The sequence below is a fragment of the Chlamydotis macqueenii genome, chromosome 1 (genome assembly GCF_036417535.1).
Source record: "Chlamydotis macqueenii isolate bChlMac1 chromosome 1, bChlMac1.mat, whole genome shotgun sequence".
In the NCBI taxonomy this organism is placed as follows: Eukaryota; Metazoa; Chordata; class Aves; order Otidiformes; family Otididae; genus Chlamydotis; species Chlamydotis macqueenii.
The window spans coordinates 60,377,646-60,436,876 of NC_141556.1; the positions used below are offsets into that span (position 1 = coordinate 60,377,646).

At 41.0% G+C, this 59,231-nt stretch overlaps 1 protein-coding gene across 2 annotated transcripts; it reads right to left on the reverse strand.

Annotated features, from left to right (window-relative positions):
* Window positions 1-18,155: 18,155 nt before the first annotated feature.
* On the reverse strand, window positions 18,156-56,987 carry RIC8B (RIC8 guanine nucleotide exchange factor B). Of its 2 annotated transcripts, XM_086753982.1 has the most exons (10): window positions 56,901-56,987; window positions 53,214-53,261; window positions 41,465-42,073; window positions 38,296-38,390; window positions 33,432-33,585; window positions 32,997-33,092; window positions 30,321-30,465; window positions 30,023-30,167; window positions 27,387-27,506; window positions 18,156-19,284 (listed from the first exon to the last, which is right to left on the reverse strand). In XM_086753982.1, the coding sequence occupies exons 1-10, from the start codon at window positions 56,985-56,987 to the stop codon at window positions 19,173-19,175; spliced, it is 1,611 nt and encodes a 536-aa protein (XP_086610108.1). In that variant the 3' UTR covers window positions 18,156-19,172. The 2 variants fall into 2 exon arrangements, with proteins under 2 accessions (XP_086610108.1, XP_010113710.2); XM_010115408.2 differs by lacking the exons at window positions 53,214-53,261; window positions 56,901-56,987 and adding an exon at window positions 49,750-49,768.
* Between the last annotated feature and the right edge of the window lie 2,244 nt (window positions 56,988-59,231).

Here is a 59,231-nt window from a genome sequence, read left to right on the forward strand (position 1 = left end):
CTCTCCAGTTGATAAAACCAGAGAGATGGGAAACATGGGCAGTTCTGCTTACTGTTACTCGGTGGCTCTTTTTAAAATTCACATCCTCCAGATGTGTGCTCATCACACTCTGATTTGAAATTTAGGGCTCAAAATAAAGTTCAGTACTTTATTCAAACTCAAATGAACTGTGCTACACTCTGGCAGCCTCTGAGGATCTGGCAGGCCTGCAACCCTTCAAAACGTGGAGGGTGTGGCAGGAGCTTGCAGAGTAAATCCTGGCTGCTCCAATGCAAAGATATTTTAAAAACCTCTCTTTTTGGGCAAGTTGAGCAGGGCGAAGGTGCACGTGAAGACCTGAGCCAGTCCCTCCTGCAGTGCTGCAGCTAATAAAGATGTAGCAGAGGGCTGAGTGTTAGAAAAGGTGGCTCTGAGTTTGGACTTCCTGCTGATGGTGGTGCTGTAGGAGTGCTACAGCTTTATGGTTGTTCCTGAATTTTGGGGTAGGGATGGACACGCTAGATGTAGATGCTGGGTCAGAGAGCTGAGTTCCGCTACGAGATGCAAAGGAACAAAGTATCTGCCACCGACCATAGAGTCAGCCACTCAGATAAAAGCAAGCTGATTGCAGAAAGGTTTAGCAAGAGGCTTTGAAAAGCAATATCAGGAATAAATCTGAATCTAAACAACTTGAGTTTATAAGATAAATTTGGGAGATGGTGAGTGCCCAAAGCTAAAAAGGGAGCTGGATACTGCAACAACCGTTGGACACCTCAGCCCTAAATGCCATCTGCAGCTCTGGCCTGAGCCTTGACTCCCTTTGTAAAGCCTCTGGGAGTCACAAAAAAGGGGGATCTGCCTACATTTTTCAGCAGGGTAACTGAAGTGAGAAAGCTGTGTTAAATCCCACCCTCTCCTGGGCATGGGTGCCATGACAAGTCCAACTGGTCTCATGGTAGAGCAGTATTACCCATCCTCCTGAGGCCACTTCTGTCCCCTTGTGTAAGATGCAGTTCAGCACCGCCAGAACAAGTCTCCATCCAGCCAAGTATTCTCCTAAAACAGGTGCTTTTCTTTCAAAATATTACTTAATAAACAAAACACTTGTCAGTAAGCACTCCGTTTCAGACAACTGATACTCCTGGAGTCAGTAGAGATGTCCATATCAATAATCAGAAAAGTCTTCTGAGTAACATTCCTCTCCAAGAACTACCTGGTCCTCATTTTTACCTTGTAACGCTCTTTCCGTCAGCTCGATTTCTCAGACAGTAGACACACAGAGAGGAGAGCAAAAGTAGATTAACAGAGCAGGAGTTATTCATTAATTATTAACCCACAAATTTTGCAAAGTTCATAAAACTTCTCAAGGAAAAGGTGTCTTGTCTTCAGCTCTTTGCTGGGAGCCTGCAGGACCCGACTCATTCAGTCCCTGATTTACCCCTTCTCATGTGGGAGCAGTCGCAAACGTCAGGATGGAAAAAGCAAAAATTTGCCAGACTTTTCTCAGCGATGGAAGAGATCCCTGTAGGGAGCCATGGGCCGCCAAAGCCAGTCTCAAACAGCACTTTGTTCAGGCGGCTCTGGAGAGAACAGCCCTGTGAGAGTGCCAGGGCAGCGCTGGCCTTGCTCTCTGCTCTCGGCATCAGCCTCATCGGCAGGCTGGGAATACAAAATATGGCAGGGCAAATCTATTCCTAGTAAAGAAGATAAAAGTAAGGCGGTAAGAGTAGACAAGGTTAAAGGCACAGGTTTTTGGCTCTTAGTTTCCAAATACAGATGCAGCTGATGGAGAGACCTAAAAGACTTTTCAAACGTTTTATGTGGACATGATGAGGGCAGCCAGGGTTGGGTGACATATGGACACGAGGCTCCTCAGCTTGGAAAGCAACCTGAGGGGAGACAAAAGATCCCCAGGCCAAAATGCTTTGGATCTAGGGGAGCCCACCATAGCCACTGGAGCGGGGAGATTACACCTTGTACAAGGCACTGAGGTTTCTGCCATGAGCAAAGATTTTGGCAGCGAGCCCCTCCTGTAGCCAGGCAAGGTTTAGCTTTATGCTGAAGTGCTTTTCTGCCAATGTCACAGACAGCTTGCTGCAGGCCAGGCTGTCTCTTAGAAGGTGCAGGGAGCTCTGGAGCTGGGATGAAGGAAAGGGATTATGGCAGCCCTGAGTCTCCAAACCACAGCCACCTTACCTCAGGGCTGATGTGTGAGCACTGTTGTTGAGGTCCCAGTGAGGAAACTCTCCTGGCTGGGAGGTCATCCATCCATAGGGCATCTCACTGTCTGGAACAGGGTCAGGAGCCTCCTGGGAGCTCCTGGTGCAGGTCCTCGTGGGAGAGATGGTCCAGTGCCAAAAGAAAATGGGACATCAGCCCTTGGACCACAGTTCTTCGGAGGCATTATGGTCACAGGGGCAAATGGATGTGGTTCCCCTCTCTGCCAGAAAATGAAAACATGATGAGCACCTATGAAAAGAGAATTTGTTTTCATAGCATATTGCTCTTCTAAATGAAAATGCCCACTCTGAAACTCTCACAAAAATTTGTTTTTTCATTACAGTTGCTCACCTTACCCTACCTCATACCTTCACTATGACCCCCACGATGACGGGGGACTTGTTATCTGAGCAGTACCACTGTCTCCTCCACAGGAATTACCATGAGGAACAGATGGTGCTGTTTTGGGTAAATCGAGTTACCAGAGTCTGGTTTTATAAATAGTTTAACTGGTTGGTGCCATGTACTTTTTTTGTCATACAATGAGCGTAAAACCATGCAGTTCTTGCATAATAAGGCTAGAGTGCTAAAATCCTTAATATTTTTAAGATGCTTGGGCCAGGGCTAAATGTGATACTGTGCCTTATCTGGGGAGCAAAGCACGCCTAACTCTTCCCAAGACTTGCAGAGCAAATCTCTTGCACTGAAAATCCCGGACTAACCAAAGAATCACTGTTGCAGTTAGTGATGACCAAAGCCAAGAAACCAAAGAAGGTGGGAGGCTCCAGCAAATGCTCCATTTACTGCTGAGAGGATGAGGGAAGAGGGAGGAAGGGTGACAGTGCTTCGAGGCTGCTGGAAGGGAAAGGAAGAGTACTTTGCCCCAAATGGTCAAAGCCAGGGGCTTCTACTGGCTATGCCTTGTCCTGGTGCAACAGTCTAAGTCAGTTTTTAGAAAAATTGTATTTGTGGAGTTTGAAATTCCCGTTGGCATTTCTTGCTCTCAGTGCTAAATTTTGGCTGTTCCCAAGTGCTGGTCAGAGCATGTCCAGCACGGTACAGCAAATGTGTTTTCTGTGCTCCATGCTGAGCACCAGCGCTGGTCTTATTAATGCACAAAACCCCTCATATTTGAACTGTGTAAACTGCTTCTAACAGCTCCTTTCCGCTCTTTGTTCAAACAAACAATGGCCTTTGGAAATTTATTTTAATGCTGCTGAGACTAAATTGTTATTTAATTTAACAAATGAATAATTCTCCCTTCCAAATCCCCTTTAGCTCTGCATGTATATTGCTTAATAGCTTATCTGTACGCCTATCAAATTCTTGCTCCTCTGAAACAATACAGTGAGCAACCCTTTCCTTGTACAGCAGATTAGGAGAGGGAAAGGGGGGTATGGCTCCTCTCTTCGTTCCCATCTTTCCATACAGAGAAAGAACATACTTCGGTTTTCTATGGGCACATTTGCCAGCTCTTTTGTCCATGATATATCAAATTTGGAGCTTCCTCTGGGAAGACATTTGTGATAAGGAATGTAATACAGGAATCATATTTCCATCAATAACCTCTGCTGACAGAAGAAATTATAAAGATATTTTGTATCACTCGACTTAAAAGTTACTCTGTTCCTTTTTTTGCTCCTTTTATTTATTCAGGATTCATGTTGATGGGGATCAGTTAACCCTCTACAGGTGCCCGCACTGCAGCCTTTCCATACCTGAGGAGCTACGTAGGGGAGCTGTAGAAGTAATTTTGCTGAGGACCACCTATTTTAGGAGCTAGGAGCTGACCTTGCCTCCTTCTACCACATTGCACCGCACTGCCCTCAGCCAGCGCTTTGGGTTTGCCCAGGGACCTGCCCTCCCTCCTGCAGGCGAAGAGCAGCCCTGGCAGCACAAGCTGAACATGAAAGCTGAGTGCTCAGCTCCCACAGAGAAAAGAAAAGCCACACACACTGTCCCTGCAGCCCTCCCAAGTGCTATCAGGGCCCTCTCCTCAGGGAGCCATCTTGAGCGGCATGCATGGGCAGGCACCAGAGGAGTAGAGGAGCGAAGGGGTGCAGAGCACCCTCATGGGCATCAGACCCCCTTGGCAGAGATGGGAACACATCATCTCAGCCTCTTTGCAAACTATGGCATCACAGCATCACATTTCCAGGGCTTTTTCAAAGCCAGCAATGGCACCTTCCCCTCACGTCACTATACTTCCTGAAAGTAAAGGTCCTTTACTTTCATTATTTCTGCAATAAATTTCTTGATAGCTTTCTTCAGGAGTGAGCAGGGATAGCTTGTGTGTGTATATACATACACACACACATATACATATATTATATATGTTATTATAGACACTGGGATTGTCAAAACCATGATTTTCACTGCAAACTAGGAAGGTGCAGGCACACCATGGCAATGAGCGCTGTGAGCTGCTGGGCCTCACCATGCGGTCTCCTTTGCCGTGGCACCATGACTGCATGTCACCAGCCGAGGAGCACTTCTCTTCCCAGAGGACCAGCGCGGTTCTTCACCCTCCACTGCCACAACCGAGGTGGGTGCCCAGGCTGCAGTGAGGTTAACTGCTCTCATCTAACGAGGCCTGACCAGATGTCCACATTGACCACTCCATAGCCTTTGAGTTGGGCTCCTGTGGATGAAGGTAGGCAGGAGGGGATGTCAGTGCTGGTCCACCTGAATAATCTCTCTGCCTGCCTGGAGGGGGAAAAAAAGGGGTTATTTGGAAATTACTAGGGTGAATAGAGGGGATGGGCAACCCAGTTCAGTATGGCAAAACCTGGTTCCCTTGAACCATGGAGTCTGCATGGCTGCCGTGGCTTCTCTTAGTGGTAGGTCAGGAATCCTGCATCTTCCCTGGCTTTACAAAAATTGCCCGTGAGATTGAGGGCAGTGAAAAGCAGCAGCTGGGCTGTTCTGAAGGTATTTCAGGTATTATTATTAACCTTGAGAGTGTGAAAAGGTGTCTATGTGGGTCCAGAGATTGGGCAGCATTAGGGGAGCCTGCTGGGTACAGACAGCACTTCAACCACTGAATTACAGAGTTTTCTGTATCTTTTCTCTTTTGCCTTTCAAGCTTCTCTTCAGTCTCAGGCTGACTTCTGCATTCAGTCAGCCTCATTCCCCAAATCCTCAGCTCTACAGAAAACATTTTCCAAGGCTTCTGCCCTTTTTACTTTCTAATTTTAAAAAAGGACTTTCGAAATAATTAAATATTATGAAATAATGACCATGAAATAATACTAGAGGGTATACAGTAGATCTACTGTGTCAAATGATAAATAAACTGAAAACATTTAACTTTGAGAACAAACACCACCATCACCCCCCTTTCACCCTGCAAAAGGCAGCCTTATAAACATTCTTGTATTTAGGTAAAAATGTGAGGCCTAAGCAGTTAAAAGGCAATGTGCTCTAAAGCTTTCCTAATCTATTTTCCTCCAATTCTTTCAACCTCTAAGAAGCTTGTGGAGTTAGTTGCCGATTAACATTCAGGAAGATTGTACTCTGTCTCCAGTTCATTGCTCTCTTGTTGGCTTATTGTTATTCAGAGCCCATTTATTGTAGATGAGCCATTCATTTTCCTCTAATTGGATGGGATTGGATTTCACTTTCATTGTTGGATGCATTGAAAACCCGGGAGGGGCTGCGGGGATCAGCCCAGGGCTGGGGAGATTTAACTCAGCACAAAGTTTAGGTTGCAGCTGAAAGAAGCTGCAATTTTTTTTTTTTTTTACATGCAAATGCCTCATGGCTAGATTTGCAAGGTCTCCCTGGTGATCCCAAGCACCTTATTGTGTAACTTGTACTTTTGTTATTTTTATATCGTTCCTCACCAAAGCACTCATCAAATCAGGAAGATTTCTGAGTGTCAGAAACCCAGCAAGGGCTTTGCACCCATGTCCCTTCTGTCAGGACCCAACTGGCTTTCTGACTCCCTCGAATGTTTGGATTAAATCCTTTCACAGTGCCCAGATCCTGCACTGTAATGTCCTCCCCTGCAAATCTGCTCAGATTAATTTGGGGTAATACAAGGTCCGCAAGCAGGAGGTAATTTGGAGGCTGCACTCTGCAGTTATTCACACAGCAAATTGCTCCAGCAGCTGCTGCATCCCTAGCTAAGGGCAAGCCGAAGGCTGAAGAGCCTGCCTGGCACTAAACCACAGCCCAGTTTTGCGGTATAGATGCAAGCCTGGACCAAATCCATCTCTCCCAGCCATCTCATAACTCACTCTAAAGTGCTGGCAGCAGAACTAAAAATACACATGGGCACCCACGCGTGGGTGTGCGTGTCGCTCAGCTGGCGAGTCATAGTGCCATGTGGGAGCCCCCTTCCCAGACAGAAACATGGGATGGCCACGATCATGGTGTGGGCGAGGGCGGCACAGTCACTCCGGGCTCCTTGGCTGCAGTATCTTGCACCTCACCAGAGAGCTCAGGGGCAGCAGGGAGGCAGGACAGCCCTCCTCGTTCCCCTGGAGAAACACATCTGCTGAGAGCGGGTCTCTGGATTTAACTATCTGAATTAAAGGCAGTATTAAAATTGAACTCAGGGATTAACCTGAAAAATAGGTATCTGACCCACTACAGGTTTCTCTGGGGTCAGCGGAGAGATGAGCACCCGTGGAGAATGAGTCATGCCTCCCAAGGTGGGTCCACTGGTGGGACAAGTTGCTCTCTGGAGCGGAGAAGCAAGGAGATGCCTACCTTAGATGCAGCCCTGAGCTCTATCACATCCCCTAAGCATCCCTAAACTCACCTCTAAACATCAGCCGACAAGGTAAAGCCAGGGGCCGTCTTTGTGGGAGAGAAGGTGGAGGGAGAAGAACAGGAGCAGGGAGGCAGTAGGGCAGTGTGCTTGAAGGGTTAACATCTGGCCTCCTGCAGATGTGTGTCTGATGGGGACCTGGGGGCTGGCTGAGATGGGGTATTTACATGGGAAATTCTCCAGGAAACTGAACACACGTACTGCAGCCTTTCCCTTGGAGAGGGCCCATTTTGCACCTCTCTCTTCTTCTAGGGCATGGATTTTCATTAAACATGCAGGAGCTTCACAGCTCTGACACCTTTACTGTGCTGACAGATACATTTTAAACTGGCCAGTACGTTTAAAAGCTACCAGAGGGAACACAGGGAAAGGAGGGAAACACATGTGTACCTAACACACAGTGATGGTGTGATGTGGAAACTCTTTAGCAGGGCCTGTTGTGAAAGGACTAGGGGTAATGGTTCTAAAATAGAAAGAGGTAGATTCAGATTAGACATCAGAAATTTTTTTTTTGCAATGAGGGTGGTGGAACAGTGGAACAGGTTACCCAGAGAGGTGGTGGATGCCTCATCCCTGGAAACATTCAAGGCCAGGTTGGGCAGGGCAAACCAGCAAAACCCATTTCCTACAGATCTGTGCCCAGTTGCTGATAGCATCTAAGAAGGTGCTAGCTTGCCCAAAATCCTGCCTGCAGTAAAGTATCTATTAATTATTTTTCATGTGGATTCTCTGGTGTTTTATAAAGGCTAAGCACTTGAACCCTTCCCTCCACTCTCCCTGCCTCCTTTAGTTACATTTTAGGTGACTTGATACCTCTGAGAAATCCACCCATCACCCACACCCAGTGGAAGGAGACCAGCAGAGACCAAAAGAGCCTGACTGGGAGGAAGAGGGGCCCACGCACCAGGCAAGTTGAAAATAAGAGAATTAATACTAGCCCCAAAGACCAGGTTCTGGCTGAGACACAATATATTTTTAAGACATTAACCATTAAAACTGATAGACCGAGCCGTAAGGACAACATGGAAAGGTGCCTGAAATTAAAAGAAAAATAAAATAAAAACAAGAGGTAAAATTTTACCTGTTGCTTGCTGGGAATTTTTTGTTTAAAAGGATTATGGGAAACAGTATACCTAAAAGGCTTTGACTTGAAGACCTGTATTACAGGTAACTGGTACAAAGCAGAGATGTTTTTAGGGTCTCCAGACCCCCAATGGCACGTAAAACACCAATGGCAGCAACAAGCCTGGCTGTCCAGATTCAAAGGTGGGTCAACCAATGGAAAAGTTTCAGGTGACAGCAAGCCCCCCAGACCTCACAGTCTGCCGCTTCAATGCCCAATTATGCATGCAAAATATTAGAGGTTTTTTTCAGCTCCATTAAATAAATCAAAGTTTTACATGCCTTCTTCCTATGGAGATATTTGGTTGTTGTCCACCTCTGGCTCTTGCTGGTTCCTGCGGTCTCCGGGCCCCCATTAAACAGTCTGTGAATGGTAATTAAACAAAGCAAGTCTATGAGCTCAATAGCCGCTATCCCGGGTTTGCATCTCCCCTGGAAAATTGTGGTGGTCTGCAAAACAGAAATTACAAAAAAACCCATCTGCTCTGGCTCCCACACAAGCCTCCCCTTAGCCCTCCCTTGAGTGTGCAAAGCAGTACGATTATAAATCATCTCACTGGGGTTTTCAGGCCTCTGCAGATAGGTGGGTTATGGGCACTGAAGCTGGCCACAGTTGTGATGTCACCAGCACTGTATGAAGGGGATCAACTTGTTATGGCTAACAGTGCTTTCCCACATTTCCCTCACAGGGGTTAGGTAGCCTCTGCGTAACTCATCAGTTTTGACCATTACGCACCATCTCTGTGCTACCTCCAGCACTTTCAGGTTGTTTTTGAAATCACAGATGCAGACAGTGAGTCCCCCAGGGCCACAGGTCTTCCAGGAACCTGTTGGACATTTTCCTTTGCATGATGTTCTCCAGTAGCAATTACTGCTCAGATACTGCTGAGCTACTTAGGGTCATGCTGTATGCACTGCACCAACTTTAGCATTACTTCTTCTCGTAACTTTCCTTCTTGTTTAAGCAGGGACACCTTTAACCCAGCTTCAGGAGAACCTTTGTCTATAAAATCATATCAACCCACATTGGTGAAAGTCTAGGTTGTATCACACACTCAGATTTCAGGTATTTTTCTCCTGTTTTTCTCCGTTTTTTCCCCAACTATCAACTACAAGGAGGCAGTGGGATTTGCACAGAGAATTGCTATCGCAGGCTAGAAAGTTTGCTTTCCAAAGTCAAAACAGGGCAGTGTCAGAGAAACCAATGTGCGGCCGGGGATCTCTTACTTCTTCTGTTCTTGAGCATAGCTACCTTCCAGTTTTTCCTCTTGCACATCAGCCACACCAACCTCCAAGAAAAGCAAAGCCAAACCACTCATCACACAGCCAGCGGAACTCTGGGAGGTATTGACCTCTACTGGTGCAAGGGATTTACCAAGTGAAATCTAGCAGGAATAGTAAAAATTATGGCATTTTTAAACACTTCTAAACAATTACAGAAGGAAATGAGAACTTTCTGTGCCATTTTAATGTCCTGCGGTTCTAGTAAAAATTTGACATGACTGTTTTATATCATTTCATGATTTTTTCTGATTTCCTGATTTTGCCTTGTCTTTGTTTGCTTATTTTTCCTTCCTTCCATTCTTAGAGAATTTGCAGAGGTTAAAAAGAACACACAAAAAAATGGAAACTGAGAACACACAGGTAACCCTTTTTTCCATTTGACTACCTTTTCTAGATGTTTTTGAATGGGAACAACCAACCAGGCAAAAAAGGCCTTGAATGATAAATAAAAAAAAAAAAAATTGCTGGGGGTGGGGAACGACAGAAGTGGGAAGGCGAAAAGAAGAGCAGACGGTTCCTAAGAGCAGGACGTCCCACCCTAGACTGCACCTCCTCACCCTCCAGACTGCAGAAGCAGAGGTTATTCACAAGCTGACCAGCTCTTCTGGCCTCGCCTCCTACCAAAACTTTATTTCCCAAAAAGCCTCTTTCCAGGCCCAAATCAGGCAGCAGGAGTGTCTGGACCCTGGGTCTCACCAGGCAGATGCAGGAACTGTGGTGGCACTGACACAGCCATATCCGAACTCTTGGCGTGCCTCTGGGAAACACAAGACATACTTACAAAGGCGTTTTGCCTTAGGCTGGAAAAAACTGTCCTCAGCTCCCATAGTTGTCCAAGAAATGACAATGAATAAATGTCTCCCTGTCACTTGGTATTTTACTATGGGTTTGCCTCCGTGCAAACAAGCTGCCTCATGACCTAGGGAATGAAAAAAGCCTGATCCTTGCAGGTTTGCACCCAATATTGACATTTCCTCACTGCAGTGATTCAAGCATCCTTATGCCTCTTACAACCTTATCTCCTCAGGGAGAGCCCCAAGCCTTTCCATGTTGTCCACAGGTCCCCCATGGCCAGCCAGGCAGGACCTGCCGCAGCCCATTGCAGGGACAGCCCAGGGGTGCTTCCGCCTCCCAGGTGGGCATTTGAGGGGCCATTTCTGTTTGAAGCATAGGGTTAGGTCCTAATGTATGTTGCCATGAATAACAAAAGACAGACCTGTAGGTAACAAATAACAAAACCACCACAATCAAAACATCTGGTTACATCCTTGGGGTCTATCATATTTGGAGAGGATGAGCCTCTCTGTCAACTCAGCTGTGTTGCTGCCAGGGTGGTGAGGACAGGCTGGCCATTACCTGTGGGGCTTCCTGATGGCAATGGCTCTTTTCCTTCTGCCGTTCCTGGCCTGCTGGGGCATGGCCTACACCGGCTTTCCCTGCCCCAGGGCTTGGGTAGAGTGGTCAGTCTCTGCCAGCCTCCTTTCTTGTTTGTACAGGTGGGCATGAAGGACCGTATCTGCCATGTTCTGTCGGACACTAGGGCCTGGCGCACCGCAGTTAATGGCAGGAGGCCTTGCAGGGCTACTGGGACATAAAATAGCATTGCTTCCTACAGCTGCTGTCCCCAGGAAGGGGAAAAGCATCATTTTCTATCATCAGTCATCAGACTGTTCAGTAGGGCCTGTTGTAACAGGACTAGGGGTAACCGTTTCAAAATAGAGTGAGGCAGATTTAGATTAGATATTAGGAAATTTTTTTTTTACAATGAGGGTTGTAGAACCCTGGAACAGGTTGCCTGGAGAGGTGGTGGATGCCCCACCCCTGGAAACAAGGCCCCCAAGGCCAGGTTGGATGAGACTGAGCAACCTGATCTGGTTGGAGATGTCCCTGCTCCTTGCAGGGGGGTTGGACTAGGTGACCCTTGAGGGTCACTTCCAACCCTAAGCATTCTATGATTCTATGATTTTCTTCCACGGTGCTTCCCAAAGGCCAGAGAGGCTCCTACTAGAGCCACCCTGGGGAAAAACCCGCTCTAAGTGGGGCACGCCGGCAGCGAGGCCGCAGGGCACCGCTGTGCCGGGCAGGAGCTGCAGGGGCAGCCTGGCCCAGCTCCCGCAGGAGCCATGTTCAGCAGTGCCCCACCGCCCGTTTTGTCCCGACCTTATTTATTTGTTATGAATAATTACAGCTCCCCTTTCCCCTCCCCTCTGGCCTGGGCACAAAGCAGCCCACCCCCCAAAAGGTGACGGCATGTAGAAGTTTGTTGTCGCATCTCCATTAAACTGTACACTCTCCGCCCGCCAGCAATAATGCACTTCAGATAATGCGTTGACGCAATATATTTTCCAGGATAGGCTTTTGTTTTCTTTCTTGGCCGCTCACCCTCTTTCTGTGGTCAGTTTTGCTCATTTCTCTTGTAAGCTGTCTAGAGGCAGAGAAAAGGCTTTCAGTTTTAAGCAGTTTCCTTTTCAGTCCCCCTTTATTGAATTCCAACCTCCATTTTTTTTTTTTTTTTTAAGCATAGGGACATCATTTATCTTGGACTTTAAGTTGCAGGGGCCTTCAAGGGGCTTCTTTTTTTCTTTCCCAGCTGCATTTGTTGACACACAGTCAATCTGTTTTTTGCCTTCGTTCCTCCTCTTCCCCCCAGCAGGCCATAAAGTATCGACAGCTGTGCCCTTTATTAGCATAGCCATTTTAAGCACAACAAGGGGGAAGAGACTAAATATATTACAGCCATTACCTCTGTCAAAAAGTGACAATTTTAAAACATTTTATCTTTTCACTGGGAAAGCTGGCAGCACAAAAGAAAGTGCTATAATTTTATTGTAAATGCTTTTTAAATATGGGTCACTTGGCCATAATCAATAGAAAGGATGGAAAAGTTCAAAGCTTGAGAACAGTTCAGGCAGATAGCAGAATTTTTTTTTTTAAAGAGGGCTTGTCTTTAAAATATGCTAATTGGGGCAAAAATACAACAGTGAGAAGCATGCAAAATAAGATCTTGTTCCTGGCGGTTTTGTTTTCCGTACAGCTCTGTTCATGCTTTTCCCATCTACTTATAAGTGTGTTTTACAACTCGGATAGGAATTATTCCTCCCCAACAGGGTGTTATGAACATTTGGGGACTGAGAAAACAGGAGAGAATCCAGGCAGTCACTACTCTCTTCTCAAGAAGGGAAAAAAATATAAACTACTGGTTTTTTAAATGCCTTTGTAAGTGTGATGTGCTGCAGCACTAATTTACCAGGCAAGATCACTTCTTGAGCACAAAATAATCCCGAAGCCTTAGAATCCTGGTAGTTTAGGTTCCAGTTTGGATTCTTACACTTGCTGGTTTTTATATGGCAGAAACTTGTATTTTGAGCTTCCAGAATGAGGAAGTGGCCTTTTTGATTAGGCAAGGACTAACGCCCACAGTCAGCATCTGTTATGAGCTCTAAAAGGTAAAAGAGGGCTTACAGATGCCCTGAAGCCTGTGGATCTTGGCTGCTTTTGTTTTAATTTGTAATGGGTTTATCAGGCAAAGAGGAAGGGGCAATCTCAGCAGGGTTTATTTTGAATGGCTTCACCTTCCTTTCCATTTGGAACATCTGGAGACAACTTACAAGTCTTTTCTCTCTCTTATCTGTACCTCCCTAATCACAAGTTTTGCTCAAGGTTTCCCTTTGCTGTTTAAATGTCAGAACATATGTAAAACTTGGCTTATACCGAGGCGAGTTGTTAAACAATCTCCTGAAAGCAAAACTGCTTTAAAGGAGCTATTTAAGCAAAAGTCCATTAAATCCTACACACAATATACGGTACCTGTCAACTGTTGTGATGCAGCATTTGTCTTGTAGTGGTTCCTGGGGGCCCATATCCCACTGCCCTGAGCACTTTCTGAATTTTCAGGACAGAGAGAGTGAACGTCCTGCTCTGGGAAGAGTGTGGTCCATGGCAAAGGGGAAATGGGAAGGAATTCTCACCACCCATCTTTTGGCAACCAATTTAGCAGTTAAATGTAACCAGCTGGTCTCCCCAGGCTCCCTCTGTAGTCAAGGGAGGGATAGCAAAGCTCCTGCAGAGGGTCATTCAGTGCACCCAAATTAGCCTTACTCTGAATTGTCCTCTCTCTCATCCGTGACTGGAGAAGGAGTTTGAAGAGACTACCCGGGTAATTTAGCCAGCTAAGATGGGTGGTCTGAATAATTCCTTCCCCACCAACCCCTAAAAGCCTGGCTAGGTACCCCACAGAGATTGGCATGCCGTCGGAGGGATTGATTCCCAAGCACATCAGCAGCTCAGTAATCTGTGCTCATGCCTGTTCTGGAGAAAGCCAGGATACTCAAGGAGCTTACTTGATCTTGTTGGATCCTGTAGCTCCCAGCCAGGACAAGGAGCTGACCTGAGCCACGTGCTGTCAGATGATGATGTTGGGCCGGTTGTGGTGATGGTAGGGTGTGGGGGGTTTTTTTTTCCTCAACTGTTGGAATGCATCTGCTGTCCTCCAGCCTGCCCAGAGGTCACTGAGATGGGAGCAGCTCTGAGACAGACAGCGTGGCCCTCAGAAGATTCTAATGGTGGAACTGAAAGTGGTTTACTGCAAGTAGGCAATTACCAGCATTTTCCATGCCACGCAGCCACCTGCATCTCCACCATCCATCTGCCTGGCTGCCCTGCAGCCTATGCCCGGCCTGGTTACCCACAGGCAGTAGGAGATGAACAGGGTGGCCTCCCAGGTCCCACCTCCGCAAGGCAGGGCCTCCGCTGCCCTCAGGGCAGCCCCAGGCAGCTGGCTGGTAGCAGAGGTGAGGAAGGAGGGACAGCATACCTTCCTAGGCTCTTCTTCTTGCTCTTCAGCCAGTGCTGAGCTGCCTGTGGGAAAACCGCTTCTGCATTCCAAGGCACATCCAGCTGGAGAGTACATGGCAAAGCTAAAAGAACATCACTTTCCCCCAAAATTTCTGGTATAAGTATTGCATCACCAGAGTGAGAACACAGATTTTGGAGAGAGCCAACTTCAAGATGAGCAAAAGCTTTTGTACGAAGAAACGAGGATATGTTCCCTGTCACTTTTCCTAAGAGCCAGAGCCATCCAAGTAACTAAGATGTTAACACAACAAAGATTTTTGTTTGCCAGATTAAATTCTGCTCGCTCTTTTTTTTTTTTTTTCCCCTAAAAGTGAGCTACATCTTTGTACTACCACTAAATCATCGTTTTTCCATGCGTGGCCAGAAAAGAATCTGACCTGGGCCTGGGCAGCTGTTTAACTTGCTGCTCATCAAAGACCGGCAAAGTCTGGATCTCAACTGTTTGAACAGTGGAACAGTCTTTTTACAGCCAGCCTTATTAAAGCACAGGATTTTATTAGCTGTTTTGTGGTAATAAGGTGAAGGACAATGTTGTGGAATGCTCCTTCAGGAGATCTGGGACTTTGTATACCGCTTGGGGTTTACTTTCCTCTTACAGGGTAGGATGCTTGGCAACCAACTAATATGCCAGCTTCACTGTAATATTATCTTCCTTAAAGTCACCTTTGACAACGAATTTTTCACCCAGGTAGTGGAAAATTATTGCTTGGAGAACTATAAGAGAAATATATTGTTGCCCAGTTGTTACCTTTTTCTTTCTTCTTCTTTTTTTTTTTTTTTTTTTAAGCCATTACAGATTTTCAGGTACTTGGAAAAAGTCCAGATATAGAGTGAAAAATCCATTTTGGCCACATGCAATATACAGCACTTGTATATTCAAAACATCGATGCTAATTTGGTTTTTCTCTTGGGCAAATTTCTTTAAATTTCTGGTAGTTTTCTCACAACAACATTTTAAACAGATTGTACATGTCCCTTTTTCCTGAAAACCACTTTTGGGGCACATAAAGTTTCAATTAGCATTTGAGAATACCTGCCAGGAAGTTTTCACGAACATTTAAACAAATACGTCTGAGCTATTCTGCAAAAGAACAAAGTATTCTGACAAATTTCATCTTTTGTTTCATAACTCTAATGGGAAACAAAGAAAAGCAAAGCTTCCAAATCATTGATGAGTTTCAATGAGAACTGTGTTACTTCAGACTGTGGATGCCAAAATAAAGATTGAAACACAAGTTTTTGTATTTGGAACTGACTGTGAAAGGCTTTTGGGGAACGAAAGGTACACGTCTCAGAAACCTGCTGGCTAACACATTTCCAGTCACCTCCAGAAAATCTATTGACATTTTACTCAGAGGAGTTCCTTCTTCCTATTACAGTATCTTCTGTGCCAACTATACTGAAATGTCTTGGAGGAAAAATGAAAGCATCGAATCACAGAACAGTTTGGGTTGGAAGGGACCTTCAAAGGTCATCTAGTCCAACCCCCCTGCAAGGAGCAGGGACATCCCCGACTAGATCAGGTTTCTCAGACCCTCATCCAACCTGGCTTTGAACGTTTCCAGGGGTGGGGCATCCACCACCTCTCTGGGGAACCTGTTCCAGTGTTCCACCACCCTCATTGTGAAACATTTTTTCCCTAATGCCTAATCTGAATCTACTTCCTTCTATTTTAAAACCAACCCCTTGTCCTGTCACAACAGGCCCTGCTAAAGTGTTTCTCCTCATCTCTCCTGTAGGCCCCCTTTAGGTACTGGAAGGCTGCTATAAGGTCTCCTTGGAGCCTGCTCTTCCCCAGGCTGAATTTATATAATTTATAGATTAATTATATATAATTTATATAGGCATGTATTTATATAATCAAATACCATTATTTCATATAATACAGAATAGCTCATCTCATATGGATGTAATGCGTCAATCAAATACATATACAATGACTCTATCAGAGCTACCGCGAGCAGAAGCAGCAAACCTTTCATTGCTCTCCAGGCTTCAGACTACCAGGCATTAAAATGTTGCAGGTGGCAGCAGATTCTCATGGTCGCGTCTGAACAGGAACTTCGGACGCTCATTCAAATGCAGATGTGGCACCTCTGTGCTCTGTTGGGGAGGAAAGAGATAGCATTCCCCAAAGGGGTCAGGCTCGATGACCAGTTTGCCAGTTTAGAGAAGGTTCAGTTGCCCAAGCCTCCAATTTTAGAGGTTCAGCTTTGAAAAGAAACTTGGGACCAAATCCTAATTTCACAGTAAACAAAGAATTCAGAGAAGTTGTTTTTTTTTTTTTTTAAACCACCAAATACTCACTTTACTTTTCTCCAGACTCCCAATCCAAGAGAAATCTCAAAATGTGCATGGTTACTTTGAAGAGAAAACAAACACCATACAGCACAAAAGGAAGCAGATGCACTGTTGTGTTGGAGGAACTTTGTCCCAAGATTTTCCAGCCGGTGCAGCTAAGGTTGGATCTATGTTACATTTCAACGATAAGCCAAAAATCTTGTAGCACCCCTTCTGCAAGCTATCATCTTGGAACAAGAGATGCTTTGGGATACTGCACTAGTGGAAGCTAATGTAACTACATCAACCTGCACTCCCACTACAGGCAACCCAATTTTGAAAATCACTCTTGAGGTAGAGGATTCAGGCAGAACCTTCAATGCCTGGTTATTATTTTTTAGGTTTTTTTGTTGAAGCAACATCTCATGTCTGTAAAACCTACTATGAGCATGTATTTTCCAAGATAAACTAAAGAGAAGAACTGTTTATTGCGAGTGTCGCTGCCCTGTTGCAATTGGCAGGAGCCAGATCACAAAAGCCTGGTGCTACACCATTTGTAACGAGGTCCCTGGAGCCATTTTTGGTTTATTAATCTCTTTTGCCAGCTAGTTGTAGGAGCATATTCTACAACTTGTAAAGCAACAAATTGAGATTTTGCTTTCTCATGCTCTGTACTCATCCCCCTGTAGCAACCCCTACAGAAGCCTATTGCTGAAATAACTGCTTCTCCAGCCCGAAGAAATGGCCTCAGCTGATACCAAGACAGTCAATTCCTCATTAACAGAGCTAGTTAAGTTTTGCTCCTCAGGGAGGGTTCCTAAATTTTTGCACCCACATTGGACTTAATCCTTGCCCATGCTGGGTTCAGAGTAGTCAGTGGTTGATGCTAAACCAGAATTACATTCCTGAGACTCAGTTTAGATGCAGCTAAGCGTATTTTTTTTTGCTCCTAGACAACTCCTCCCATTTGGATTAATCCATAATAGGTATGATTACAGGATTATCAATACATTGATGGGTTTTGCTTTAGCTATTGCTGTGTGGAAACAGTAGCTGGCTTTCCTTTTCATTCTATGCAAATTGTGATGTTCCATGTGGATGCAGCAGACTATGTAGCCCACGTTGTCATAACCCAAAACATTGATATTTTAACATTGAAAAAGGTCCCTGCTTACAGAAATGTATAGAATTCATGTCCCTAAGTTCACTTGATTTGGTTTATTTATTTATTTATTTATTAAAAAGGCATTGCTATGGCTGGGCAGTGTCCTTTAGGGAAAAAAAAATCTCCTGCTGAAAGGATAGCAGTGCATTATTTCTTCTAAGTCCTTTGGGAAGACTAAGGAGATCTGTGGAAGCTCCTCACATGGGAAAGCACAGTGTGATTTCATACCAAGTCCTCCCTTTACAAGGTCTTTGAACACCAACTTCCTTAGTTCAAGCCAGCATCAAGTTGTAAGAAACAAAGACAAACTGGAGAACCTTCACCAACCTCTGAAAGGTTCACAAGAATGGCATATGTATGCTTCTGAGCCAAAAAAAAAAAAAAAAAAAAATTACAAACTAGGACATGGATTATTCTTCATGCTGGGAGAAACTCACAGAGAATGAAACCAAGCAGGCAAAGAGGCAACAGCAGTGCAGCACGCCTAAAGTTTTAATCTTTGTTTTTAAAGAGTACAGAGTTGAAAGTGACACTTTCTCCTCTTTCCCCCTGTTCCCATTCTCTATCCCATTGCTTCCCAAGTTCTCTCTAAAAGGAAATATTTATTTGTTGACTAGTTTGACTTCCCTTCAAGTGAGGCATACCCGTTAATCTCCAAAAGTAGGCCCCAATTCAGTAAAACACTTGCACATGCACTTCACTTCAGTTCACTCCCATTCACAGCAACATTTAAGTGCATATACTTGAATGCTGTTCTGAATAGGGATGTTTTTACTTAACCAAAGACGAGCCGGGCGGTGGGGGCCTGTATATTTGTGTGGTCTTAACAGGGGAGGGAAGGGAGGGCAGATATACAACACACATCGTCTTGTTCCTAATTTAAAGATAATTTTAGTGGCAGCCAGTGACCCACACATTGGTAAAATCTTAAGCAGCAGCTTAAACAGAGAAGTGTGTAGCAGTAAGTAATCCAATGACATTTTTTAAAGGGTGGCTCTGAAATCACTGCTGAATGCCAGTTAGAGCAGCTTCACGAGGTCAGTCATACTTCTAAGTTTGAACACTCTCTGCTCCTAATGCCATTAAGCAAACACGCTTCTTTAATTACAATTATATAAAGGGAGAGATTGGCAAGACAATACAAAAAAATAAAATAGCAAGAATGGGAAAACCTACAGAGTTCAGAAAACAGGATTCTAGAAATTAAAGTGTTCGTATTTTATTTTACATCGTAGGCTTTCACTTTTTATCCCTTTGAAATTTCGTTTTAAATTAATAAAGATCATAAACTAATAAATTTATATGTTCTTTAAACAAACATAATAAAAAATCCGGACATTACACCACAGGACCTATCATTTAAATATGCCAATAATAGAACAGTTGAAGTGATGCTGGCTAATGTGAGGATAAAATGCCTAGATAAAAGATGTCGTGGCTTTGAGGACAAGTGTGGATTAGAGGAGAATTGAGAGTGAAGCAGGTGATGCTTTAGTCTGAATCTGAACTGTCTTGCTTGTTGGTATGGTACTGGCTGACTGCTTCTTCCAAAGGAGCCATTGTACCATCCGGCCGCACTCCCATTGGTTTTATAAGCTCATCTCTGTAAGAGATTTAAAAACAGAATATATATTAGCATAGGCACACATATCAATTCACATGTGTATAATACAGTCACATACAGTATACGCATTAGTACATAATGAGCCTTTAAAAGGAAGTTATTTCTGCTAAAGCCCTCTGTTTTGAAGAAAGAGGAACAAAAAACCTTCCAAAATAGGTGGGAGGGGAAGAGCAGGACAGATAAAGACTTCATTCATGTAGGCCAAACCTACTTAGCCAATTAAAGACACCATGAAAAGTCAGTGCCTAATAGGCTCAAGACAAGGAGCAGGTTCACTGTTTCAGATACACAAACTAGCTTTTCTTCTAAGAGTTTTCTGACAGCCATTTCCTCCTAAAATGTCACCTGCCATTCTGGCCAATGTATGCCCAGGCAATTAAAACAATGATTTGATACATATTCATCTTGTTGAGGAAATAACTCAGTTCCAAGAACAGACTCTGCCTACACCACTACTAGGGGTGTGTAAGTACTTGTTGATTCATTTAAAAAAAAAAGCTGACTGATTCTAATACTATTGCTTTTGTTTGTGGCAGTTTAATTACAGGATTGACAGCCATTTTAATCTCTTCAAAGCTCCAAAGGCCTCTCAGCAGCTAATCCAATTATATCTACTCCACAAGCTACAGCCTCATCTAAGAGATGATTAATTATTGATTAAGCCAATCAAAAAGTATTAGCAAAGATTTATTTAATCCTTACTTTTTATCACCTCATTTATATGTGGATTATGGCAAAAGCTGTAAGGGCAAAGATAACATTTTGATTTTCTGCTGGAAAAAAAAATAATGGAGAATACCTCTAAATATTCAGGAGTCACCTTAAATAAAGGAGTGGAGGCTCGATGTCAGTTTACCCCGTGCTTGAAAGGCAGCCCAGTAAAACTGCCAATTTAACACACATACCACCCTCCCAAGCCACTGACAATAAAACTTCATCACTCAGTGGGGAAGCAAAGGCATTTCACCAGCTCTCTGCCTGGTCTGCACTACTAATTTGGCTGAAAAAGGGGACAAAAATTGCTTAAACGCAGCTATCAATCTGACCTTAACCCAACCACAGGAACAGCAAGAAAAGCAACATCTGAGTTCCATGGCATGCGTACGCTAGATATTGTACAGTCAAGCAGCAGTTAATTTAAGTTTCCAAGAGTCTTTTTTTGCTCAGAAAGAGCAGAGACTAGCAAAAGAAACACAGCCATTTACACAGATATGGCAATCAGGTACTACGGTGACAGGCTCACAAATCCCACTGCCTGCAGCATTTCAGAAGACGAGAAACTGGACCTGGAGAAACTGCTGTGGTTTGGCAAATCCGGTCTGGGTGGGAAGCTGGAGCCAGGGAAGGAGGTTTGTAATGACCACACTAGAAGAGCATAGGCCAGACTCTGCCTGTGTGTGTACCTAAGAGTAGGATCTATCTTTAAATAGACTGGAGATAGCTTGCCATACTTGAGGACTGACAGCAACTCCTCTTCCTTCAGGCAATGCAATCTATAGTACGCAGATTCTGCCCAAATGAGAACACTCTTGTGTCACTTAAGTTTTCAAGTATTTGCTGGAGATGCGTGCAAAAAGAGATCAAAAGAATACTCAAAATCAGATCTGAAAGGGCTCAAAAAATGAAGACTGCAGATCTAGTGTCCAAACAAGACATGAACCCTCCCTTGCCGGCTGCATGAGTCCCCCACACGGGCAAAGCTGGAGTGCTTTGGAGTTGCATCTAATAGCAAACACTTTTTTCACAGGAAAAAACCCTATACATCTAAGGCCTTTTTGGCTTTTAAACTTTAAACACCATGATACGAAACAAATGTCCTTTGAAAATCTGTAATCAGTCTTGCTACAGTTCTTCAGTGCCACTTACTCTAGTTCAAGCATCAGTAGTGAGCTATTATTTTTGGAGAAGAATAACCTGAAGAATAAATCCTTGCTTATATTTTTAAAGTTCCAAAAGTAAAACATAGCTACAAAGAATGAAATCACCTTTGTTAGCTCTCTAAGCTGAGAGGATCCTACATTTTTGTTTTAAAAATCATAACACATACTCTTGGGTTACAACATTTAACATGGCAGCCAGAAGTCAAAGAATCACAAGATTTAATAGTCATTTACAATTTATTACTGGTAATAAGTAAATTATAATGGGTGGTAAAGGATAAAGAAACTTCAAGAAAAAGGAAAGAGAAACAAGGGAAAAAAGATCCCAAGGTCCCCTTATGTGGGGACCTCCCTCTCCTCCCATCAGGATACTTATAAGATACCAGTAAATACTGTTACAAAGTCCTATGTCATCATTTGTCAATGACAAAGAAATAGCTCTTTCTCTGCAACTTGCCTTTCGCGCTTCACTTTTACACCCTGCTACACACCCTCCAGAACTTGATAAGAAAGCTTTTTTTTTCTCCCAGTGAGTCATCTGTGGAGACACTGAACACCAGATGCAACACACGAGACACATCCATATGCACCAGTCTTGGTCTGTGGTTTTTGTGGTGTTCTTTTGGGGAAAAATGCACCAAGTTTTGCACAACAATGTAATGTAGAAGTCCAAGTCACTGAAGTGCATTTGTATCTTCTTTTGTGATGCTCAAAGGCCTGTTTCTCAGCTTGCTGTACTCATTTCAAAGTGCACCATTATGATCTGTGCTGTATTGCATTTAAGTTTCATTCCCAGTGCATTTCCTCCTCTCTAGGCTTTAACCATGAGCTAGGCTGATCTCACGTTTCATAGAATAACAAGGATGTTTGTCAATTACCTTTCTGTTCCTGCATGAGCTTCCTGCTTTGCAAGTCCTTGAACGGGATGAATGATGGTTGTTACAAGTTTGCTGTTCTTTCTCTGTATTAAGAGGCTGAACTCCATACATCCTTCCTCAGACAAATGCTACTCAGTAAAACTGAACTGTACGAAGACAGAAATATTCTAGGCCACAAAAAGATGAGGTAGGAGGAGAAGCAGGGATCAGCCTGTTTTTTTCCTAACCGTAACCTAGTTCTAATAAGGTATAAGGCATGGCGTCCTTTCACCAGTGAAGACCTGACTGCAAGCTCTGAACACTACACAAGCTTACTCCTGTTTTCAAAGAGGGAAAATACAGAGGGAGACAGATAAAAAGATCTGGGCTACCTACAAAGCTAGCTTCAGAAGTTCAGAACAGCTATCTGCTAAATAACAAAATTTTGGGTAGGGTTGCAAGAGGCATCACTCAGCTAACTTCAGTACCGCACAAGAGCCCAGAGAGCTGATTCTTACATGGTATGAATGGTCTCAGCTCTACCAGCCTCAGCAACTTGCCCAGTTAGCACTTGCTGCTTAAAGACCTCAGCTGAGCTTTGACAGCTTGGGCTCGCTGAGGATGTGCTTACTGTTTAGGGGAGATCCAACGTGGCAAGGGAAGCACAGAAACTGGCACGTATAGCCCAAGACAGTTCGCTATCCAGAAATTGGATGTTTATGGTATATGTAGAGGGCAGAAAAGAGATTGCTTCAGCCCAGCAGGTGGCAGTAGGAATACTTCTGTATCCATGAAGATATATACAAGTACACAATGTGCATATTTATACATATTTGAACATCCTTATGTGACCTCCCATATACTCAAATACACCTCCTTGCAACATTCATTTTTCTGATGCAAACAAAGCATTCTATTCACGTGTACTTAGAAACACACCATCATTAAACAGTTGGTAAAATGCATTCTCTTCTTCTACTTCCAGATCTCCCAAGAGTCCCCCCAAATATACCTATACAATTTTTAGCTTCCTGCTTGCCATTTAGCTTGATAACGACTCAAAAAATCATTCCCTTGTTTTGAAGGGTAACTCTTTCTTGTCTGCTCTATGTGCTATAGGGCAGTATTGACACATGGAATTAATGATGGTGTCTGTAATGAAGCAGCCATCATGTAAACACCAGTCTGCTCCTTTGATAAAATGGCATGTTAGGGACCTATTCACCTCCCTATAATTGAGTGCTACATAATAGTTCCGATCCTTTCATGTAACATTATTTTGTTCTATGATTAGAAAGGGGAGGAAAAAAAATATATGTAACATTGCCTTCTTCATTCATCCTGTGATTAATTTTGTGTTTTTAATGAGTATGGTTGCTTATTTAGACAGGTTCTCTTACATACTTGTTTTGTTGACTTCTGTTCAATGTACAACAAAACCCAAGCTGTGATAATTGGAGACCATTTCATCAGCAAAAGGATTCTTGCACTTAATACAAGGTTGGCTTGGAAAAAGCATTCTGACATTTTAAATTAGTCAATTAATACACAATTCTATCTACCATTTATAATAGAAAAAATGTTAGCATTTTTTCCAGACATTTTAATTAACACAGAGTATTTCCAATAATCTATGATATAAACAGACAGAATATCATACCACACTGATTTAATTAAGGTGGCTAACTCGATATTTTGCAAAAATGAAAGATGGAGTTAAATCTTTTTTTTTTTTGCAGATTTGTGGAGTTTTTCAAAGGTCAGAGATATGCATCACACACATACTGATTTACAGTCACCAAACAATTCTCAATAAAACAACAAGATGGTATTGACCCTTACTGCAGACAAAGCCCACAGAGTTACTTCAGGGCCAAATTCAGGCATCCAGCAATCTACCTAACATCTACATAGAATCATAGAATCATAGAATGGTTAGGGTTGGAAGGGACCTTCAAAGTTCATCTAGTCCAACCCCCCTGCAAGGAGCAGGGACATCCCTGACTAGATCAGGTTGCTCAGAGCCTCATCCAGCCTGGCCTTGAATGTTTCCAGGGATGGGGCATCCACCACTTTTCTGGGCAACCTGTTCCAGTGTTCTATAACTCGCATCGTAAAAAATTTTTTCCTAATTTCCAATCTAAATCTCCCAAGAGCTGCAGTAATCAAGATTTTTCATCTTCACTTACAGTTATAATATATACATAATCATTTTTTAAAAGTAATATCCAGCCAAATTTGAGAAAAATACTAATTTCTAGAAAAGCTTTTGTAGAACCCAACTCTATGGTAAAATATTGGGGCAGGGGAAATGAGTTCACAAACAATATTAGCTTTCCTCCACACATTTTGATAAAACAAAACTGCGTGATTATTTTTAATCGAGCCCTGTTGACAGTCAATTACCCCAAGAACAGGCTTAAATACCAACAACCTAAGAGAACAGTAAAACTTTGGAAGTAAGACCTGAAGTGACCAAAAGCATGGATCAGTTTTACATCACCTCAAAGCAGTTTCAATTCTTCAGTGCCAATGCTGAAGATAACGAGAAATCTGGAGAGCAAAAAAACACTGGCATCTTATGGAACAAGGGAGATAATACCACTTTATTACTTAAAGTTTCAATAAACCTGTACAAAGGCTACAGTGTAAACAGTTTGCAGCCATTAATGAAGACTAACTTTTCAATGAAGTAGTACTGTTTTGCAAATTTGTTTTCTGAGTTCAATCCGACATCAGGTAACTTTTAAAAAATGATACCATGCCAGTCAAAGCCAGATTTAGAACATACCAGTGACAGACTGGCCTCATTATACTCATCAGTCAGGAAGGGAAGCAAATTTGTCAGTTCTTCAACTTTTTTTTTTTTTTTCCCTCCATACTTTTCCTTTCTCTAGTGAAAGCATGCTAGCTCTTTAAAGCTTAGCTTCCATTACAGGGATGATACAAGTGTACTATGCAAACCAGTTTTGCTGTACATCATTCAAGTTCACTCTAAGCTCTTGTTCAAATTACACAGATAAAGTTACATAAACTTGTTCAAGATTAGAAGGAGGAGCTGCTGGTTCCCTGTCCAATCTTCTCCCCTCTTATAAGCAAAGCACTGCACCAAACTGAAACTGCACAGTTCATGGTATATGTCCCCTCCTATGGTGACAACAACAAAAACCAGCAGAAGTAGGAAACCTGCAACCAGCAGTCTGCCTCAAAGCAAGATTCAAAACCCAGAAGCAACTGAAGACTCCTATCAAAGCAAATATCCAGTTTAAATTTGTAGGTTGCAAACCAAAGGAAAAAAAACTACATTCCACTGGTAGATTTAAGTCTCTGAAAACTCCCAGCACTGAAGGGCTCAAAGAGGAGGCAGAAGTGTTCAATTCCAAAAACATGGAGAGGTTGTCAATGCTATGAGCATGTTACTAACTTTTTCTGCTTGTATACAAGTCCGGCAGCTTCCCATTTTATTTAACATCTGCAAAACCCACAATTGCACTCAATTACATTAATTAAAAACGTCCCACAGCCTCCCCAAACCAAGTCTTACTTTCTTTTTCCTTCCTGCCAGCACTTCCCCCATAATTTCTAGTAAAACAAGAAGGGTGGGAAGAACAGTCAAGTGATTTTATTCATGTTAGCACAGCACCTAAAAGGGTCACATCAACAACACTGCCCCACAGTAATCCCTATACTAAAAACCAACCAACCAAAAACCTCACAACAAAAAGAGTCTCAGCCCTGAAGAGTTCGCAGTCTAAGTGCTATAGAAGAAACTGCAGGTGGGTGTAACTGACACAGAAAGCCCAAGGTGAAAGTAATGCTACTGGCCAAGAAGATAAGTAGTGACACAGGGTACCAGCTGCTTAGTTATTGTCAGTTTGTAGCAGGCAACACAGCAGGTGCCTCCAATCCTCCAAACTGAAAAGGCTCTTATGCTACAGTAATGCCATTTGGACTTTCTGTGTAACTGCTGCAGTGATAGCAACTGACTTGTCTCCAGTCTTAGTTTATCTCTAGTCTCAGTCTCCCTTTAAAAAAAGTTTTAGACCATTTAGTAATTTTATTGCAGTACCCCTAACGCTCAGCATCTTTATTCTCTAGCTAACAGAGCAATCATTCCATTTACACAGCAGTTCAATTAAGATTACATGTGCATTGCATTTTCTTCCCTTTACTAAAAAGGCTGTAACATACTACACTTGTAAATAATGTGAAAAAGTATCCAATTACTTCACCAACAGTCTCAGATTAGCTGTTCTGAGATCCTTCCCTGCTTTCACTCTGGTTTATAATTCAGTCTTTGTCAGCTAATATATCAAATCCACATTCTCCCATATCTTTTGCTGTATTCCTGATCTTTAAAGGAGATGTAAAAATACTTAGTTTGCTGAATTTGTCTCAATAGATCTTGTTATTTGAGTATCTACAGACTCTCACAAAACACAAGCACATTTCTAGCTGCTAACTTTTCCCATGTTTGGAGAATGATCCATTTATATATTTACCTAAATTCCAAAAGCTCAGTTCAATGGTAGATCAGTATTACATTAAGTATTCCTCAAGAATGTAAAACTCTGCTTGCACAAAAAGCAAACTACAAGCAATCACTCCAGTATGGCTACAAGTATGGGGGAAGAAAAACCTGCAAATTCTTGCCATATTGAGTCAAAGAGAAAAAATGTTGCAGCTACCAGCACAGAGCTGTTCCCTTTTTGTATGTAGAGAGTTATAAAATAAACATAAAAATAAACTTTCTGTATCAATAACATAAACTTTTATGTCATATTAAATACCATTTTCTTTTATGGCATTACCCCAGTCATTTGAAACAAGTTATAAAGGCTCATTTGTAATCCAGTCCACACTTATTCTAATAAATCCACAATAATTCTTAACTGTAAATTCTATTTAAATTGCTCCATTATATAATTTATTGCTTCTGGTGACAAATATTTTCACATTGTATTTGTTCTTCATATAAGCAGCAGACTTAAGTCATTACCATGAGACGCTGTTCACTGACTTGCAGAAAACGAGTATACTTCCCTTGGGCTTAGATTGCATCCCATACTTTAAAAGGAGAAATTATTTTCATTCTTATCAGCCTATCCATTTAGAAGGCAGGTCCCCTCATCACCAGATCTTCCCGATTCTGTCCAGTCCTCTCCAAAAGAGGTCCCCTCTGAAGCCTTGTTACATATCACTCTTTTCTTTGAAGTGCTAAACATTTTTCTCTGCAGTTAAAGTGGTCCTAAGAGGTTGACTATAGCAGTATTTTTAAGCACTAGACCTTAGTAAAGAGCCAGGATATAAGCTGCCTCCCTCAAAAGCAGCTGTGATACAATACCTGGAAAGTTTATCAAACATGTTGACAAGCTTCATAGCTTCATATTCCTTTTGCTCTTCTGTCATTTCATCCATTGGATTGGGCATTGGTTCTTCTAAGTGACCAGTGATAAGGTTAATGCTGGAGGTGGAAAAACAATGCAGTTTACATTTCTACAGAAATATGTACATAAATTGCCTATCTTCTTGATACGAGGAAAAAGGCACACTAACAGAAACCACCAAGACTAAAACTGTCTGAACTGCATGTGAAAGTTTTTACTATAAATAATCAACTTTCATATTTAAACCTTTTTTTTTAGCCTTTTCCCATGAACTGTAATTCACTGTTGGTCCACTGTATTAATTTCTTGTTAGCTACTCAAAAATACACAGTCCACTAGTGCTTGCTATGTTATAACCCATACACAAGCAGTTTGAAAGCAGGGGAATAATGATTGTAATAATGACAAGAGAAATAATGACATAGATGGGGAACAGAATGACAGATACATGTTTGTAACTGATTCTTACAGGTTCAGTTTTAAAAATATAGACAAGTTCCAATTACATTTTCTTATTCATGAAAAAATGTTTAATTAGTTTACTATTCCCCTCCCGTGTTGATTTTGCTCAAACCAAATTAAGGTTACTTTACTTTGAGAATTTACAACATCAGTTTTATTTTCACTATTAAAAGTAAAAGGCAATACAGAAATGGTAACAAAAGGAGAGAAGTAGTTTTAAAGAACACTTTCAGGGAAAATTATCTTTTCAAGCAGTTTAATTACAAACATTTAAGAGCAATACAGAAAATTAGATGCATAAAGCAACTGATAGTTGTCTTGAATGTTTAAGTGTCAGCTTTTAACTACATAGATGTTACAGTTTTATTTATATACATATAACTGGTTGTTAGGCTTTTGAAAGAAGAGCAGAGACAAAAGAGCAAGAAAAAAAATTCCTGAAGTACAGAAATAAAAAGAAGTTTGTTTCTTAGCATAGAAGCCATATAATTTCTGAAACTTCTCATACATTTAATCCTGTCTTTCATTCGTGTTCCTTAACAAGAACCTTTCAATAAGCCACAACCCACCCCTGTCATATACCTAATCATAGAATCACAGAATAGTTTGGGTTGGAAGGGACCTTCAAAGGCCATCTAGTCCAACCCCCCTGCAAGAAGCAGGGACATCCCCAACCAGATGAGGTTGCTCAGAGCCCCATCCAACCTGGCCTTGAACATTTCCAGGGATGGGGCATCCACCACCTCTCTGGGGAACCTGTTCCAGTGTTCCACCACCCTCATTGTAAAAAAATTTTTCCTTATGTCTAATCTGAATCTACCTCCTTCTAGTTTAAAACCATTATCCCTTGTCCTATCACAACAGGCCCTGCTAAAAAGTTTGTGTGAGTAATTCAAGGAAAACAGAGTAAAGCAGAAAAATAACATGCTTCAGATGCCCAGTATCAACAATTCCAGAACCTTCTTAAAGTGCCATTAAATCACAGATGTAACATGACAAACTGAAACCTCTAACACCAAGTCAATTATAATTAATAAAAATTAACAGAGCTTCTATATGATCACTGAATTCTTAAAAAAAATACACTGGATTTCTGATGCATGACTTCTGGAGAAGTTGTTTTGCTCCTTCCATATTTATCTATGTGACCTACTCAATTCTTCAGAAAAAATTTCGTACCAAGCAATCTGACTGATTGAAACTAGACCTACTGGTTTCTTCCTTTTTTACAAAGTCCAACTTAAAACCTTAAGCCACATTTGACACCTCTTTCTTCAGTAGTGTGACAACTTCATGTGGATTCTTGGAAAATCTGGGGCAAAAGCCACCCTTGCTAAGTTGGTTACTATATTTTTTTTCCTAAGATTTGCTCAATTGTTAAAAAAAAAAAAAATCTCTTTTCACACTTCAATTTTAAGTAGTTTAAGTAGTTATTCAGCCTCATAGTCTGTAAAGAAAGGCTTCCACCTAAGAACTCTCTCAAACTTCCTCATAGTTACCATGATGCAAAGAATTCCTTTAGCTTTTTTGCTATAGACTTGCCCCCTTTCTCCACCTACTTACATCTCAACCACTTAATGACCATATACACACTGCAGGCTTCCAGCTTTTGATGAACCTGTGAAGAAGGTTCTGTTTATTCTTAATGTCTCTTGTAAGGTGCTCTTCAAAAACTTTTTGGCCTGCTTTGATACTCTTTTACAGCATCATCTCCGACAGCCTCCTTTACTCCCATTTAACAATTCCATCTTTTAAAGTATCCATTTAAATAGCCAACACACGTGTACCCCGAATCTCTAATATGCATCTTGAAAGTGCTCCTATGCCATCCAAACATTTTGCATTTTTGTTCCTTATTTCTTTTTGACAACCATATAATTTTTACATAGTTCCCCCTACTGAAGTTAAATCATTCTCATAGTGGTTTTTTGTTTTGTTTTGGTTTTTTTGAGCCATGTGACTATTAAAGGCTAGTTTCTCAATAGTTAGACCATTAATTCAACAGGAGACAGTAGTTAATATAAGCACATGTAATTCCAAAAATGGCCTCTCTGGAAAAGGTGAAACAAAAAAGTTATGTCAAAACATCTAAATTGCAACAGGATATGCAGAATTGAAAACAATACTGTACTTTGGTTTTGCAGATTTGTATTCTTCTGTATCTGTATCTTCATCATCTGAGTACCAATGCTCTCCTCTTCCTCCTGCTAACAGGCCCCTTGCTGCCAGCAATCCTGCTGCGTTACCATAGCCTGTATATTTTAACAAGGTGTCAACTGCAAAGAGTGATACAGAAAACTATTCAGCTATAATCAGCTACAAGACAAAAACCAGCATAGTGTTACAAGAACTGAGAGTTACAGCAAGACGCAAATATACTAATTACAACAAGACTTTCTATAAAAGGGAGAAGAAGTAGTAATTTTTACCTCTCTCTTTACAAAGAACGAAAAGAAATTCTCCTGCAATTTGCTTTACTCCAAGGTCAACATGTGTCATAAGGCGCACAAGCTTGTTTCTCACTGTTGTGCCAACTTCTGGACGATTTGATACGTCTCTTAATGGAGGTAATACCTAGGAGCACAAAAAAAAGAGAACCAGCATAGAACGCATGGCAATACCTATCCAATCCTTGCATAAACAAACACAGTCAACAGAAAAGAAAATACTGTAAGCTCTGCTCCTTAAAAAAAAAAAGGAATAAAATCAACCCAACTATGCTTACATGCACTAGTAATGACCCTTGCTTCTTAATATATTCAGGCCTTCTGGTCTGCCAACCTGGGCAGAAGAGTACTCAGTCCCAAACGTAGACTTTAAAAAAAAGAGACAACTATTAGGAGTTTAAGAGCACAAATGAATGTCCCAAAATAGCTGGCCAACAGGCAGCAGTAACCTCATGTTCTTTGTTTCTTCTGTTTTACTCAGGTATCCAGTCAAAGCACTAAAAATATCAGCTTAAGGAAACCTACAGTATTAACATGATGTATAATTTATCATACAATGAATATATTTACAATGAAAAATCAGGAAAATAAGTAACATTGCAAGTTCTACTACCATAAATTTCAAAAATTTGCTCTACATGAATAGAGGAAATGCGTATGTCTCCCAGAAAAGATTGTCTTAACAGCTCAAGCTAAATTTAAAAATATTTTGGAGAAAATACTATTTAACATTTCTTCAAACACACTATTTTCTAATTGCGCACTAAATGTCATTAATGTTGTTAACTTCGACCCTTAAAAAAGGCAAGAAGTGCCTGAAATATGAACTTCCATCTCCTTGTGCATATGCCTTCAGATTCAAAACATACAGTAATTTTTCCACATTAACGTGATATGATACGATCTGCAAACAAATCCAGGCCATAACATGAAACGTTTAATGATCTGAAGACTCCTATAAGAATTACGGATCTTCAGTGTTTTACTAGGGAACGAAACCAAAGCTGTTATTAATTGTCATAAGAAATCGCAAGTCCTTTGTCTTCTAGGTGTCTAATGTAAAATGCCATGTTCTGTGCAAAATTACTGCACAATTACTACTGAAATCAGACTCACTGGGAAATGATACTTAAACAAATGAATGCTACAGTACTGACTATTTGAAAAAAACAGACCCCATCTTTTGCAACCTAAGTATTCAAACAATTAGCAAAAATATTTTACTTTGTCCCTGCTTACTTTCCCCAATGGGGACAGTACAACAACTGCCATTTCACAATGTGTTGTAAGAATGAATTTATGTTTTTAGAGTACTCTAACACTAATACAGTGATGAGTACCATAGGATAGTCCATGAGGAAATTAATCATTCTGTCTTCAGATCAGAATTTGAATAGTGCACAATAAAGCAAGCCTAAGGCAAACACTTAACAATGAGGGTAATTGAAAATATCAAACATCCGTTCATGCAGTTAGCAGTCTCCATCCATTCTATGCACTATATGAGGCAGCAGTTCTGCGGTAGGAGACAGCATGCAATTACATCTTGACATCTAGATGCTGAGATGTCATAAAAACATGCAGACAACTTCATTTTCTAACTTCTGAACATTTGGCTCTGCTATTTATTTATTTATTTTTTACTTAACAGATCAGAAGAGCATCCTAGGAAAGAACTGCTGTAAACAAAAACAATAAACAGCAAGAACGAGTTTCTTTAATTCCTCAAAACCACTTTCCTGTATAGATGAATGAGGCCGAAAAGATATGCTCTTTTCCATTATAAACTCCATTTATGAATTCAGGTGCAGTTTTGATCTTGCAGCGGCATCTATGATGCAACTCAAATATCACTGCAGCTTAGAAAAAACAACAGCTTTCAGCCAGTTTCAGCTGTCTTTCCCTTGCTCATCTTTTAACTTCTCTCCACTCGACTTCAGGAAAAGCAGCAAAACAAACAAAACACCACACTCAACCCCCAAGCCACAGAGATCCTTTAGATCTTTAACCATGGCATGGAAATCTTTTTTTTCCTGTAAAACACCTACCCACAATCTGTACTTTATTAAACAACTTTTTTCAGATACCAAGTGACAAAGTGTGCCTCTGTTCAGAGACAGAGTTTTACTCTGACAGAACAGCTGATACACACTGGTTCACCAGTTTCAATTCCAACGACTCTTGCCTGCTGAGGTCAAACTAAAGCTGAAGTAGAACCCATTAAAACACCTGTAGCCTCACTGGCTACCTCACAGCTTTGAAAAGTTTTATGAAATGCACTGAATTTTCCTGGATATGCTGGATGTAAGGGGACAGACCTCACTGAGTTCTCTGTCCCTGTGTCACATGATCCATGGTGACCCACATTAACGCAGCTTTACAGTATCCTAATGTTGTTATTTAACAGCTCTACAAAATGTATCATGGAACTAAGGCCATAATACCTATTGATTTACATGACTGAAAATTATTTCTATAGCTGTCAGCTGTCAGAGACCTAAGAGGAAAAAAAAAAAAAAAAAACACTGCAGAAAACTTTCTGGGTAATTTAATATGAAACCGTTCATACTTTTAAAGTATCAGTGTCATGCACTGATGTACAAACCTCAAAATTTATCATTACCTTGATAATCAAATTTTCATGAATATTTTACTTACCTGAGCTTTGATAAACTTCCTGATATTCCTATGAGTTCGGCAGCATTCAGTTAATAAACTGAGAACTGGTGTCAGACCTTCTCTATAGCTGCTTCCCTAAAACAAAACCAAATACAAATAAAATATTTTTAAGAGCAAATATTCCTTTTTCAAATCCTATGAACCCTTCGCTAAAGTCATATACAACAGCCAAAACATGAACTTTACATAGATATAAACAAAGAGCCAATATTCATCCTTGCACACACACAAGCAAGTATCCTTCAGACATTCACAGGAATTTCTTCTCAGTTTTGAGGTATTTCACAACCTAGAAGCAAAGACATCCATATTTGTGCTAAATACTGCTGAAAGTTTTGTAAGAAGCTTTACGTATGTGCACTTTTTGCTTTAATGAAAAAGGCCCCTTTTGTGAAGAATCTTTGCAGCCCATACCTTGTCTATTCTCTTCTCCATGAAATCCAGTAAAATTTGAATTGCTCCCATATTCATACCATTGTATTTTATATCTGTTTCCTCTTGGGATGATGGACTAATAAGAACATCCAAGCAAGAAACGGGAACATTGCTTAAGAGGTTGATTGCATTGCTGAAACAGATTTAAAAAATCCATTATTCATTTGGAAGAAAGAATTAAAACCAGAGTACAGCTCACCATAAACTGTTTGTACAACTGCAACCAAAAAGAGGCCTTGCAACTCAAACAATGCTTTATTTTCTGCTCTCTGGGTTTTAAAGAAGGTGGTATGCATTATCGCCTGTGTGCTGGCTCTTGGAACAAACAAGGGAAAAGAAAGACAAAAGCTCCAAAAGCTATACTGCAGCAGTGCATTATTGCTTCCAGCCCCCACAGTACGCCATCCCACAGATAAGGCACAGCTTCCAGCAGTGTGTTACAGCAGCTGATCTCGCAGGACAGCAGGGGGAACTCTCACATTGATTTGCAGCGGTCAGAGTTTTTTTCCTCCTTGAAACTTAACACATTTTACAACACATCCATATTACCATCATTAATGTGACAAAGTACACCACAGAAAACATTTCCTCCTCCTATAACAGTGGGGTGTGGTGGCAATTTCTCAGGTCCCCTGATACATTTTCACTTTTGCATAGCTTGCAGTGTACAGGAAATACAGAAGGCTTTTAACACATTAAAAAAAGATTCAAGTTTATTTACCAAGCACCACCTTTCAGTAACTGGCAGTCTTTGCATTCTACAAAGCACAAAGAAGAGCACTTCCTAAACACCCATTAAGTAATTTAAATTAGACCACGGGGTCCCTCCCTCCTCTTTAAAGGAGTAAAATGAAACTTACTTTGCAAGGGTCTCTTGTATAGCATACACCCCTTGAGTTTGCTATCTATCCTGTTCTCATTATACAGACCTAGCTTTGTACTCTTCCTTCACATGGGCAGGAGTATGTGTACGTATCTGTACACAGATGCTGCAAAAATTAGAATTCTGTCATTATTTACTTGCTGATGCCCAACTGAACTTATAAATGGATATATTCAGAAATACTACAGAATTATTTAGACTTTCATATGCAGACCTCAAAGCTATCAATGAAACTACGAGCACCGATGTTTCAAGGACTGGCAAAGTGTTCAAATACAGAAAACTTTTCAAACAACTTAACACTTCTAATAATATCTACTTAAAAGCTGCCCTCAGTTTTTGTGTTATTAATACAATTCTAACAAAGAACTAGTAAAAGAGAAAGCAAATCACAGCAATCAAACATAATAGGATTTCTAACAAACATGCTGGTTTTGGTCTGATCAGACTGGGTGGCTGTTCCACATTGTGCCATCTCCCTTTTGCTCTTTTAGCAATTGAAATTCAGACAACTTCTACTTTTTTGAAAGCTTGTTCTCTTTGTTTTGTTTCTAATTCCTGTTTAAGATACATCTTCTATATCATGGAAGTTATTCCTCTCCAATAATTCAGGAAGAGTCAGAAACAAAACAGACTAAAATTCAACAAATATTTGGTGGCTTCAGGCCTTTCATCAAAAGTTCTCTTTTTTACCAGTTTCTTATTAAACAACCAAGTTCCCAAACACCTACAAAATTAATTTTCTGGATCACTGTGTCTGAGCTATTCTTTTCAATAAATGAAGCCCGGCTTTCTGATCTTTGTCACTCCACTGACAGTTTTATTTGTGGTAGAGGAGTGTATGAAATTCTCCAGCTACCAGGAAGTCAGTGACTATGCACAGATCTGCACAATAGCGTTTGCATTCCTACTCCAGGGGGTAGAAATACTGCGTATATTACTCTCCCCTTTTCGGCTTCCTAGAGATCATTAATCACTGGGACATGACATCCACCCACTCATGCTCCCAGCCCCCTCCTGATATGCAAATTCAGAAGCAAAGGCCTATTTAGAGTTGCTGAATGCCTTGATTAAAACCTTGTTAGTGGGTAAAAATGGCACTCACTCTAATATGTGGTGCTTTTAGCTGTTCATATTCAAACGTTAAGTAATGACATGACAGAATCACAATAATGACAACAATACCAGGTGCTAAATTAGTTAAGATATTTTTATAGGTAACTTCTGCTTATTTATTAGAAATAGAGGCACACTGACAATCACTACATCACAGCTCAGGGCATGTATCCAGATCTGATGTTCACATAAAATAAATCCTCGGTTTACACATTCAGAGCACAAGCATTCATACAACGTGCTTTAACAGGCTGCCCAAACCCTTCATTTAAGCATCGCACATTCAGCACATTTGCAAACTTAGAGAAGTGCAAGTGATCAGCAATTCTAAGAAATACACTTATGCCTCCCTGATGCTTCATAAAGTTTATTCTGCATTCAACACTGCTTAAATATTATTCAGTTTTTAACAGTATTTTCGTAATTGCCTTACTGATAGGCTCCAGGTGGAAAACAGAGCAAGAAGTTGCACTCTGCTCTCTGACTCACACCTCATCTCTAGCAATAAAGATTGGACGGTCAGAGTCCAGCATACTGAGCAGTCCAAACAATGACACAGCCTCATTTTTTTAGCTATGCTATGTTAGCTAACCTGCTAACCCAAGTTTACTCATTCAGTATTGAAGCTCCTACCAGGAATGAAAGTTTTGCTTGACCAAATACATCAGGGGACTGAAGTGGGGCCCCCTGATCCAAGCCCCTGATCCCTCTGAGGATTTGCAGGGGCATTACCTCAGACTAGACATTTTCTATTCCAGAGCTGCCTTCTGATGAATAGGTGGAAAAGCTTATTATATTATTCAGCTTTTATTGCATCCATAGCATTCAAAGACAAAATTCAAGTTCTGCAAACGGGCTGAAATATTTAAATCACAAAAGTAAAAACCCATGCAGTGCTCTTCTAGCACATGTAAAAAAAAACTCCGAGTATGACATAAATCAAGATCAAATACTACAGGCAGCAATACTATACCTGCATTCTTTCTTCTATCAACTTGAGCTAAGTGTAGCTAGTTTGTTTAGCTAACAGAAGGAGAAGGTTGTTTTCCCAGCATAACAAAGACTGATGTAGTGCTATACAGAGTCTGATGGAGAAGGGGGAACAACTGAAGTGATAACCATCCTAATTTCTTTACTGCTTCCCCCTCTCAGAATTATGGAGAGCCCTTGCCTTGACTTGGTGTCTCCATAAGACCCATGTGGGCAGCACCTCTACACAAAATATTCCTTCTGACTGAGAAACACAAGGACAGAAATCACACCAATACTACATATTCTCCACAGCTGCCTACTTCTAGATGTAAAGCCCTTTTTGGATCTCATCTGCAAGTGTCTGCAAAAGCTAAATACAAAAGGACCTGCATAACGTGCATCCTTCTGCAATAGCACAAGATAATTAAATTTTACAGCGTTATATACTTTACAGGGTGATTAGACTAGTCAGATTCCTGAACAAGGAAACAGAACATGTCTTCACAGGAAGAGCACCAGCTGTATCATAATTCATCAGAAGATTAGGCAGTCTTGCTGACTATGTACAAGCTTAAATACTAGAAGCTGATCTCTATCTTCTTGTGGTCATCTAATTTATCCAAAGCTGTTCAATTTTCCCAACAGTGTGGAACTTATTCCTACCATCCTCCTTAAAGGAGGATGAGAGTGCAAAACACCCACCATAAGCAGCAGCAAAGAGAAAACACTGACTGCCTTTTAGGATACACTCAGTACTAACTTTAGTCATGGCAACTACTGCAGCGGTATCCTAAATTATTCCAAACTAGTCTGCACCAACTGAGAAGCGCTCTGATGTAGGATTTTAGTGTTCACCTACTAAGACTGTTGATGTCTAAGAGCTTTTTAAGATTTTAATCAAGTTCATTTAACACTTTCAAGGTTGCTGGGTGTGAAAAGCTATATCCTTCTTCCTGGAGACTGCTGGTTCAGAAGACGATCTTCAAAAGATCCTACACTTAGATCTATGGACATCTCTGAAGAAGAAAATGGCAACATTAACTTTCATTGCCAAAAGGTAACATGGGATATTGTTTGAAGCTACCATACTGTCAGACCCTGTGAACAACTGACATACTTGGATAAAAATAAAGTGTCACGGAAAAAAAAAAACAGTAACACTAAGCAGAGAACCACCACCTCACCAAAAATACTCTGAATTTTGATTGAACTATTGTCTGCAAATACATAAACAGTTGCGTGCAGGACTGAGAAAAAAAAAAAAACAAAAACAACAAACAACAAAACCAAACAATGAACCTAAACTGCAAGATGATTCACTCATTTTGGGGGGGGGGGGGGAGGGGGGGGACGATTATTACCAGAGGACTTATATTTATACATTTAATAAAGCAGCCTAGAACTACTGGAGATATCAACTTGTTACTTCCATCCCAATCTATCAGAATTGCTAAAGTCACATATAAAAATCTCAAAATGCAGTTTTTCCATCAGCTTCTGCGCAAAACAACAGAAGTTGCATTCCACTTCAATTTGCACTATCCCTAGAACTTCCATATGTATTTTCATCCTCAGTTATACACATATACAAAAACAAGAGAAAAAAAAAATTTCAAAAAGGTCAGCTTCATTACTAGTGATCAAAAATAACAACATTGCCAGCCACTTTCTCTCTGGAATAGTGGACATGCTTAAACAATATTTCAGGCAAACAGCTTTCATCAAAAAGAGTAATAATAGTTTATTAAAAATTAATAGTTTTAATTGGTTCTTAGATTTCCACTTTAGATTTTAGGCAAAATAATTTATTTTCTTTTTCTAATTTTAAATAAATAACCTTTTAACATAGATTGGTTCTGCAATTCTACCAACCTGTGCAACTCTTCTGTTTTGTCTTCAGTAGGGCCCGTGGTTAATAAGCAGTGTCGAAGGATGGCAGCCATGTAACGAAATTGATGAGATTCATTCTATATAAATATAAATTATGAAGATATTTTTTCATTTTGAAGATTGCAAGTGGGGGTTTCAGGTCGCTAGAATAATAAAAATTAAAAATGGAAAATACCTATTACATGATAACATCCATCCCTATCAATAAAAAGACTGCACCTTAGAGTTCACTGAATGCTTAATGTAACATAACTGTCATATGCTGGCCTTTTACCTAGGCCTTGTAAAAGTCACTGGGGACTTTTTTTCCCAGTTCAATGAGCCTTCACTACCAGAAAACACTGTTACAATTCCATACCACCATTCCTAATATACCACTACTATCTTCTTTCTTGTATTTACACCCAGCTGCCTCTTCATCCATTTAGATTACGCATGTTCTTCTTGCCTCCTCCTCATTTAGACTTTTTGCTGCCAACAGTTTCATTTCCCCATGCAGTTTGGTTCTTTTTCTAATTCACTTGCTTCTGTTCCCTTTATACCTTTTCTCAATTTCTTTAATAACTTCTCTACTCTCAGCAACCTTATTTGCCCTACTTTTGCTCTCTCCAAGCAATTCCCCGTCCCAGTCTCCCACCAGACGGCAGCCACACAAAAGTACACCAATAACGGCAATCATTTCACTGTGTGTATCATTGTCCTCATCCTTTTTCATTAGCTCTTCTTGGCATCCATCATATGTTCTGGTGTGTTTGACCTAGCACAAAGCACCCCAATGCATCTTTTGTAACATCAGCATCCAAATCTGCCAACTGTACCACCTGCGGCTCTTGTCTGGCTTTGCTACTTTGAAACCATCTCCAGTCATTAAATACTGGTGTTTCAAATGGCTGTCTCTCCCTTAGGATGGATCCCATTTCGTTTTCTACCCATGTGCCTAACCTCCTTGCTCTCCTTTTATTTTCCATCCTGTTTACTGTTTAGAATCTCTTCATATTCTGCATCTTCAGCCCACTTAATTAACATGCTGTTTACTCTTCTTACAGATTATTAATATTTCCACAGGGATACTTGCTAAGCAGAATGTTAACAGTTACTGTTAACTGTTAACAGTTTACAAGTACTTTAGTTAAAGAGCTCTTTAGAGCTCTTTAATTTAAACATTTCCTGCTTTTAGGAACTTTCAGTAGAGAGTTATTATATAAGCGTTATCTCAAAACACCAAATAAGCTTCTCCCAGGTCAAAATGTCTTAAACTCTCATAAAAAAAAAAAAAAAAAAAAAAAAAAAAAAAAAAAAGGTTACTAACACCAGAAATTCCTCCAATCTGAAGGAAATTTTCCTGACAGCTGCATGCTTGGGCTTTTTAGGGAGGAAAAGTTTTGTGTGACAAAACCTCCCTCATTCCACAGACAGCAGCCACATGAAACCTCATAAGGTAATGCCACAGCTGTGTACCAGCTCCCACCCACCTTCCTGCAGTAAACTGGGCTTTTCACCTCTCAAGATTCCCAGTATTTTGTAAGAGTATGCCAACTGCAACATCCTTTTTTCAAAACCTCACTTCTCCAGAGGTAAACATGTAATATAGCTTCATTTTCCAGCTTAACACTTGACCTTGTTTTCCTCCAGACAGGACTTAATCACAAAGACGATGCTTCTCAAACTGAACTAGCAAACGTTCATGTAGCTGTGTTACATGCTTGACTTTGGGTAATTATTCTCCACTCAGGCTTCTACCTCCAAAACAACCACTTGCCTACACAAAGAACTTTCTCTGACAAAGCTAAAGATATTTTTAATAAAGGTTTATACCAGCAGTATAAACAAGAGAAAAGTCCCTCACTTTCTTTATATTTCCTTGAAATTCAAAGTATTAGCTTCTCTGACTCACTCAATCTTAAATTTCAGGATTTCTTATTCAGTGTATCCTTGAGACATTAAAGCAAAGAATAAGCTTCAGACTTTTCTTGAGTTTTACATTCCTTAACGTTATGATTAGTCTTATTTGCTGTTTAGTCCAATGCCCTAAAGAGAACAATTATTTGTCAATTTTAAATACTGTAATCTTCTGCTTAGCTTTACAAGCTACATATTTACAACGGCCAGTGAAAAGTTAACAACACTGTTTTAGAGACAATTTGATGTGGACTAAAAGGAAAGATTCCATATATAATTCTATTACTGTAGCACAGACTTAGGTAATTCCACAAAAAAAAAGTTATCCTTATTGTTTCTGTTTATTAACTTAGCGATGCAACACATAGGAAGCACATTTGTCTAAGAAAAAAAAAAATCTGATGTTATAATAAAAAAAAAAATAAAAATCAAGAGAAATCTTATCCGTAACAATGAAAGTGCATTTGGTTCTTGTACTTGATCTCATCTTAAAAGATCATGTTTAAGCCCAAGCCTGGGGTTGGGAGGATGGGAGAGACAGATATTAACAACAGCAACACTCTTTCTTCAGAGTTATTTGTTAAACATTAGAGTTGATGTGCTTATCATCACGCCCAGAAAAAAACAGATGAAAACTAGGGAGACTTCTCAGCTCTAATTAGTACCCTGTTGCTATAGTCTGCAGTCTCCAGAGGTGTAGCCATTGATACACTTACATTAAAAAGTTTTTCCAAGTGAGCTAATTATTAGTGAACAGCATATATTTTCTTCTGGATATCTCGGACTCTTATGAAATAGTAATCTTTGCAATTTTATTGAAAATATACAGTTCTAACTAGCATTACACAAACCAAGCTATTCTCCCATTACGCCGAAAATGTATGGACTAGATTATTTCCCTAAGTAGTAACAAGAACAAAAAAGTTATGTTGGTATTCAAAGCAATGAGCATTGAAGACTCAACACCTCTTGAAACCCCAAGATACATGACACAATCAGAATTCAGACAAATTTTCTGAGACTGATTCTACATATAGAGGAAAATACAATGCAAAATTTCAAGACTACCTTAGCTGCTTTTTTGAAAAATGCAATCGCATTCCATCAAAATTACAGTAGCAGAAGTTAAGTATTAAAATCCTTGCTATGGTGCTTGGACAAGAATTGCCTCTTGTGTATCTACCCGCTGATCTGGCTGTTTACAAGATAGAAAAAAAAAAACAATTTAAAAAACACTTCATCTAAGCCTTACCTTGCTGTGGACATTCCAGCTGTCAAGTGTTACATTAAAAAGAGCCTTTAGCGCCTCAATGGCACAATCTGTCTCTTGCAAAGATAAAGGAGACCTGTCAGGATCTGCTGCTGCTTTATATTCTTCTGTCCATCTCACACTCAGGGAACTTTCCAAAGCCTGAGTCAAAACTTGCACGCCTTGTAGTTCCTGACGCAACTGTGATCTAATATCTGTGTGCAGAAGTGACAAGAGGAAGAGGAGACGCAAATCAAAGCACTTAATGTCATCAACAAACTGTTGGTCCTTGCATTTTTCCAGAAGATTGCAGAGCATAGCTGCAAGATTCAGTTCCAAACTGAGCTTCTGTGCGACAGCACTATTAAAAATTATGTTACAGAGGCATTTTAAAGCTTCTACGATAACAGGAAATTCAGACTCTCTCTCCAAAGGATCTTCCACAGCGTCCAGCTTTGCTAGCCTCATAAGGATCTGCATGTTCCTCTTGGTGGTTACAGGCACTAAAACTTTCTTGTCCCTGGAGAGAATCCGGAGGGCCTCTAGGCAGGCAAGTTGACATGAAGTTTCTGTATCTTTTTCAAGAATGTTTAGAATTCCCTCACACAGTTTCTATGCAAACACAAATAAACAAACAAAAAAAGAACAGTTTTAGCATCAAAATATTGGTGGCAATAGGAAACTACTTTTGCTAAGCTTCCATTTAACTTCTGAGTTTTCAGCTGACTTGAGAAACTAGATACTCTGTATCAGCTCTTCAAAATATAAACTACTGAAAAAGACCTCCAAATATCATCAAAAGCAGTTTTCCTTGTGGATACAATCCAAATATATCAACACTGGCAAAAGCATGCCAAAATAGCAGATGCTATTGACCACTGCCAGTTACAAAGTTTTCTCAGTATCAGGACTAAAAACTTAAGTAGACAGAGTAACAAGGCCAGAGAGAAGTGAAAGATTTTAAAAATACGTCAAAGCAGAACAATCACACCTATAGTACCTGCAAAATTATAAGTTGTTATTTCAGTTAGGAGGCTGGGAGAAAATAAACCAAATCAAAATAACTGCTGCTCAACATACAAGTATTAGTACTCCATGTTTGGTAACAGCTATAATTTGGGTTATTACTTCAACCTAATCCACAGACTTGTCCCATCTTCAGTAAGATTCTTAGTAATGTTACCCCTGACAGAAACAGTTTTATTGGAAGACTTAGGCTGTCCTAGTTTTACCAAACCAGCAAAACTGCTGCTTTGGCAACACAGATTGTTCTTGATGTCAAAATACTTCACTGATACTTTATACCAACATGACTGCAGGGGTAAACATTAATCATAAAAATGCAGCATGAGAAAACACAACGCTCCAAGAATCTGCAGGTCAGAACGGTAACATGTGAACACCTTTTATACAACAGAAATGGACAATCGGTTGATCAATCAAAAGGGAGAAAAGACAGGACAGAAGAGATTGCTCAATGGGGGAGTACTCCATAGAGATTTTATGCCTTAAGTGGAGGACAACACTACTACTCACGGGTACCAGAGCCAAAAGTACAGTTACAAAGAAGTTCCCAGATAAGTGGCAGTAAGAACTGCATTGTACCTCACAGGACAGAGTTCCCCTCCACTTCTCACCCTACATGCTTTGTGTCTTGACCATTGACATGAATAAATTACCAAAGAAGCTAGAGTAGCACCTCTGTTGAATAGCCCTAGTGCAGAAGTCCACTTAGGACTTCAAATTCGTATTGTGGTCTCAGGGAGTATATGTCAGTAAGAAAGTGATTTTAAAAAGGGTAGGAATACTAGTAAGTAAAAAATAATTATGAGGGAGCAGTCTCTGGAATTACACTTTTCATCACTATCGCAACAAAAAGGCAGGGAATACAGCAGCCCCGACCCAAAGTTTAAAACAAAAGTTCTACTTGAAACATCCAAGCAAGTTTTGTTACTGTGATCACTTACAACCAAAGCCAAAAAAAAAAAAAAAAAAAAAAGCTTAAGTCTAAAGAAAATCTAGAACAGACACTCCAGAAGAACAAGGGAGAAAAAACCACAAGTCTTCAACAATGTTAAAAGACAATCTGTAAACAAAGCAGACAGTAGGAATGCACAATATCATCTCTAGTATGCTTGTCCTGGGGTGAAGCCCACCCAAAAGCACCACCCAGATGAGCAAGATCTTGACTACATCTCCGCAGCCTCAACTAGATTAATCCAGTAAGAGTCTGAAAACAAGGAGCGGGCTCCACTTCTTACTGTCACACAGGCAACATGAGAAATCTTTGTCTGAATGTTATAGACACTGCAACAGTATAAAACCCACATCTGACCACCTGTGCAGGTGTATAGGTACTTGCCATGGGAATTTCATAGACAAATACCTGGAAAAAGATACTCTAGAGATTTCAGAGTTCTTCAACATTACTCTAATACTGCTCCCACAGAGCTGTACAACCCCCTGACTTGAGCATAGTATGCTAGACCTGCACTAAATGTTTCTGACGGTGGCATCTTTGAAGCCTTTTTTTAAAAAATGTCTAGGAAACAAAAAAAAAATGACCTGTTTAGATCCACAGTCAAATTACCTGGTCACAACTCAACTTCTTAGAAGAATTTTGTTTCTATTGTTAAGAGAGTTTTCCATACAATTAACTTTGCTTTGCAAGCTGAAGCAGCAGTCACAAAATCTGTTTGGTTTTGAGGAGTAACACAGAACTAAACGGACAGTTCAGAGAACTCCAGGAAAAGGACAGTTTATTCTGTTTGCTGTTTAAGCACATCTCTATTAGAGTTAGCAGTTGTTGACATCAGCTGCTATAAGGTGGTCTGCATTAATTTACCCACGTTCAACAGCTGGTTCACCAACTGGACTCTCCCACTCTTCAGGAACTGTGTAGCAGTACCTTATTAACAACACAAGAAGCCAAGTCAGCAGCCTTCCCCAAACCAAGATGCTGAATGAACACTTCAAAGATATACTGGGCCAGACAGACTGTCTTATCAGTAAATAAATATAGCACAAAAATACATGTCATTTTCCATTAGCAGTGCTGAAGAATTCTAGGACTTTAAATATTAAGGATCACTTAAAAAATGATCTGATCAATACCACTGAAATTAAGGGTAGGTTCCACTCATTTTTGTTAGCAGCAGAGCCTATACACATCCTGCATTTGGTGCTCTCATCTTTAATCTCAATCAGATAAAAACTGAACACTCATTTAACTACAAAGAGACCAATCCTCCCAAATTCAGATTGTTTTGTTTTGTTTTTTTTTTTCCTTTTTGTAAGTTGCATCTACCTGCTGTTATGGAAGTGTCACTGCAAAATGTCAGAAGCGCTGCAGGGGAGATCCCAAAGGGCACCAAACTCCCACTGACTTGCCATGGGAGGTGGAAGCCTAACCATCCCTCCGTATATCTGAAGGCTACCCTTACAATTTAATTAAAGATTATAAAAACCATCACCTCATGGCTTCAAATCTTAGTGAAAGAACAACAGCAACAGAAGATTCTTAACTCTGAGTACTTGTACTAAACATAGATAGTAAATAGAAGATAAGCTTTTTTTTGAGATTTTAAAACTATTAATTACACAGACTTATGCATACTATATTAATAACTAAACCATCACATGCTTAAGAACAAGTTACTAAGCTTCCTAGCCATTACAGCAAAATACACTTTTTTAAGATATAAGATTAAGATAAGTGAAAAACACATAAGAACCCCTGTCAAAGTCTTCTGGAGTTAGACCCTGGTAAGCCATCATGAGTGATTTTAAAGAAGCCAGCATGCAGTTACGATACTGCCACTTGCAATACTACCAAAATCCGTGACAGTGAACCACTGCTGGCTGATCTCAGGTGTCAAAGGAACTTAGGAAAAAATAGAGCATCTGATTATATTTGACGAATTATCCACGGGAAGTTTTGAAGCAAGGAAACAAAATCCATCCTATTACGAAACTGCCTTGGAGACAACTAAATCCAAACACTATCCAGCACATTTTCTGCTTTCTTCTTGACAGCGTGAGAGAAAGGAGGTGCAGAGAGAAGACAAACAGGAAAGGATGGGACCACAAAAGCATTATCATCCTTTTCATTTTCTTTAGGTGGTGCTTTTTCTAGCTCCCTGCTAGCATGGCATAAGCTAAGGGACACAGATGTTATTTATTTGCTTGGAAATGAAAGCAAGTGAAAGAATTCAGACAGCAAGGTACCTCCCCTTTCACATAAAATATTATGATTGTCCTAGCTTCAGGGTTTTATTGCTATCCCCTAAACTATTGTATTAATTTAGCATTTCTTTTTTTGAGTTCTATCCTTTCAACATTCAGAAGGAAGTTTGACTTTCATCAGTCGTGCAACAAAAGAGCTATATTTCATATACTTTTCCACAGAATCAAGACAATTTCTAGTCTTTTTAAACTTTTAAAAATTGTAATACATTCACTTCTCCTAAACTCAAAAATTTTCAGCTTTTGTGCTAACAGCAAGGTTAGGAAGGAGCAATATATATCATTCCTTTTATCTGTGCTGTAGTGTGAGTAATGTTAAAACATATTACAATTTTACTGCATGTTAAAACAGGAAGCCAAGAAACATTGATTTATCATCTTGTCTTGATGAGGAAAATATTAATCCATTTTGGTCCTTTATCCTGATAGCATAAATGCTTGATGCTAAGAAGCAACATGATCCTATAGAAAAAGCAATATCTTGAGATACAAGGGACCCGCATTGTTTTCCTTGCTCAGCCACAGATCTCTTGAGGCTTTGGGCAAAAATGTATCATCTGTTCACTGCCATTTTCTTTCGCCATCTTTGTTTACAGGCTAATTAGATAGGGGGAGTAGGGGAAAGGAGAGGGGAGCACTGTAACTACTTATTAGCAGGTGCTTATATTTTCCAGGCTCAACCTCAGCTGGGGATACTAGGTGCTTGTGAAAGATAGGTTAATGATCTTGCTCTTTGGTGTTGGGGTCCCTGCATGTGAGGGCCTTTTCCACCTGCCCTCTTTGTGTTTGAAGATGTTTAGGAAGCACACATCACCTATATCCACTTTTTTTTTCAATTCACAGACCGCTAAACTTTGGCTACATTGTCAGCTGAATTTACTGTAGCTTCTCAACATCAGAGTAATAAGTCTTGTCGAGAAAAGGAGACAATTTCCCTCTATTTGCTTCTTCCCCTTTGGCAAATCATTCTCTTTACTTATACAGGTCTTTGGATCAGAGCAGGAACAAGAGGATATACTCTCCATTCTGCAAGTATTCAAATCCAAGCAAATAACACTGCTTTATTGAATACAGCATTTAATTTAGACACAGACTATTCAGTGCTAGAAAAGCTGCAATTCAAAAGTGAACAACAGAAGTTCTGCTAAGCATTACAGAAACAGAGTGCATACCTTATCTCTCCTTCTCTGCACTTTTATTCTTAAAATATGCCATTGCTGCTGTAAGTACCAGGAGAGGTATGCTTCTTAGCATTCAAGTTTAAATTAAAGTAAGAGGGGAAAAAAAAAAAAACTAACCTATTGTTAAATTGACTTGGAAATACATGTTGCTTCTATTTTCCACTTTCCTCAGTGACAGAGCATATTAGTGACAAATTTGACAGAAAAGTCCATCAAGAACAGAAATTCTACAACAGCAGAACAAAAGAGGTGTGCCTGGTTTTGTATCACTTTCACTTATTTCTCAAGATCAACGTTCTTAAGACTTCTTTGTATATTTCACAGCACTTCGAACAGCAAGTGCTATTAGCAGACAGGGAGCAATATGAGTATGTTAGACTTAGGAAATTCTTACTGCTCTTGTTCAGCTTAACTTAAATAAAAATCAAGCTTTTCAAAGCGCTGTCCATAAAATCCAAATTACTCCTCCCCACTCTTCTTTAATAGCTGGGGAAAAAAAGTCATAGACCTAAGAGTGAGTGTTTGCTCACTCTTCTAGCATGGGTGAACCAGAAACCGCAACGTCTTTGGCCTAATCAAGTACTATGTGCCATTTATTTAGGAGAATGGGAACATCATAAGTGGTACCAGGTCATACTTTCCTTCTCCTGCACTGGCTTAAGTCCCTCTAGTTCTCTTTGTCTTCTGACTCATGTTTTTCATAATTTTCAAATTTAAATTTTAATTACATTCTCTCTAAGGGGTTCAAGACAAGTACATTTTTAATTTAATTCAACCCAGCTCTGCAGCTGTTCAGTGGTGAGAACGGTTAACAAAATAAACTGTAGTGCCAGGCACAAAGTTCAAGGCACTGTATTTCCTCAACAGGTCATACAGGTCTGCTGCTCTTTACCCCGTCTGTATTGCTGTCTGTTCCTCAAACTTACCTTCTACCATGCTGTAACCATGAAGATTCACAGCAGACTCTACTCAATGTCAGGTAATTGAAATGCATGTTAGTAGTAATCACAATAAACTGGACATTAGTTTTTACAACTCTAATTTTCTGTGGCTGTCCAATTTACTCAGAAGCTTTTCTTAGATAGCCTTAAGTAGTCTCTCTCCATCTCATATAAGGCAAAATTAGACATTTTATGTGTTTCTTATATTTTCACTAGACTGTACAAAACAGTATTGTAGACAACCAAAGAGAAACTACATTTCTGGCAAGTCAAGAGATAAGAGATTCCAGGAGCAAAGAGGCATAACTTGGAATTGCTGAATAAGAACAGTGGCTGATCATTTCTGCTAACAGGAGCAGCACTAAAAGACAAAAAGTAAGCGTTTTATTCTGCTATGAGATTAAGCATCCAAGGCTGTACGAAAGTAAGTCCAAGAGTATTTGAAATATTAGATCAAGCTTTCATTTTCTCTGGAAGTTGAGACAACATTTACATAACATTTATAATCAACTGTGCTGAATAATGAGACCATTAGATAACCTCTTTTGAAAAGGCCATGCCCAATTTTTGCCCAGTCTTTGTGGACAGACATGGGTGGGGAGGGAAAGTGTACACTTGTATTCCTTGAGGATTCGGTCCGCTTCATCTCAAAACTTCATTGTTCAGCCCCTGTCGACAGCAGGAGCTTGGCCTGTTTGGCAGGAGCTGGCCAGCTCTGACACGGCAGAGGTCCAAGTAGCAGGTTTGAACATGTAAGACCTTAGGCTAGTCGGCACTCTGCAGGTAAGGTGAGGAGCATGCAGAGTACTCTGTGTTGTCACAACTGGTTACAGAAAGGTGAAATTCTGCATAGCAGCACTCTCAACAGCCCTCCTTGCCCTCGTCACCGACCAGGGTGAGGGGGAACCCTTTATAACCTCTGTAACCCAGTGGCAAAAGAAGGGTTTTAAAAGGAGAGGTGAGTTTCACTGGCTTGACACAAACCTTAAGAGATGTAAAGCCAGAAAAATTATGGATGGGAGTGGGCAGGACCAGAGGGAATTAGAACATATGCTTAGTATTAATGAAGGATACTTACTAACTTTTCTTCTCTTACAGACTGGTATTCCCTTAAGGGGTTTCAGTAAAGTCAGAACAATAACGACAACAATTAATACTAAGATACCACACAGTGTGCCCACAGGAGCGCTTGAGCCTAATATTTTTATAGGACACTTACGAACAGACTTTAAAAGTTACTGGGAGGAGAAAAGTTCTGTGCCTTTGCAGCTGTAGAAACCGCCAGACCTCCCAGAAGTGTCGCAGTGTCAGCAGCACTATCTAATAACGAGCCAGTTCTGAGATTTAGAGTGTGACAGCATCACACACACATCAACATACTTTACTGCTTTCATCCTTCCAAAGTTCAAATATGGTACAGTCCACAGCCTTAAGGAATCTCCCCACATCATGAATTTAATTAGGAGAGAAAGTCCCACAATACATTTGATGTGATTTACCATCATCTATTTCAACACCTTTAAAACATTCGGTAGTGTTGGGGAAAAGATTGTTTTGGTGACTTTCTTCCCACTTAAAGGAGGTCTTGAATTTCAGATCCATTATGTTCAAATTGAACCTGAACAATAAACCGAGAAAACTGATCTCAGACTTTAAAGATTTATGTTACAGGACTGACCCAACACAGTAAGCCAGAGACAGTAGAGTACAAACCAGATGTTATCAGTACTACAAGAAGTGAGGCAGACAAACTATAAGGAGTTGAAGAGGAAATATGTCAATCACGATGACTCTACCATTTCAGGCAATAATATGGCTTATGAATATTTGGCTGCTGCTTTTTTTCCCCTTCCTCCCCTAAACTCAGCATCTTCATCCAATATAAAAAGCCAGTCTTGCTTGCTACTTTGGACAGACTTACTTTCTCTGTTCTGTCACCTAGGCAAACGGTGCTGTAGCTCCTTCCAGTTGCGCAATGCCATGGCTAACTAGGGAATCAGTACCGACAGATGTCTCCAGGCCACAAACAGTGCTGTGATTTTCTCACCATTTAAAGTCCGCAAACAGCACAAATGTGTTACCACTTTAGAAGCAGGATTTGGGCCTGACAAGGTATAAATAATAGAGAACAAAGCTATTAAATGACAAGAAAGTGGTTCTAAAAAAAAAAAAAAAAAACAAAAAAAACCAACAACAACAAACCAAAACAAAAAAAAAAAAACCAAACCACAAACCAAAACCACCTTTCCTTTTTGTATTAGGACATTTGAGACTAGAGCTGAAGTGCCTGCTGTGCCACATCAAGAGGGAGACACCATGCCTGACACCTCTTTCCAAGGTGACTGCCCAGGCAAGTTACCAGATACTGGAGTTGATTCCAGCACGGACCTACAGAACCAACTGTTTGTGTCAACCACATCACGCTGCTGTGAACTGCGGCAGTTCTGAAGACTCAACCTTTTCCAGCAAAACACTGTCAAAACTTCTTGGCTGGTTGAGACAAATATTTGCGATTTCTAAGAGCTGGTTAAGGTCCTCTGAAGCAACCACATTGCCTTAATTTCAGCTGCTATTCCAGAACACAGTTACCTCTGGTTGGCAATTTCTATACTGTTTACACACACAAACTGCAAACAAGCTTTCAAACATTTGTATTTTTATTAGCATATGACAAGTTTAGAAGGAATGGCACCAACTTGATCTGCCTGGTATCTGAGTAGATCTTACAGCACAACACTCGTTGCCAACTGATTCATATCCATAGCACTCATCACATAGGCCAATGCAGACACATCCATCATTAAACAAAACAACCAGCACAAGTAACAGCGCACATTACGATCTTGTGGTTTTTATCATTCTGTGATGTATTAAAGTCCAGTGGCTACGTCCAGATAGGTGAACTTGATAGCATTACCTCTCTTCCTGCCTTCTAGAGGACACAGCCTACTTTCCTACTGGAGTTCAGTATTATCATCTCACTGCAGATTTAGTTAGCTTACAGTCTAAAGCATCATGATTTGATAGCCATATTATGACAGAACAACTTTTGCTGTCCGATTTACCCAGATTCTACAGTCATCTGATTTACCCAGATTCTACAGTCATCTGATTTACCCAGATTCTACAGTCAAGCTGTAGTTTTGTCCTTACTATCTTTCATATTTTACAGCGTGTCACTGTTGTATACAGGTTGTCCTCCCCCTAACAGCATCCAACCTAGAAAAGCATAAAGCTCAGTTATGCCTACATTACAATACAATTACACTGTGGCCACAACCTTGCTGTAATTCTAAGGTCATGGCTGAAGCTGTGTGGTGAGGCAGAGAAAAAGACTTGCATTGATCTTTTACTTGCACGCTTGCAGATGTGAATGACTGACAAAGTCTGTGAGGATTGCTGGAGTAAATAACTGAAAGAAAATTTACTCCTAGGCATGAACAAACCAAATATGCAACAAGAGACCTCTAAGATGTATGTATTGCATTCATCAGCTTATAAGCTGGTGGCAAGTTTCCAATAGCACCAGAAACCACAGACAAAGTACTGAAGTCCCTCTGCATTTGTGACTCTGATCACATATGATTAATGTCTTTTCCAGTAAGGAAAGAACTCTATTAAAACGCAATTTAAAAAAAAAAAAATTTTTTTTTAGAATACAATTGTTAAGTCTGCTTACTGTCCTAAACATTCCTTGATGAGGTTCATCCAGCTTTAAGTTAATGTCACAGAAAGAACAACAATTTGCCCAGAAAATGTGTCAATAAATTAAGTAATAATTCTATCAAGGATTTTCAGAATACTTCTTATCAAGACAGAACCCACAACCAACTACAGCAACAGGCTTAAAACATTGAATAAAACATTATTCAACTGCATGTACACCTCTAAAACATTCATCTTACAAACCTATCAAACATACTTCAGCGTTTGTCATACGGCTACTGCTCAACTACGGCTTTAAACACTGATTCAAATTTCCATAATCCTACAATAAGTTAAAGATATTTCCCATAAAAATTCTGTTACAACTCTGCATTTAACACATATCTAAATTACAAGCAAGAAAGCTACATATATTACTGCGAGGCAGGGGGAAATCTCATCAAGTCTGTAACAACCATTCTGTAAGATACAAAAAGCAAAGCAGGGAAAGATGTTTCAGAGAGCTCTCAGGACTGTGAAACACACCTACTCTACAGGAAGACTGGAGAAGGCTTCTAGGCCACATTCCTGGTTTTATTTTATTTTTATTTATGAGAGACAAAAGCAATATATACTGTAAGTTTTATGTAACTTTCTCTGTTACTTTCATGCTGAACTGCATACATGCACACAAGACTGAAGTCAAGCTAAGAGGGCTTTTGAGTCATCTGTGTAATAAACAACTGTCTCAACAGTATCCTACACAACTGATGGGTTTGTAAATGCAAAGGACAGAAAGACTTATCCCATCTATTTCTCCCAGAAAGAGACTTAAAACCTGAAAATAGTTAGATTTTGCACAAAATCATTGAAAGAATTTATGTGTCCAATATGAGACAAGCTACCCTTGCAGGAACGTTGCAGTTCAGATTTCAAGCTTTGAGTTTATTTCAGAAATAGAGGAAACATGCAACCTCATTCACTACTGAACATCTTCTGAATAAATACGCAAATTAGCCCAAAAACTAATTAAAGAAAAGAAAGGAAGGGTCTTTTCATTACATATTAGGAAAAAAAACAAACACACACCCACCCAAGGGTAGCCCAAGCTTTAAATGCGAGGCTGTGAATGGATCTCCAGGGACCCGTTAAGCCCTAACACTTCTGTACAGCCCCATGCTGTAACACACAAACTTTTCCCATCTTTGGAACCTGACATGCACAGTACACATTCTGCTGATTACAGCTACCTTTGGATTAACAGGCTTCTGTAGCTCTGCCTCCCTTACAGCTCCATAGCTTTCTTCTGTACTTATCCGTTCATCTTAGTCTCTAATAATTATTCTCTAAGTAACTAACATGGACAAGAAAATGATACCTGCTGAGAGGAGAAAAAAATTGCGAAAATGCATTGCAAAATGTTTCTCTCAGATCCAGAAGAAAAGAATATCTTTACTCTATTCACCCACCCCAAATCTGTACCCAACAAAATTATTTATAGGCGTTTCTGTTACTACTTTTATTCAAGACAGAGCTTTTTGTTAGGCAGATCTGTTTTTCAGAAAAAAAGAGGAATGGCTAGTTGTCACATCTCTTGCACTAAAGAAACAAAATTGAAAACAGAACTTCATAATCACTAATTGCACCCTTTCACAATGGCAGCTAAGTTAAGAGACTGCTTTTCCTTTGTCATACTTTGAACCAGAGCAGGTATGCAGCTTAATAGCCTATTTTACTTACTTTTCTTTTGTCTTCGTCTACTGGATCAAATCTGAAAACAGCCCGATTCTGTAAAAAAAAGAGAAGAGTTTGCATTTGCTACATGAACATCAGCTGCCAAATAACACCTGCCAAACTGTTATAAAACTTTAGGAGTCTGGTTAAAATCAGCTTCAGATAATGAGGCCATAATCATGTCAACTCATATCCTTTCCCATTCTACACAACAGAAGAGCTTTAGTAAGCGGCTCCAACTAATGATTTCACAATTACCTCACTACTGGTGCAGAGCAAGCCTTGACCTTGGCTGTGTTTCTGATGCGAGTTAACAGCCTCTCATATCACAATTTACAAAGTGAAAGACATTATAGCTACCGTCTTGTGTTTTACAGATACCTTATTATTCAGACTCTTCCCCAAGCAATTCTTGTTTACAAGCTTTTGACTGCACTTTAAAAAGTGCTCCACACTGGAACAACTGTAGCATAATCTTGCCCAGAAAACAAGTAGTACAAATCAAATCAGACTCCCTATAAAAACTACTAGTTTCCATATTGTAGCAATTTCCAAAACACATTACCAACGTATCTGTTTTCTCTGGTACAGTTAAACACAAGATAGACATGGTCTAACAACGAGCACTTATTTCCTGTTAAACACTTTGAATAGTACTGAGTCTAGTTCTATCTTAGCATCCTGAAGTACACAATTAGTGAAATATTACTCGTATGACAGAGAGTTTATTCTGCCAGTCAAAGAAAACAGCAGTAATACCAGAGGTATTTTAATGACATTTTAAAACTTCCAAGCTAGATGAACAGCTTCTAAAGAATTTAAAATCTCAGTTTCTACTATTTCTGATACACAACTTGGTACACGATGCAAGTGACTGAAAAACAAAAGTGACCCTCCAGAGCACATCAGTGGGCTTCTTACCTTTCATGACACAAGGTCACAATTTCACAGAAAGGCCTTGGACATCTACCCTACCAGTATCAGTTAGATCTTTGAGGATGGTAGGAAACTTACTCCTCTCCTTTCTCTTACAGGGCTCCCGATAACACTATTGAATCACACAAGTTCAGCAAAATGCCAGCCAAAAACAGGTGAACATTAACTGATGAGCAATTAACCAAGAGAAGGCAATCTCTGAATTTGCACATGAACATTTTTGGAAATTTACAAAAGAAATGTAGTGACAGTAAGTAGTCTAAGTGCTGGAGGAACAGAGATCTGGAATCATCACTGTAAATGGGACAGCATAGGGGAGCAAGAACAGACCTATTCATTCATCTCATTACAGTTGTCCTATAGCCACCTGCACTTCAGAACTACACTTAATCCAACCTTTCTCTTCAATAAAGCATATTTAATTTGTTATTTGGAGAAAAAAAACTAAGGAAACCTAAAGCCCAGAAGAGGCATGGGTAAAGATCTGGAACCTGGAGTACTGTGCCCAGTCTTTGCTGGCTCACAGGCAATGTATCCAAGTCAGTAACACACTGCACAGAAAGACAGATGTAGGAAACATTAAGGCAAACCTCTTAACAAGAAACACAGTAAGAGAAACATCACATTGAGATAGTATTAAAAGATTCTCATCCCACTTCAAAAGAAGTATTTAGTGACACATGTAACTCCAAGACTTCATTCAGACTTGAAATGACAAAATAGAAACCAGACCAGCTCACACTCTGTCCTTCACCATTCAGCTTAAGCCTAATAATTCATCTGAAGAAGCTGCTGAGAAGGCATAAAAACTGTACATCAAAATTAAGAAATTATATTTGTTTGCGCTTTTTGGCTGAACACATTTAAAAAAGGGTCATTTTCAAGAGTAAAGATGGGAGATAAAATATTCCCTCAAAGTCCTTCCTCTGTACCTTAGATGTCAGCAAAGTTAAAACAGTTAGATGGGTGTAATGAACTCTAGACCAACCAATCCTTCAAAGTGTCCTGCAGCTGTCACCGATCTCTACATTTGAGTTTCATGGGCACAAAGGCAGCCTATGTAAAGACTGTTGCCCAAGCTTCTAGAAGCTCAACTTTGAGTGAACATATCAGTTGTTGCCATTGTTACACTCAAAACTCATTGCACGTAAGACAGCAAACTTGAAGCCCTCTTTGGAGGCTGAAGAATTAACCATACACCAATCCACATTCATTTGGCTTCTCCCCTAATGACAGAGCTAGGAATCTTTAACTAAAAACTTGAATGTTTGTTCCCATAACAGATTCCAAAATTTCAGCAAATAGTTAGTTCAACCCAACTGCATTTAAATTACATTCAAAACCAAACTCCAAGTAAGCGCCAGCTTTGTGAACCTATGTGCCAGTCACAGAAGCATCTACAGAAATGACAGACACCTGATAGGTTGAGATGTGATCTTCAGAAATGGACTACACACTGCTCTACTGAAATCTAGGTGCCAAAATGTCCCTATCAGAGGATGGGGGAAATAAAATCCACCTAAAACTTAGCCTCACTCCAATTTCTACTTCCCGACATTATCAGGAAAACCCTGGCTTAGCATACACATATCACACCGTAATGGCAGTGGACACTAGCTGCTCTTTAACACTCATCAGCATTAAAAGCTCAACCTGTCTTAACCCTGCTTTTAGCTGACTCCCCTTTTCCCTTTGCTTGGCCAGAAACGCAGCAAAATCAAGGCAGGTCTGGCAGTCCATTTTACACACACTCCCTCCCAGTACAGGGCTACTCCTTTGCCCGTGGACAGGGTCACTGCTGAAGCGACGCAAAGGCCTCTGTCCCACAGGCCACCTAGACCTGGTGACAAAGGACTGCTCAAGAAGTCACAGGAGTGCCACAAAGGTGATCAGAGGGCTGGAGCACCTCTCCTGTGAGGACAGGCTGAGAGAGTTGGGGCTGTTCAGCCTGGAGAAGAGGAGGCTCTAGGGAGACATTATAGCAGCCTTCCAGTACCTCAAGGGGGCCTACAGGAAAAATGGGGAGAAACTCTTCAGTAGGGCCTGCTGTGACAGGACTAGGGGTAATAATTTCAAAATAGAGGGAGGTAGATTCAGATTAGACATTAGGAAAAAAATTTTTTACACTGAGAGTTGTAGAGCACTGGAACAGGTTGCCCCGAGAGGTGGTGGAGGCCCCATCCCTGGAAACGTTCAAGGCCAGGTTGGATGGGGCTCTAAGCAACCTGATCTGGTTGGAGATGTCCCTGCTTCTTGCAGGGGAGTTGGACTAGGTGACCTTTAAAGGTCCCTTCCAACCCAAACCACTTTATGATTCTGTAAGTCACAGGTGACCAGGTACACAATGTCGTTATCCCAGAGACCTTGTGTTTTTCTCTCCAGCCTCCTCCCAGAGGTGTGTGCAGGTTACAAGATTTGTGAGGCAAACGTACGCTACAGAGCGGCAGTTTTTACAGCCTGATGGCCAACAGCCCGCTCCGCTACACGTCAGGCCAGTAAAGTGGAGGCAAGACGGAGGGCGCGGGGGGACCAAGCCCGGCAGCGAGCCTGATGTACCGGCGGCACGGCTGGGTCTGCGCCCCGGGCAGGCCTGCTTTCCTCCGGGCGCTGCCCTCACTCACCACCCATGCCCGGGGCGGCAGCGGCGGGAGCCCCGGCCAGGGGAGCGGGACCCGCCGCGGAAGAGGGGGGGTGCAGAGGGGCCGGCTCGCGCCGCCGGGGAAAGACGTTCGCCCGCCCTCCTCAACGGCCCGTTACCTCCTCGTTGTACCGCACCAGGACCCGCTCCACAGCCTGGGCGCCACCTCGCCCCTCCACGGCCTCCAGCACCGCGCCCAGCTCCATGCCCGCCGACCGCCGCCACCCGCCACCCTCCCGGCTCCGCCGGCAGCAGCCGCCACCGCCCCGCCGCGCCCTGACCTCCTACCCCCCGCCCCACCTGACGTCACGTGACGTGACAGGACGCAACGCTCCCCTTAGAAACCGCCCGGACTGGCAGGCAGCGCTCGCGCGCTACTGGCTGGAGGGGGCGGCCGCTTGCACAACCGAGCGCTGCTATTGGCTGCCCTCCCGCCCGGTCCCGTCAGCAGGAGAGGGCGGCCAGACGACTACGCCTCCCAGCATGCCAAGCGGCTCGCCGGACCATGCGTGGGGCCCTGGTGCCGCGAGGCACGGTGGTTGCTGTAGTTCGCGCCGGGCAGCCCTGGCGGCGCCGGGACGGAGGGGCGGCGGGGCGGGATGAGGCGATGCGGGTTCGAGTCCCGGAAGGCCGGAGTGCCCTCGGGTTGCTCCGTGCAACCCGACGCATGCCCTCCTCTTAAGGCCTTGCCGTAACGTCTGGCAGCAAAGCAAAACCGTTTTTCTCAAGTCCAGGCCACCAGAGTGGTGGTGGTGGTGCTGGTACACGAAAATTCTCTGTTTCCATTTGGAGACAAAACTCCCCACCCCGAGGAACAGCATGGCTGCCTTCTCCAAACTGCCCACATAACCGTTCATAGAAGGGTCGATATGTTTTTTGGAGGATGTTGATGTGGGTGTCAACAACCAAGGCGGTGCGGAGGAGAGACGCCGGTGCCGGGCCGCTGCCGGGTTTGTGTGCGGGAGGTGGCGGGAGGGGAGGGGTGAGCTGTGCCACCGCAGTGCTCTGCCAGGCTTCAGGTTTAAACTACAGCTGAGAAGACACCTGGTATTTCCATACTCAGGGTGCCCTGTAATCAAAAATTGACTGCCCAGATAGCAGGAAATGATATGTTGAAGTTAACAAAAAACCCACGATACTAAAACTTGACAGGGAGCTGTGGTCAGCCTTTCCTTGAAATATTCATTGCTTCAGAGATACTCCGTGGTCACAAAGAGAAACCTTCCATCTCATGAACGATCAGCTCCGTGGTGGAAAATACCACCGGGGCAGGGAGGTTTCGTCTGCAGCGGGACAGTGGCTCCAAAGAGCGCTGAAGGTGCTACGACGTGTCGGTGTATGCCTGTGTGTGTTTAAGGTGCAGACCCAAACTAGGATCTGAATTTTCTGTGTGGGGTTTCTGGCCACAATGAGTTGAGCTGAGATACGAAACCAGAACAAAACAGTCGTTGGATGGTAAGGAGTGACAAAATCCAGCCCAAAGTCCATAACTGTTTCTTCTAAGCCAGGTCCATGTGTATACTAATGCAGCTTTTGAGAGAAAGCCAGTAAAAATAATCCTTTGTTTGTTTCATTTACGATTCTATCACAAAGCACAAGCCTGCTTAGATTTACTTCACAGCACAGCGAAACACCTAGTTTACTTGTATGTTGACCATTACTTTTTTTTTTTTAATTAAAAAACCCTAAAAAATGAAGACTAGAAAACCGTTACTGCCCTTTGAAGGCACATTGTTATTCATCATCAGCGCATTTTAGTTTCCACTTTAGGTAGTGTATGAAGGATTAGGATTTCAATGAAAGAGGGGGACAGAATAAATTGCATCCTCTACCAAAGAACTGCCAGACCTTTTCAGATGGGTGCATACTATGAGCCCTTCCCATGTTAGTCAGCTTTATCTAAACCTTCCAAAGCAATGTCTGCCCCTGAATTTCATGGGTTTCAGGGTCAGTCACAACAGAATTGTGGGGCTGGGGAGGTCAGAGGCCATTTTTGTCAAAGGGTAGTGACCTTAGCAGCAAGAGGTAGCCTGACAAATCAGGATTCATGCTAGTGAACAGAGTTCTCACTGCTCTTCTCCCGCTGAGTCTTTTTTTCTACCTGGTAATGAAAAATCTTGAAGAACTGTAATGGATTTTTATATGCCTACATACATATGTTGTATTTGTGTAGACATCGATTTAAAATATTATCTATATTAGCTAAACTATAATAGATAATATTACAATATATTATATTGTATATATTACATATATCTATCTTTTGTTATATGTTTTAGCCCATGAAAAAGATCACACTTTTAATAAAATATATTTGTTGTGAGAAAAAAAAAGAAAAAAAAAAGAAAAAATAAAAAGGAAAAGGAAAAGAAGAAAAGAAAAAGAAGAAAAGAAAAAGAAAGGAGGAGAAAGTGAAAATTAGATTTAATATTTTGGCATGTGGTATAAAA

Coding starts and splice junctions, on each gene's coding strand:
- RIC8B (XM_086753982.1), bottom strand. CDS start 56,987: ATGGAGCTGGGCGCGGTGCTGGAGGCCGTGGAGGGGCGAGGTGGCGCC. Junction 30,168..30,320: donor CGTTCTTTGTAAAGAGAGAG/GTAAAAATTACT, acceptor CACTCTTTGCAG/TTGACACCTTGTTAAAATAT. Junction 27,507..30,022: donor TACAAATCTGCAAAACCAAA/GTACAGTATTGT, acceptor TTCCACCTCCAG/CATTAACCTTATCACTGGTC.